General features: G+C 33.0%; 1 protein-coding gene across 1 annotated transcript; it reads left to right on the forward strand.

Moving 5' to 3' along the window:
• The first annotated feature begins 4,611 nt into the window (after positions 1-4,611).
• Positions 4,612-49,046, forward strand: LG03H14orf39 (linkage group 03 C14orf39 homolog). Its single transcript, XM_074329229.1, has 16 exons — positions 4,612-4,787; positions 6,417-6,543; positions 10,442-10,531; positions 19,855-20,042; positions 20,137-20,179; positions 21,895-22,015; positions 22,973-23,058; positions 24,485-24,618; positions 25,342-25,418; positions 29,162-29,247; positions 29,338-29,396; positions 32,086-32,147; positions 33,239-33,411; positions 35,027-35,165; positions 38,997-39,054; positions 48,142-49,046. Exons 1-16 carry the CDS (start codon positions 4,697-4,699, stop codon positions 48,258-48,260), a joined length of 1,653 nt encoding a protein of 550 aa, XP_074185330.1. The 5' UTR covers positions 4,612-4,696; the 3' UTR covers positions 48,261-49,046.
• Positions 49,047-72,089: the final 23,043 nt, after the last annotated feature.

The raw sequence follows: 72,089 nt of genomic DNA on the forward strand, positions 1-72,089 counted from the left end.
AAGGCTGAAATAAGCATAGTGTCTTCATGGGTCAATGAGGGAACTTGCCTGTTTAAAATGAGAGATTTTATTAGGAAATAAAGTTGAAGTCAACTTATAGGAGGTCTTAAAATAGAGCAGAGGCATTCTAATTTGAAGCAGAGGAAAATGTAATCATTAATTTCTTTTGAGTTAGATGAGTACCATGGTGAAATAGATGTAAGAAAAATTAGTATTGCTAAAGGATGGAATAGGAAGAATATAAGATAGGTCAAAGGGGAGGAGTTGTTCCTGATCTGTTACAGTAATCCAGATGTGAAATGATGTAACCATATTTTGAGCACTTCTCATTCATTTATTTATTCATTAACTGAAGTACCTGTTGAATTTCTGTCACATGTCAGGCTTTGTGCTGGGGATATAATGGTTATTTAAAAAGGAATAAAATTAAAGAGTTATGTGGCATGAAGTATATAATAATGGGAAATAAATTAAAATTTAAAATCCCACTTAATAGGATTTTAGAAGTAAGTAGACATATTTGAGAGAAGAAGATTTGCACTAAAAACAGAATCAAATACACATGAGCAGTAAAATAATGGATGGGTCAGACTACCATTAAATGATGTATACAAGAGCTACAAAAAAAAAAAAAAAAGAAAAAAAAGCTGGGTATTTTGCATTAGCCTAATATGATTTGCACACACTTAGAAGGAAACCCACTAGCATTAGGATTGTTGTCAAGAAAGGACAGCAGAGTTATTAAACAACAACCCTTGTTTTATGGCCTTGGTAATTCTAGGAGATGATGCAGGCATAAACCTAATTTGGCCAGGAAAGTCAGCAGCACTAATCTCAACACAGGGAATCAAATGAAGAAACAAAGAATGAGTTTTTGTTTTAATATGAAATTGTAAATTTAATAATGCACATTTGAAAATCCTGGCACACCTTAAGCCTTAAGCCTGTTGTTTTTCCCATTGACCTGATTGCTATTCATGTAAATAAATTTGTACTAGCAGATTCACATTGCTTTGCTGCCTCTTCTATGACTGTTTTTCATATAAGGACTGTTCTTAAAATGAAGTGGCATTTGTTACTTTGGAATTGCTTGTGAATTGAATTTGGATTATAGCCATTATGACAAACTACTGCTGTAACCTATTTATTATGGCTGCCAAGGTGTTTGTGAGTGTTGGGGAGAGGTGGACGCGGGTTGGGTCTGTTCTCATGGAATATAGTGGATAAGACAGATATTGATATAATAATTATACAATTAATGTAGAATTATAGCCATGTTAAAGGCTATAAAGAATAAATACATGAAATTTGAGAGTTTATAATGGGTATTGCTGAGGCTGTGATACTTGAGTTGATATTTAAAGAATGAGTAGGAGGTTATTAAATGAAGAAGGATAAAGCATTAAACTAAGATTGATGGCAAAGCATGTAAATGTAAATATTTGGATAATTTTGAAACAATAGGATAGAACTGGAAATACAGATTTGGGAGTTTTAAGCATAGAGTTAAGAACTGAAGCCATTATAGATGAATAATCCAAAGAAGAGTATAAAGATGGGTAGAGTTAAAGAAAAAGCTTTGATAAGAGCCCATAGTTGGGTAGCCATGGTGAGAGGGAAAGAAGTAGGAGCCAAAATCAAAGAGGCAGGTAGGAGAGATGGGAGAACTAGAAGAGAGTAGTGTCTTGTAAGTCAGGATTGCAGAGAATTTTAATGGGACCAAATATGGAAAAGAGAGAGAGAGAAAAGAAGGGGGAATAAAGCTTAGAAAAGACCATTAGATTTGGAGCAAGAATTTTTGTTGATTATCTGAGAAAGCAGTTAAATGTAATAGGGATAGCAGTTGAGTTGAAAAAGTCAATGAGGAAAGGAGTGAAAAGGAATTGTAGGTAGGAAATGTGGTTTCCGTTGGATACATTTAACAGTAATTGAAAAGGAATACAGTGCCATTAGAATGGACAGCAGGTTTAAATAATTTCTTCAGATTCTGATTTGTCTGTATGGAGCAGGAGGAGAAGGTTCCTAATAGTAGGTAAGGAGAGATTTTTACGGGCGTACTTTCCTAGAAAATGATTTATTAGGATAAATATTTAACTGAGTCCAGGTTCTGTAATTTTCAAATGGAGCACTATATTTCATTGGGAGGATTTAGAAGGAAGAATAAAATTTGTTTAAAACACTGCAGTAGATGGAACATCATCTTTATTGCTTTCCAGAAGAGATTTTGGAATGGGATAGGTGGTAGTGATTTTGGTAGACTTCAAATATATTTTTGTGAGAGTAATTAGTATATGCAAAGATGTGAATTTAAATGCAAATAAATTGAGTTTCATGTCTCAGTACGTTGGTGTTTCCAGGTTTCCACAAATTTTTGTAAGAAAATATACTGTTAAATTGAAGTGAACCAACTCTTTAGACCTACCAAATTTTCTTGACAGACATAGCAATGTAATGCCAGCAAGACTAAATGATAAGCCTTCATATTCATTCTCTCATGCTTTCCTTAAAAGGGTAATATATTATAATCAAGTATAAGAATAAAGCTGCTAAATCTCTTATGTCATCAAACTTTACATTAACTTTTGCTAACTAATGAGCAACATTATATTACATTATAATAAAATTGGTTATGCATATATGATCTGAGATACTTAAGCAAGAAAAAATTTCTGAAAGTTTCTTTTTCATTTTAATAATCTGTGAAACAATTTAGGTTGTGGTAAATTGAAGCAATTATTTAGATCGTTTAGTATTAAAAACATTTCACCAGAAATATACCAATAATTAAGGCAATTTGTTTAAATTATTTTTTCTCCACTTTTTTTAAATAAAAAAAAATTTTTTTTATTGGGGAACAGTGTGTTTCTCCAGGGCCCACCAGCTCCAAATAGCTGTCCTTCAATCTAATTGTGGAGGGTGCAACTCAGCTCCAAGTCCAGTGGCCATTTTCAATTTTGGTTGAGGGGGGTACAGCCCACCATCACAATCGGGAATTGAACCTGCAACCTTATTGTTGAGAGCTCCATCCGGCTGTAACGGACTGAGCCTTCTGGCCGCCTCTCCCCTCTTTATTTCACTTTGTATAATCAAAGTCTAAGAACATAGATTAAAGACAGTATTTTTGGACAGAAAATGTTAATATGCATTTTATTTGAAACAACTTGACTCGCTCTCAAAATGCTTGTTGAATGAAAATGTATTTGAAATCTTACGGCTTTTCATGAAGTTTTGAAAAATACTGAATGCAAAACTGAATTTTGGTGATTGATTCGAGCTGTTTACTGTTCTAAAATTAATATCAATTTTATTCCTATTCCCAAAATTATCTTTTAAACTGTTATGTTACAAGAAGAATGAGTAGTCTTAAAAAAACACTTGTCTTCAAGAAAATGGGAAGTCCCGCACAAGTTCCCTACGCCTCCTTTTAGGGCTCCCTCTCCGACTCCAGGATCCACTTAGGGGGCTTTAAGGTGGTTCCCGCTTGGCCCCGGAAGGAAGGAGTGATTGCTTCAGTCCTGGTCTCGCGGGGACTGGGATCTCGCTCTTCTGCGCGATCTGCCGCTCCACCTTCGGCTTCGCGGACAGGGCGTGGCTGGGCGGGGCCCAGTTCGTTTACGTGGGGCTGGGGCACCTTCAGAGTGGGGGTCTGTTTTCGCGTCTCCGGAGCTCGACCCTGAGCGGAATCTGGGACCCGGGGAAGGAAGGGAGTTTACATTCAGGTCCCAGTATGGCCGTTGAGGTGGATGGGAAAGGGACCTGTATGTGGCGGTTATTCACTGGGCAGGCGGCTCTGCAGGGGCCGGGGCGCTGGCTAGCCCTGTTCTCGGAGTACGACCGGAGGTCGTGTTCTGGGGGCTTCCGGGCCCGTGGTCTCGTTCTCAGCCACAGTTCCGCGCGAAGCAGTGGGCGTCGCCGCGTGGTTGGAGTGCTGGGGTGGACTCGGGTTGGGGGAAGCTTGTAGGCTCTGAGAGTGTTGGTTCTAGAGCGAACTTCCTGCCTCAAAACGCGCGGGAAGAGTCCTTCCTTGAATCTGTGGTTAACCAGCGATACGAAGCTCGCCTCAGGCGTATTTTGTAAAGTGACTTGGCCGTCCTTTAAGAGAAAACCTCCACTTTTGGATTCTTGGTGGTAAATTCGGAAGTGTAAAATCGCACTGTACCTTTAGGTTTTACCTCGCTGTTGGTGAAGGACTTTCTGTGGGAACCTTGTTACTCGTAGTAGTACACACGCCCAGAAAGGACATATTCAGAGAGATTTATTATAAAGGGTGTATCTTTTTGAGAAATCTGGATGTCTGTGGACTCCAGAATGTTCAATGACTTATTGTAATGTCACATATAAACATTATGAAGCCTCCCCCAGAAATTTGTCACGTTCAACAAGTATTTATTAAAGTGCCTACTAGGTCAATGCCCGGTACTAGGCTGAAGGGGTCTCTTCCTTCAAATTAATGTGGTTCTCTGCTCACATTTTCCTGTAATAAAGCTATATTAACAAGGTTGTTAGTGAATAAATACTGTTTTGCATAAGACCTCAGAAAATCCCTACTTAAAAATGTTTTTTCTTTTTTTAACGTAGTATCCAAGATGAATGACAGCCTATTTGTCAGTTTGGACAGACTTTTGCTAGAATTTGGTACGTATAAAATGAAAATAAAGAAATAGGTAACTTTGTATTATCGTTTGGTATTTTCATAATGAAGGGAAGCCACAAAAAATTATTTATTTTAGTTTTCCAGTATGAGCAAGATATACGTACTAAAGAAGATATGATTCAACGAATTAATAGTAAGTATTTTTGCATGAAGACATTTTAATTTTTAATTCTATATGGCATATAAGGTAATATGCAGTTGCCTGTTTAGGTAACTTATAGTTGACATTACAACTTTTGTGCCAGTTTTATTTAGTGACTAATAATGAGGTATTTACCCTAACTACAGTTTTTTAACAATAAAATTCTGTATTCAGCATTTAATTTGTGTTGAAGAATTTTGCTATAAGCTGAAATGACAATTAAGTGAAGTTGAAAATTTATTTTTCTCAAATAACACAGGTTATTTCAAACATTTGAGTGAATTTATCTTTTTTAGAAATCACCAAAAGTCAGGGGACAGGATTGGTGGATGCCATATTTTCAGGAATAATAATACTGAAAAATAATGTTATGAGTGAAATGGCAAAGCAAATTGCATAAAGGTAGTATTTTAAGATTCTACATAAGAGGTATCAAAAGAAAATTGAACTGTTAATTTCTTAGTTTTTAAAAGGTAGAATTTGGTTATCTTTTCTGCAACAAAAAATAGAATATTGATTTGTTTTAATCTTTTTTTTTTTTTTTGAATTCTCACAAAAACATTTATAATTGATGAAACTAGAAACATCAAATTTCTACCAACGAATTATTGGATAAACAAAATGGAGTATATGTATTTATAAATTCAAATACTTTATGATACAGCAACGAATCAACTTTAGCAAAATTCAACGACATAGGTGAATGTCAGGAATATAATCTTTTAAAAGGAAGAGAAAGTTACAAAAGAATATATACAATGTGATTCCATTATAAAAATAGATGTTTAAAAACCAGAAAAACTAAACAGTATATGGATGAGGGCATATGAGATTGAACAATTTTAAAAAGTGAATGAATACAGAATTCAGGATAATGGTTACTGCTGCAAGGATGGGGAGAGTGATAGACTTAAGCAAAGTTATACAAAGGACTTCAAAGGAACTGGTAACAGTCTATTTCTTAAGTTGGTATACAGATGTTCCTTTATTTTATTTTATATGTGTATTATAAATGTCATTTTTATTTCAAATATTATTAAACCATTTTAAAATCAAATCAAAGTAATTATAGTATTTCTTCCTTAGGAAATATATAAGGAATACATATAACTTGTCTTACATTTAAAGACATTTTGAATAAGCTTAAGTGTGTTTTAATCTTTTTAAGAAACTATATTTGTATCTTGTATTAGTCACTAGTAACAAGTGAGTGAGTTGAAGGTGCATTTAATAATTGACATAGAATTGAATAGAAATTTCACATTTGTCAAAAACAAATCTCTTGTTAATATCATATATTAGTAAATATTTACATGAACTCATAGCATCATAAGATGCCATTGATCTTAGATATCACTTAATCTAGCCCTCTTACGTTAAAGGGGACATTTATGTCTCTTTAAACCCAAACCCAAATCCTTGGCTTCTGGGTCTAGGAGCAAGTCTTGTCCTGGTTCTGTGCTTTTCAGTATAGGGCCCTTTCCATTGCCTCATTTCCACTCCGAGACTCTATTCTTGGACTCTCTTCTTTGTAGGTAAGTTGCTATACCTCTTTTTCCTACTGATTTGTTTATTGTAATTTATTTCAACCTTAAGAAAATAAATATTTCCTCTTTCCAGAAAGCTTTGAAGATATTAAACAAAACAAAGCAACTATTAGTAAGATACATGAAACTATAAATACAACAGATGAGGAAATTGGTCATTACTGTAAACATAGTAAGGAGATCAAAGACAACTGTAGTAAGTGAGTATTTGAAAGAAAAGAACTTTCAATAATTGTCACTAAATTCTTTTATTCAAGGTTTCTGAGGTTATAGTTGAAGACTGCTGTTTTAAAGTAATATTTTATATTAGCACAAGGATGAATTAAATAAGTCTTAAATTGCCTGTTACATGCCACTATAAAAAGGGATCACAGGAGATTCAAAAGAAAAATAGGAATGCTATAAGATCCCTCTAATTCAGATCCAGTTAGTATAAATACAGACTTTTGACTAATCTAGGCTCAGTATATAAAATTCCTATTACGTAAATAAATTTGAAGTAGTTTCCATTTTTGAATTTTCAAGACCTTATTTTGTCTAGTGGAATCTAGCCTAAAATTAGTAGCTTTTCAAAATAAAAGTATTCAATATGTTAAGAATTCTTTCAACATGGCTTCAGGTTGTGGATTGTAGTAGTTAAATCCATAATAAAACATACATTTTTAAACAAAGACTTATTAGTGGAACTTTATTGTATATTACAAATACTTACAAAAGTTAAACATATTAGTTTTCTGTGTTTAATTTTATATAGACCATTGTCTTGTATTAAGTACTATACTTGAGAACCATACTTGTTTTAAAATATTTTGTTGTTCAAAATTTTAACAAGCCTTTTTTGTTTTTATCCCATTACGTTTTTTATACTAGTTTTTAATTTTTGTAAAAGTAACACATACTTATAAAAATTCAGAAACTATACAAACGTATGGAGTGAAAAGTTTTTCCCTGCCTGTATTTCCACCTCCACCTTGTTCTCTTCCTTATAGTGATCACTTCTAAGAGTTGTGAGCATCCTTTCAGACCTTTTAAATAAATATTTAACATCATTATTACATATATTTATGTATACAACTATCTATATATGTATGTTTTTACAAAAATGGGATCATACCATACTTATTCTTCAACTTGTTTTTTAATTTAACAATATGCTATGTAAATGGTACTATACATGTAATGATTATGTATAGATTTCATTCTTTTTTTAACAGCTCCATAGTATTTTATAATATTGATGTATCCTAAGTTATTTAATCATTCTCCTATTAATAGACATTTATTTCCAGTTTTCCCCTGTTATAAGCCATATATACCGGTATCCTTCCACATTTATAGACCTATTGCTATAGAATGAACTCCAAGAAGTGAATTTGGTAGAACCAAGAGTATGCACATTTAAACATTTGATAGACAATGCCAAACTGCTCTCCAAAAAGATTATCCTAATTTATACTCTCATCAGCAATGTATGAGAGTTTCTACTTCCTTACACCCTAGCCAACACTGGAATTAGCAATGTTTAAATTTCTTTGGCAGTCAGATCAATAAAAAAGTATATATTGTTGAACTTATTCTTTTATTTAGCTTTTATTATAGTAAGTTTTATTATAGTAGGTTTTACCAGTGGTTTCCTTCAACTAGCTGCAATGGGTACTGGAAGAGTATTGATAGTTTCCGCTTGGTACCAGCTGTGTCCAAGATGTACTGTACTTTATACAAACTTACGCTCTGCTGAATTCTGAGGACAGTTAGTAGGATCTGTTGATTTTAATACCATTAACACCTGTAGTTTGTGATTTCAGCTTGCTGGTTTAGAAATTTAATTGTGAAATATGAATTCATGAAAGTACTGGAAGAAAATAGGGAACTGTATAATCTTTGAGAGAAGAAGGCCTTTGTAAATATGTCACCAAAGGTAGAAATCACATAGGAAACTATGGATAAATATGACTACATGCAAACTAAAAAGAAAAACACCCCAAAATGATATAAAAGGCAAAAGGATAAGGTAGTGAAAATTTCAAATAAGGGTTAATTTTTTAAAATATAAAGTACTTGAGGAAATTAATAAGAGAAAACAAAAGCCCCATTTGAAAAGTGAGTAGAGAAGGTAAACAGGTAAATACAAAATGAAGAAATACATGTTTAATGGACATGTGAACAGATGCTCGATCTTAGTAATCAAAGATACCCAAATTAAATCAATAATGAAATGCTATTTTTTTTTAACTTTAAGTTTTGTATAAATTTAAAGAAAGATAATACCGAGCGTTGGCCAAGGAATAAGGAAATTACCTCTCATAGACTATAGGAAACTGCACTGGTATAAATCTTTTGGATATGTCAGTATACTTTTTAAAAAGCTTTAAAAAGAAGCACGACTTTTGATTAAATGGTTCCATTTCTGAGAATTTTTCATAAGGAAATAGGCATTCTCTCAAAAGATGTAAGTATAACGGTGTTTATTTCAGCCTTTTTTGTGATAGGAAAACATTGAAAACAACTCTAATGTTCAATTACTTAACGAACTTTGGTATATTCATATAAATGAATAGTAGACAGCCAATAAAATTATGATATAAGTGTATGTGTATGATATGGAAAGATGTTAACAGTATATTACAAATTGAACAAAGCAATAAAACATTCATATGTGAATCCAATTTAGTAAATGTATATGAGTATTTATATATAGAAAAATGTCTAGAACTATGTACATCAAAAGATCTACAGTGAGTCTTTTCATTGAACATGTATTTATTATGCAGTTTTTAAAATACTTAGAAAGTATATATGTATAACCTTTGACCTTATGGTTACATCCATTTGGGAGAATATTTTCTAAGGAAATTATTAAAAATTCAGACAAATATTTAAGTACAAGTTCCGTTTACAATAGAGAAATTTTGATTAAGCAAAAATGGCCAACAATATGGGAATGGTTAGATAAATTATGGAATATGATATACCGTATTTCCCCCAAAATAAGACCTAGCCAGACCATCAACTCTAATGCATCTTTTGGAGCAAAAATTAATATAAAATTATTTTAATATAAGACTGGGTCTTTTATAACATATAATATGTAATATAAATATAATACTGGGTCTTATATTAATTTTTGCTCCAAAAGATGCTTTAGAGTTGATGGTCCGGCTAGGTCTTATTTTTGGGGAAACACGCTATTTATTAAAACGTTTACAATGAATTCCTAGTGACAATGAAAATGTGTATAATTTAACAATAAGTGATAAAGGAGGATACATTTTTATATGTGAATATAATCTCAAAGATGTTAAAATGTATACTTAAAGTCTGGAAACAATTTATTAATAGTTATTTTTCAAGGTTGAGACTATGAATGATAGTTATTTTCTTACATATACTTTTCTGTGCTTCCATGTAGGCTTTTTGAATCTGAAAAAAATAAAAAAGATTAAAAAAGACCTAGAGGAAATACTTGAACAGCACTTAGAATGGAAGCTGCCACGGTGTATGCTAATTTTAGATTTTTCACATTGATAACGTTTTTTGAGTCATGTAATGAAACAAAGTGTATAATGCGAATATTTTATTCTTACCATCTGATTTCATAATTCATTTTGGACTAGTTTATATCCTTATAGTTCAGGAAGGTATAACAACCTGACTTTCTAAGTTTTGGAGGAAGAAAAAGTCTTTCTTTAGCTCTGTCCTAGCTCTTTGAATGCTTACTCCAAAAGACTTTCTCAGCCAAGATCTTAGAATTATGATGAGAAAGAAAGCCTGATGTTGCAGCCTTGCTGAGTATATTCTAGAAATGTCATGGCAATACACAGTCCAGCCATGTCACATTTTCTTCTTCCTTAGTCATGGTTCCAAAATAGGTGGTATGTAAAAATTAACAAATATTGATATTTGAGCATACGTATGATTGATTGTATGAAGGGTGGTAGTGGTGGTTGGTGATGGGAGATGGGAATATTTTTCTTTATGTTAGCTTGTTTTCTCCAGGAAGAGAAAGATTTGCGTATCTTTAAATGGTTGCATTCACTTTTATTATCTCTTAAAATTTGTTTATCATTCTGAGATGCTAATTGTAATTTTTTTCCATAGCTGGAAGCCAACATGTGATGTTTTTCATAAACATGAAGACTATATGCAAGAACAATTTGCTATTTATCAAGAAACTATTGAAAAAGACAAGTACAGTATATATATTAATTTAAGCTTATCAATTCTATAAATTAGTATTAATAGGATATGCTTTGTAAAAATGTCATTGAATTGTTACAGGCAAACATCTGGGGTAATATCTGTAGATTTAGCTTATGAACAATTTGGAGTACAGGTTTCCCCTGCTACCCCAAAATTGAGCATTCTTATGAAACCTTCGTAAGCTGAAATGATATAAAACGAAGAAGCAGTTACCATTGCTTTATATAATGGAAACATTTTTGAGCATTCACAGACCTAAAAAGTAACCTATCAAATCACAAAAATAACACACAAAACCTAAAATAACACTAACATATAGTAAAAAAGGGAATGCACAAAATAAATCGAGATAAAGCATTGATGCTTACAGACAGTTCAAGGTTATGGCGGATTGATGTTTGATACTGAACATAGTTCAGCTTGGCAGTGCCACCCTTGCTGCTGGGGTGCAGTGCTGCCTTTACAACAGCTGGCTGTAAAACACACTAAACGTTGTTTTTGCTTTTTGCCTTTTTTCGTAAAATTGAAAATCCTCTTTGGATTTCTTTTGGTGAGCGAAAACAGGTACTGATGTAGGTCTTTCATAAAAGTGAAGTGATGGGATGCGAACTTTCAAAAAGTGGGGGATACCTATATTGACTTTTGAAGGATATTTTATATCAAACTTCTGTTTTTCAGAGTGCTAACTTAGTGGGTTGTTGAATTCTGATAGATAAATACCAATATTTGTGTGGGTTTATTTTATGTGTAAAATCACCTGGTCTTGGGGACTAAATGTAATTAGTGAATATAATAAAACAAAGCATTATAAAATTGAAAAAGCATTATAATTTCACTTAATTTAAAAAATTGAAATGGTTTTATTTTTAGCATAATTGGATGAGAGCAATATATTTTTATTTTTTACATTTTTACTAGTTTTTCTTCAGCTTCATTGAGATATAATTGACATATGACATTATTTAAGTTTGAGGTGTGCAACATGATGGTTTGATACATATATATATTGTGAAAGGATTACCACAGTAAGTTTAGGTAACACATCTGTCACCTCACATAACTATTTGTTTTTAGTAGTGAGAACATTGACGATTTACTCTCTTAGCAACTTTCAAGTATATAATACAGTATTGTTATATTCACCATGCTGTATATTAGATCTTCAGAACTTAATTCACCCTATAACTGTAAGTTTGTACCATTTGACCAACATCTCCCCATTTCCTTCACCTGCCAGCCCCTATCAACCACCATTCTACTCTCTGTTTCTATGAGTTCGGTTTCTTTCAGATTTTATGTATGAGATGTGATCAAAAGATAGGGTGAATGTTTAAATAAAAATATTTTTATTTAAATTAAAAAAAAAATCCATCCAGTTTCATTCTTTTACATGTGGATATCCAGTTTTCCTAGCACCATTAGTTAAAGAGCGTTCTTTCCCTATTGAGTATTCTTGGCTCCTTTTCCAAATAGTAGTTGACTATATATGCATGGTTTTATTTCTGGCCTCTTGATTCTGTTCTTTGGTGTATTTGTTTTTATGCCAGTACCACACTGTTTTGATTACTATATCTTTGTAGCATAGTTTGAAATCAGGAAGTATCATGCTTCCAGCTGTTTTTATTTCTTGAGATTGATTGGCTATTTGGGGTCTTTTACGGTTCCATACAGATTTTAGGATTGTTTTTCCATTTCTGTGAAAAACGCCATTGGAATTTTGATAGAGATTGTATTGAATCTATAGACGGCTTTGGGTAGCATGGATATTTATAGCAGTATTAATTCTTCTGATTCATGAGCACAGGATATTTTCCATTTATTTGTGTCTTCTTCAATTTCATCAAGTGTCTTACAGTTTTTAGTGGACAGATCTTTAACCTCTTTGGTTAAATTTATTCCTAAATATTTTAATTGTTTTTGATGCTATTATAAATGGGATTGTTTTCTTTTTCAGATCATTTATTGTTAGTGTATAGAAATGCAACCGGGTTTTGTATGTTAATTTTGTATCCTGAAACGTCACTGAATTTCTTGATTAGTTCTAACAGTTGTTTTGGTGAAGTCATAGAGTTTTCTATATATAAGGTGATGTCATTTGCAAACAGAGACCGTTTTACTTTTTTTTTTTTTCCCCTCTTTGGATGCCTTTATTTTTTTTTCTTGCCTAATTGTTCTATCTAAGACTTCCAGTACTTTGCTGAATATGAGTGGTGAGAGTGGCACCTTTGTCTTGTTCTTGATTTTAGAGGAAAAGGTTTAGCTTTTCACCACCGAGTATGATGTCAGTTGTGGGCTTGTCAGATATGGCTTTTATTATGTTGAGATATATTCCTTTTTTACCCAGTTTGTTGAGAGTTTTAATCATGAAAAGTTGTTGAATTTTGCCATATGCCTTTTATGTATCTATTGAGAGGATCATATGATTTTAAAGCTTTATTCTATTAATGTGGTGTATCATTTTTATTGATCTGTGTATGTCGAACCATCTTTGTATCCCAGGGATAAATCCCACTTAGTCATGTTGTGTGATCCTTTTAATATGCTGTTGAATTTAGTTTGGTAGTATTTTTGGGGGATTTTTGTATCTAGAGTCATCAGGGATATTGGCTTGTAATTTCCTATTCTTGTAGTGTAACTTATCTGGCTTTAGTCACAGGGTAATGATGGCCCTATAAAATGAGTTTGAGAGTGTTCTCTCTTCTGTTTTTTGGAAGAGTTTGAGAAGTGTTGGTATTAATTCTTCTTTAAATGTTTAATACAACTCATCAGTGAAACCATCTGGTCTTAGGCTTTTCTTCATTGGGAGGTTTTTGATTACTGCTTCAGTCTCCTTAGGAGTAATTAATCTGTTCAGATTTTCTATTTCTTCATGCTTCAGTCTTGGTAGATTGTATGTTTCTAGAAATTTATCCATTTCTTCTAGGTTATCTAATTTGTTGTCCTATAGTTATTCATAGTAGCTTGTTAAAATCCTTTGTATTTCTGTGTTGTCAGTTGTAATGTCTCCTTTTTTATTTACAATTTTGTTTAAGTCCTCTCTTTTTTCTAGCTATAAGTTTGTAAATCTTAAAACCATTCTAGCTAAAGGTTTGTAAATTTTGTCTTTTTTTAAAAAACGATTTTTTTGTTCTGTTTAATTTTTTCTATCATCTTTCTTGTCTCTATTTCATTAATTTCTGCTCTAATCATTATTTTCTTCTACTAGCATTGGACTTAGATTTTTTTTAATTCCTTGAGGTATAAAGTTAGGATTTTAAATTTGAGATCCGTCTTTTTCTTAATGTTGGCATTTATTGCTATATATTTCCGTCTTAGAACTTCTTTTGCCACATCCCGTAAGTTTTTCGTTTGTCTCAAAATACTTTTAATTTCTGTTTTAATTTCTTCTTGGACCTGAAATATCCAGGAGTGTGTTGTTTAATTTCCATGAATTTGTGAATTTTTCCATTTTCCTCCTGCTATTGCTTTCTAATTTTATGTAGTTGTGGCCAGAAAAGATACTTGATGTAATTGCAATCTTCCTAAATTTGTTAAGGATTTCTTGGTGGCCAAACATATGATCCTGGAGAATATTCCATGTGCTTGAGAAGAATTTCTATTCTGGTGGTGTTACATGGAATTTCCTGTTTATGTCTATTAGGTACATTTGGTCTATATTGTATTCAGGTCTGCTAGTTCCTTATTAATTTCTATCTGGATGATCTTTCCTATGTTGAAAGTGAGGTATTGAAGTGCTCTACTATTATTGTATTGCTCGCTATTTCTTCCTTCAGTTTTGTTAATAGTTGCTTTAAATATTTAGGTGCTCCAGTGTTAGGTGCATATTTATATGTTTACAATTGTTATATTCTCTTGGTGAATTGATTTTTTTGTTATTACATAATGACCATTGTCACTTATGACTGATTTTGACTGAAAGTCTATTATGTAAGTATAACCACTTCTGATCTGTTTTGGTCACCATTTGCATGGAATATCTTTTTTTATCCCTTCATTTTCAGCCTATGTGTGTCCTTAAAGCTAAAATGAGTTTCTTGTAGGCAGCATATTGTTAGATCTTTGTTTTTAATTCCATTCAGCTATTCGCTGTCTTTTGAATTGAGTCTATTTACTTTAAAATATTATTAGGTAAAGACTTAACTATTGCCATATTATTGTTTTCTGAATTCTTTTTACTTTGTTTCTTCCTCTCTTCCTGTCTACCTTTGAGATTTATTTTTTGTAGTAGTATGTAGTAGTATGCTTTAATTCTTTTCTATTTATCTTTTGTGTATCTGTGATAGTTTTGTGTGCGTGTGTGTGTGTGTGTACTGTGAGGCTTACATAAAACATCTTAAAGATATAACAGACTATTTGTAGCTAGTAACTTACCATCAATTGCATACAAAAGCTACACTTTTACTTCTCCCCTCACATTTTATGCTATTGATATTATGCTTTACATCTTTTTATATTGTGTATCCATTGACAAATTATTGTAGCTGTAGTTATTTTTAATATATTTTAACTTGTACACTAGAGATAAAAGTAGTTTACACAGTATTATTACAGTATTGCGATATTCTGAATTTGACTATGTTCACCTTTACCATTGAATTTTATATTTTTATATGTTTTCATGTTGATACTTAGTGTTCTTTCATTTCGGTTTGAAAAATCACTTTAATATTTCTTGTACGGCAGGTCTAGTGGTAATGAACTCCCTTATCTTTTGTCTGAGAATACCCTTATCTTGCCTTCATGGCTGAACGACAGTTTTTCTGTCTGGGTATAGTATTCTTGGTTGGTAGTTGTTTTTTTTTTTTTTTTTTTCCCTTTCAGCACTTAGTATGATCCCATTCCTCCTGGTTTACAAGATTTTGGCAGAGCTATCTGCTGATGATGTTACAGAGGTTCCCTTGTGGTGATGAGTTGTTTTTCTCTTGATGCTTTTAAAATTCTCTTTGTTTTTGACTTTTAATATTTTGATTATAATGTGTCTTTGAGGAATCTTCTTTGAGTTGATCTTGCTTGGGGTCCTTTGCACTTCATGAACATGGATGTTCATCTCTTTCCCAAGATTTGGGACATTTTCAGATATTATTTCTTTAAATAAGCTTTCTGCCTCTTTCTCTCCTCTTTCTGCAACTCCCCTATAGTGAATATTCATTTGTTTGGCAGTGTTCCATAATTTGTGTAGGCTTTCTTCATTTTTTCCATTTGAAAACAATTTTTGTTGTTCTAACTAGCTAATTTTAAATGAACTATGTTCGAGTTTGCTGCGTCTTTCTTTGCATGCACAAGTCTGTTAATGCTTTCTATTGAATTTTTCAGTTCTGTAATGTTTCCGTCAGCTCCAGGATTTGTTTTGTTCTTTTCAATGGTTTCTGTTTCTTTATTAAACCTCTTATTTTTGTTCATGCATTGTTTTCCTGATTTCATTTAGTTGTCTTACGTTTTCTTGCATTTTACTGAATTTCCTTAAGATGATTAATTTGAATTCTTTGTAAGGCAAAATGTAGATCTCCGTTTCTTTGGAGTAAGTTACTGAAGCTTTATTACTTTTCTTTGGTGATGTCATGTTTGCCTGATTCTTTGTGATCTCTGTAGCCTTGCATTGGTGTTTGCATGACCAAATACCTCTTCCAGTCTTTACAGACTGGTTTTGAAAGGTAAAGGCTTTCTCCAGTTGGTTTCCTGAGCTGAAAGGATTACCTCTAGAATTGCAGTTGTATTGTGTGGGAGCTGGTTTTGAGGCTGTCTCTGGGTCTGCAGTGGAATCTGCAGTTGGTGTGCTGTTAGCAGGCTTAGGCAGGTATGGATCCTGTTTTGTCCCTGGGATGAAACTGCCTCCAGTATCTTGTTAAGTAGGATAGAATTGGAACAACACTGTAATTGGCTCCTCAGTCAGTAGGCCTGTTAACCAAGTGTGTAGACAGATGTGACTCCTTCCAGGTCCCTGGGAGGGCTCCTGCCTAGTCACTGGATGGATTCATGTGTGGTTAGGACTGGCCTTGGACTGTAACCTGGAGGGACTGGAACTGAGCATCAGGGCTGTTTCAGATTTTACAACCGCTATTGAGGCCTCAGTCCTGGCTCTGGAGGCACAGATGGGCGTGTCTCCCACCAGGGAGCTGGACTGTTCCCTGACTGTGGCTGGAGGGACTGGAGCCAAGTATAGGGCTCTTTCAAAATCTCTAGGGGTGCACTAGCAGATACGCATTTTCTGGGTCCCCGGGATGACAGATCTCTTAGGGTCCTTTGGCTGTGAAGGGCCTAAAGTCAAGTATAGGGCCCTTTAAGATTTATGGGATATAGACGGGAGTCTCTCCCGCTAGGACGCTGGACCCTCAGTACTGCTGACAAACTTCGGCTGTGAGGGGGCTGGAACCAAACATAGGCCCTTTCAGAATCTTCAGAAGCACAGACAAGAGTTTCTATTGCTGGGTCCCTGTACCAGCAGGACTCTGATGACAGTGGTTGGGACAGACTGGAGCCCCGTTATAGGACCGTTCCAGAATACACAGTCTGAGTTTGGCAGGCTTACCTCCAGGGGCTTTTGGACTGTGGCCATGAGGAACTGGAGATGATTCAGGGTCCCCAGCTGGGACCAGGGTCTGTATGCCTATTACTTGACACATCGGTGGGCATGATTCCTCCCTCGTCAGTTGGTGACAGACCCAAAGCCAAATGGGGCTGTAACTGAGTTCTCAAGAATATAGAGCTGTTCCTAGGTCCGTATCTAGGGCCACAGTCAGCAAGTTAGCCACCAGGATGTGAGCCTCCCTTCTCAAACTGGCGCCTTTCAGTCTTGGCATGCACTGGGGTTTCATAGTCTCCTACCTGGATTCCAAAACTTTCACAAAGGCACCTACTTTCACATAGTCTCCTACCTGGATTCCAAAACTTTCCATGGATGGATGACAAGTTATTGGAGGGTGATAAGCTAGGATTGGAGATAAATTGTATAAATAATACCATAGTGTTAAAAGAAAATTAGATATAAAAATCAAGGCTTCAGGGAAGTAAGGCTAATACAAGAAGATGAAGCCTTTGATCAGGATAGAAATTCACACTACATGGTCTTGCACATTTGTTAAATACAAGCACAAATTAGTCTTTGAAATTGCTAGTAATAGGGCATTGTGGAAATATGATCAGCTTTGAATTCAGAGTATTCATTAAAAAAAAAAAGAACATTTCAGTTACTTAGGATAACCAGAGGTTTTTCCTGGCACTGAGAGTTGAGATAAATTTCTCTCTTGGGGTCTCATAAAGGGGAAATTGTGCAGTGTGGTAATCAGTATCTTCAGTGTCCTCCCCAAAATAAGTACAACATATATTATTGCTTTTTATATAACATCTCTTAATAAAAGCCTTGGCTATAAAAATTACTAAAATGATTCTGTGAGGGGCTAACACAAACCAGTCCAAATATGAACCTGACAGTGTTTACTGTAGATGACTGTCTCAGCTCTCTAGAGGTATTAAAGTGAAAACAGCTATCTCTTTCTTTCTTAAACCAGCCACATAGGTTGATTGAATTGATGACTCAATACCAGGCATTTATAAAAGGAGAAGAATCCATTTGTTGGTGTCATGGGTAATGACGGAAGTAGAGTCACCAGCTCCTTGTTTCTCCTAATCTCCCATCCCTGCCCCAGGCATTCATGGAGACTAGTATTGCTGGCAATAGATGAAATAGTAATGACTCTTCTTGAATCATGACTTGTCTAGGCTGGGCTCTGCCAGAGTTTCTGTACTGAGTGTATTAGAAGAGTGGACATGAATATATAATATGAACAGGATAGATTTGGTATGCTAATCTCACTGAAATTGGTGACCCAGACTCAGTTTCCTTATAGGTATTTCCCCCCTACCTGGACCATTTCTCTAAGAAGTGAGGGTTTAATTAGCAAATATATATTTAGAGAAATAGGAGCTTGTTTGGGGCTCAAATGCTTTATCTGGTTAAATGGGACAGAGTTTAGTAATACTAAGAAATTAAAACATTCTTAAGATTCAGACCTACTACCCACTACAAGGCTGTTATCCTACTTTTCTTCTTACAAATAAGCAGGTTATGAATACTTGTTCTTTTTTTTCTGATCTGCCAAAGTGAGATAATCATTATAGTATCTTAAGAAATTCCCCAATATAGTATGGCTTGATTTATAAAATTTTGAGGAACATAAGGATTATATATTTTTAGAAAATTTTCTATGAATATTTTTTCTTGAAACTAAGTATTTGATAAGAATTGAGTGAAAAGAGGATTCAAGAATGTTTTCTGTAATGAACCTGGATTGAACATTCTAGATATTGTAGATCAGGATTGGTAAACTTTCTTGTAAAAGGCCAGATAGTAAATATTTTAGGCTTTGTGGACTATACAGTCTCTGTTGTAACTACTCAGCTCTGCTGTTGTGGTGCAAGAGCAACTTTAGACAATACAAAAATGAATGACTGTGTTCCAGTAAAACTTTATTTATGGACATTACAGTTTGAATTTCGTATAACTTTAATGTTTTATGTAATATTCTTCTTTTCATTGTTTTCAATCACTTAAAATGTAAAAATCATTCTTAGCTAATAGGCCATACAAACACAGGTGGCAGGTTAGATTTGGCCCATGGGTCATAGTAACTGACCCTTACTATGGATTAAGCAAAGGTCAAATGAGAAGGAGGAATTAATATAATTTTTGCAAGAATTAACTGTTCTGCTCAAGACTTGTGCCTAAGTAGATGACCACTTACCTGTACCTGAGTTGAAATGGAGGAGTTCCTCCAAATAATGCTGAAATTTTCTTTATAAAATAGTTGTGGAGTATACAAGAATGTGAACCCAGAATTCTTACACAGAGGACATGACTTCATGTAATAATTTTGGCTTAGGAAATGGAAGGAAATATAAAAAGCGTTGTTATAGAAATAGCTGAACTGGGGAAAATAGGGACTCAGAACTCAAGGAGCATAGACATTGAAGAAGTGATCAGAAGAACCAAGTTTTGCAGTGTTATTTAGGAAGAAAATTAGAGATCAGAGTTGGACAAATTAGATCATTGGTGATCTTGGGAAAGGGTAATTCATTAGAATGGTTGGAGTGGAAGTTAAATTGAAGAGGATTAAGGTGTAAATAACTAAGGTAGTGAAAAAAAATAGAGTTGAATAATGTCATGGAGTTAAAGAAAATTTGACAGTATTGAGGGAAGCAAGGATAAGTAGATATCTAACTTGCCTTTAATGCTTAATAGACTTTGACAAGCGATATTTAGAAAGTTCTAAGGTGTTCTCTCGTTACAATGACATCATTTCTTTTAATTTTAACAGAAAAATGTACCATGGATATGTATGTCAGTATAAAGATGTTTTGAAGCAATACCAACTAAAATACTCAGAAATACCCCTTTCACATGAATATTATGAGAAGAAAAAGGAACATGAAGAAATTCAAAACAGAGTGTTGGCATGTACTGAACAACTAAAAATGAATGAAACTGTTTTTATGGAATTTCTTGGTATTAACATTTTATTATATATTGTTTTAATTATGGTATCTTTATCATGAAAAGAATGTAATAACTTTTTCTAAAATATGACTTTGTTTTTCAGTGCCTGCTCCCTTTCCATCACTTACTAGATGGACATTACATTTGTATCCACAACAGTATTTCTACTTAGAATTTTTATTAGATGAGTACTATTTCTGTATTTTAATTGTTATTTTGTTTCCCTGGTAAGAATCACATGGATTTGTTTTTGTTTAATTAAAAAATTTTAGAGGTTACTTTAAAGGTCATCTGGGATTAGTTTTCATATATGTGCATGTGATCAGAAGCAGGCAATTTTAATAAGAATGAAGTGGTATATGTATTTGGTTTAAATAGCGTATCTTAACAACCCAACCAATGAAAAAGTCATCTTGCTCTGTCTTACAAAAGAGTTCCAATTAAATCTATTCATTATTACTTGTTAGGATGGAAAGTAATAAGGAGGTAAATCACAATTATTCATTCACCTGTAGAAATTCATTGGGTACATACCTTGTGCCAGGAAGATACAGAACTTCCTTGCAAGGGTATTTTAGTAGAAGAGACAGACATATAAACAAATAATTCTAATATAATGGCATTGTATTCGATGCTTAAGTAATTCTTAATTGGTCTAAATCTCGTTTGTCAGGGAGATCTTCCCTGATGGCAAACTTGGAACTTGAATACTCTTCCAGCCTCCACAATCCTTCATATGGTTTCCTACCAGATTATAACTACCGTTTATACTAAACCTTCTTCATCCTTGCATTCTACCTTGATTTATTCTGCTTCATCCTAAATTATCCTTTTAACTCTTTGCTACTTGTTCTCTCCATGTTTGGGTTTTAGCTTATTCTGTTCTTAGTTGTTCATTTGCTTCCCATCTGTGTTTCAACTTCTCAGTGAGAAGGGGCAGAGGTTGGTAGACGCAGAAGATACAGCAGGGGTTTAGGGAGTTGGATATAAGATGGGATGAGATGTGTGATTGCATGGCAAACAAGAAGAGGTGATGGAAGTAGGGAGGATTGAAAATTAGGATTTGAATGTCTATACCAATTTAAATGGATACTTTTGATAACAGCATAGCATTATAAATAATGTTCATCTGAAATTTTATACTCTAGCATATAAATAATATATTTTAAGGCAGAATGGGCCAGGTTTGATAGATTTTCTCTGGAGTTCTTGTTCACTACCAATATCCTATTTATTTTTAAATTCTCCTAAATGGATTGTAGAGTAACTTGGGAAATTGTAGTAGCTAATTACCATGCAAGATGTCTGTTAGCAGCTGAAAAATTCTCTACCTGAATTGGGTTTAAATTCAGTTCAAGCAGAAAGTTTAGATAGAAGATCTAGCTCTCTTCTGAGTTCTGCATGGTACACTCATGAACCTTTTAGAACAAGAAAAGGGTGGATTTTTAATGTTGACTTTGAGAACAAATAAATGATAGAAACACAAGAAGTTGAATTTGGACCTGAATTGGTTATGTATTATTAGTCATGCCAAATAATATGATGCACTTGGGTTAAAAAAACAAAGCAAAATAAAAACCACCCTTTAAAAATATTTAACTGAAAGAAAAAATCCTAACTAATATTTTGGATGAAATGTTACTTTAAAACTCAATATATAACATAGATAAACAATAAATTATGTTTGTCAGTTTTTCAGATGTTTATATTAGTCTTACCTCTGTTTTCAGAAACTGTTACTAATATTGCTTATGTGGAACATATGTATAAATAATGTTACATGACATTAATTATTTCTGATGTAGTACATATATTATAAATGTAAAATTTGCTTACATAACATAGTTCCTTAACATATAAGGGTTAATTTGAGATGTAAAACACAAGATATTCTTAAACATGCCAACAATTTTTCCAAAATTTCATGTGAATTGAAGAAAGAAGTAGATGAACTGGAAATAGAAATTAATTGTTTAAACCAGGTATATATTTTGTTATGTGTTTCTAATGTATATGTTAATGTATAAGTATAATGGTATGTTAGTTGACAGTCTTAGAAGAGCTATTTTTAAAGATCCCAAATAGGGACAAACGCTTACAATCATTTGTTTGCCTCAGATTGCCTTTGGAGCCAAAATGTGTTTTAGGTATTGAGTATATTCAACTCTGGGTTTTGGGGACTAGTTTAACTTCCTTTGGGGGCTGAGGAAAGAAGATGATGAAAGAACAAGATGTAGCTTAATAACAGGAATTTAAAGGCACTGGAAGAGCTACAACAGTGATCTCAAAAAAGAGAACAAGACAGTAAATAGTTTAAAGAACTTAGTCTTGAAAATGTACGACTAGAATCTATATAGAGCTAGGCTAGAACTAGTTTAGTATTTAACATTGATGGTGTATGATATTTTCTTGAACACACTGTTAGTGCCATCCTTTGAAATGTAGCTTTCATTGACAGGTATGAGAACCCATCGAATTCCAAAATTTTCCAAATTTTCAGAAAAAATTGAATAGCTAATTTTCTACATTTTCTGAAAATTGTGTTAAAGATGGTATAGTTATCATGTATAGATATGATATTCTAGATAACAGTAATATAATTTTAGTAATGATAAGAAAGTGGATTCAACTTCCTTTAAAATGTATGGTTACTGTATCTTTGTAGGGAATTAATGTCTATTTTGCTTCTCTGACTGTCCTTTTAAAAAAAGAAGGTGGAAGTTCATTGAAATCTAGTTTTACTAATGGAGTTGTAAAGAAAAGTTAAAGGAATACAATTTATTGTTTTAACAACTTTCACTAAACGATAGCTAATACTATCAAAAATATAAATCTCGCTATTATATAGACAAGAAAATCATATTAGTTAAGATAAAGCATATGTTCCTTAATGCTTCATAGGTAATTATTTTGTTTTGCTCTATCATTTTTCTTTTTAGCAGATTGCAAGACTTTATGAAACTAAGAATTTTTCAGAAACTCTGGAAGAAAAAAATATAGAAAAGAGAAAGGAATTGAAAGAAAGGTATAGGTAAACTTTAAAATGGGATTTTATGTGAACAGATATACTGCATCTAAAATTTTTATTCTATATTCTATCCCAAGCCACCAATATTCACACAGTATCTACATATACTTTTTTTGTGCAGCCTACTTTCTGTTCATTTCTCATGAAAAATATTTATACCTTTAAGTATTATGGACTAATACTCAAATATGCTTGTTATTTAGTAAGGCCAAGGATAATTTGTAGAGAGAAACAGGAAAGCAGCAGCATATTTGCTGTTCTGTAACCTGTCAGTTGTACATTTGATCCCGTTTTCCATGATGAGTCACCATTAGGAGTTAAAACAAGAGGAACAAGGATGGGAATAGCAATTGTATTTATCGTTTTATCACTCTGTCACCAGCATGACTAGTTCTTCCTTTGCCACAGAGAGTGAAGATGAGCCAAAATGCTACTGAATCTGTGGCATCATGTTTCCTTATCATTCATCCTAATGGTGATAAAATAGATATCAGTGGTGGTGGCATTTTTAAAAAAAGATTGATTTTGTCTGTTATTGTGTGATGGAAAAATAGATGTATTAGTGTTGCTGTTTCTGATAAACTTTCTACTTTTTCTCCTTTGCCCATACCCTTTTTCATTTTTCTTAAATTCCTCTCCTCAGACTCCATTGCTTTTATCCTGATTTTTAAACACATTCCTCTCCCAAGTTAATTTCCCTGAACCCACTTCCTTGGATTTGTTATTTTCTTGATTCTTCCACTCCCATGGTAATGTGTTTTTAATTTTGCAGTGAAATTGGTTAGAAAGCTAGGTAAATGTACAGAATTTCACTTTATTGACAAATTTTTAATATAAAATTCTCTATATTGAGAGGAACTTACATAACTAGTCCTTTTTACTCAATAAGTATTTTGATAGTTATCAAATAATATCATTATTTAAATTATTTAATTATCAATAATTAAAATTATTTCTTTAATTTAGGAAGTAGTCAATGGAATTATTCTTCCAGTAAAAAACAGAAAAGACCCATTTATGATTGTAATATTGTTTTAATGGTTTCTATTTTCATGTTAGTTGACTTGTTTCTAAATAAATTATTTTAAAGTTTGAACTACTCTGAAATCTAAAGCATGCTATTTGTGGATAAAGTTTTGGTTTAAAATAGTTTTGATATGTTTAGAAAGTCTTTTAAAGTAATTACATTTTTAAAAAGAGAGTGTGGTAAACTAAGAAGAGCACTGGACTTAATCAGGAAAAGTTTTAGCTGTGACACTAGTAAGTAATTTAATAATATTGGGCAGATCTGTTAAATTCTCTGCAAATGTTTTATTATCGTGAAATAAGGAGTTTTAACTATATCGTATCTAAATATCTATTCTACTTTAATATATGTTAATTTTTTACTTAGTGAATATTTAATATAATTTATTCTCTTTAGAATTTTTGAAAAAGATGAACAACATGTACTTACATTGAATAAAACTTCTCAGAACAGTCAATTATTTCTTCCATATGAATCTCAGAAATTAGTCAGACCAATAAATATGCATTCTTCAGAGCCACGAGTTATAGGTACAGTATCTATTATTCAATAAATTAGTCTTCTTTGCAACCACATAGAAGAAGAAACAGAAAAAAGCAATCTTAGTTATCATTTGGTATAACCAAGAACAAACAATATTAGAGACCCACAGACTTAGGAAAGTACCACTTTGATTTTTCCTGAGAGCGAACAAGATATATACCTTTTATACCTAACTTTTTTCTCTTTGAGAGAAAAATTGTTCACTTTACATAAAAAAAAGTGTTTGGGTCTGGTCGTGTGGCTGTCAGAAGAGGATGAATAATTACATATTTTTTATTTGAAAAGTTGTATTATCAATATATATGATTAAAGTGGGTATCAGACTTGTGTTAATGATATTTGTGACTTAGTCACTGAGGTATTTGAATCATGTTTCATTCAATGGATCTGCAGACTAGATTAAATACATTGTATTAGATTACATTGGCTGTTTTTCTCCTCTGATCATTAATATCAACATTCTGTCTTCTTTGGTTTCCCTATTATAAAGATACAGTTTTGTCAGCTGGTTTTTATTTTACATTCATAATTATTGTAATAATATTATGTAGTAAGAATTAAGAGTTATGTAGTAATTTCATAATTCTGTATTTTAAATTAAGTATTGATGTTACCTGATTTTTTAAATGACAAGTTTAGGTTAAATGTTGGGCATGATTTTTAATTCTCTCTATGGAATTGATTTGAATTTGTACAATTTAATAACCTAGATAAAAAAGAAGAAAATTCTGTGAAGCAGTCAAAGCTTCCCAATATTGACTTCAGACAGAAAGAAAACAATACACAGGTTGGTATTTTTTTTTACTAGTATAAATTAAATATTTGCTTGCATTAAGTGACAGTGAATGTATTGCATTTAGGGTGTGTGTGTGTGTGTGTGTGTGTGTGTGTGTGTGTGTGTGATAAATATATTAACCATTCGTACAACCTCAGGGTGTAGAAAACTTAAAAGAGTTTCAACATGGCAGCCTAATCATATGCTGGAGCCTTCTCACATACTCTAAAAATAATAGAAAAGATGTTTTAAAATTCCAAGTTCTGTACCCAGTAGACCAAAAACTGTGAGACATTTCTGAAGGAGGAAAGCAGGATTGTATTGAAGAAGGAAATTGTGGCCCAGTACTTGCTTAGGAGAATACTTATACAACGTGTGTAAGTCTGGAAATAATGAATAGGGTAATTAGTTGGGCTACTTCAGTGGGAGTTAGTTTATTTAACACCTATTCATCTCATAGTCATTTTGCCTTAGGCCAGGCATCAGCAATAGGATGACTGTCTCCAGTTGGAAGCAGTGAGTATAGGAGCTTGGGTTAGAGAGATAGATGGTACTTTGGGTGGTTCTTGATGCTCGTGAAGAACAAGGAGCATAGCACCAAGAAAGCTAGCTTCTGGTATGGCACATGTCTCTTCTCCCATTCTTGAAAATAGGTCCAGAGGAACTTCTCATGAAAAATATTGCTTTCCATTAATTCATAATTAATACACACAGACATAGGGGTAGTGGTGTCCAAAGTAATTGGTGAGGCATTTTTAATTCTAAATATGTATTAATTATAAAAACTTAAATATCTGGTACTAAAATTCCAGGTGATATCAATATGGGATGAAGGTGGAAAGATAAATGAGGGAAACAAAAGTTTATTCAAGTTCTTTTTTTGTTTGGGGATTGAGGTAGGGAGAAGATATGAATATGTATGGTTGGAAAAATTAAATTTATGCATGTATGTTAAACATTTAAGGGTAACCAATAGGAGAGAAAAGGAATGGGTAAGTTTTAAAACAGTAGAAGAAAAAAGATGAAACAAAGAAAACTTAATCAGTCCAACAGGAAAATGCAGAAAAAATAAAACAGCTAGAAAGCATATAAGTAGAAGACAAATAAGATGCCCAAAATAATTCTGAACAAATCAGTAATAATAAAAAATGTGACATAAGTGCTTCTATGGAACATATAAACAAAATACAGCTATGTACTATTAGAACAGCTGATACAACCTGACAAACGCAGGCTGAAAATATGGAAAATACATATCACGCAAATGCAAACAAAACCAAAGCAGATGTAACTGCCGTATAAAACAGAATTCAAGATAAAAAAGATTAGTAGGGATAAATATATTTCATATTTTTAAAAAGAATAATTCACCAAAAAGTCATAACCACAATGTACCAAGTTATACAGTTTCAAAATATAAAAAGCAAATAAGAGGAATTTGAAAGAAAACAATTGAACCCACAGTTCAATTGTTCTGAGTTTGCTGTTCTGAGTTTGGCTACATGTGAAACACTACAAAACCAAACCAATGAAATAATAGCGTCTTAAACAAGATAAACATTTATTTTTCTCTTGCCTGCCATGCATTTCTAAAGTGACTCAAGTTCACTTATCAGGGCTGACAGCATCATCTCCACAGTTTCATTATTTCTCAGACTCTATATATGCTTTCTTTTCCTATCTTTAAATGCTAAGCTTTTGCCTCAATGTCAAATCATAGTCAGAAACTAGCCATTGCAACTTTGCCATCATACCTTCCTTCCAGGCAGGAAAGAAGGAGAGAGAGGCTAGCTGATTCAACCCTATTTTTAAAGGTCTTTCTTGGAAGCTTCTTAAACAATTTGTGGTAGTGTTTCATTGGCCAGAACTTAGTTACATGGCTACTTCCATCTATGGAGAGGTTGAGAAATACCGGTGGCATTGTTTTTGTTTTTGTTTGTTAAATGAGAACACAGAAGGAAAGTAGATTTTGAATAGGATAGAAAACTGGCAGTTTCTGCCACAGAAAAAAATCAAGTAGATAAAAAATAAGTAAGGATGTACAGGATCTGAATAACACAATTAGCAAACTTAGTGCCTAACATACATGGAATTCAGTTAAATTTTTGTTTGCGGTATTCACCAAAATTGACCATTTACTAGAACAAAAAGGATATTTCAACCAATTCTAAAAAGTAGCTATCTTCACTTTTCCCAAGGAATGCTATGATGGTTTAACATTAAAAAAATCTATCGATGTGAGTCACTACATTAACAGATTAATAAATGGTTTTAAGTGAAGATTTAAAATAAAATATTTTTTAAAAGAATATTAGGGAGACTTATATTACCAGATATCACAATATTTTTTTTAAACTTTTGTTTTTGGGATATAATTCACATATCAAAATTAACCATTTTAAAGTATACAATCCAGTGGTTTTTAGTATACTCACAAAGTAGTGTAACCATCACCATTGTCTAATTCCAGAACATTTTCATCATCCCAAAACATTTTCAAACATTATCAAAATGCAGTAATTACAACAATGTGGAACAAGAAAAGACAAACTGATCAGTGGACTACATCAAAATGAAAAACTTCTCTGTGACAAAAGAGACTAACAAAGTTGAAAGATGATGGTGGAATGGGCCGGGAATTGGTATCCAGAATCTAATATGTAAAGAAATACATAATTTTTGAAAAGTAATTAAAAAATAATAAAAATGGGCAAAAGATAAGGTAGTTTACAGAAAAGGAAAGACAAAGGACCCTAAACATAACAAGATGCCTGGAGTATAGGGAAATGTAAATTAAACCAATGAGTTACCTAGTTTCACTTACCAGATTTGCAGACATCAAAACATTTGATAATATCTAGTGAGGTCAGCAATAGTGAGAGTATAATTTGGTACAACTACTTTGGAGGACTGGTTCACAGTACCAATAAAAAATAAAAATACGAATAGCAATTTCACTTCTTGGCATCTACTCTAAACAAATACTTGTACCAGGAGGCATATGTACAAACGTGTATGTTTAAAACATACATCAAAACAGTAACGACACTTATTTTTTAAGAGACCAGTGTTTTTCTGTGATCCAAAACACAATACAATGACAAAATTAGGACCAGTGGCTATTATGGGATACACATTCCTATTTAAATATATTTTCATTTTGGGTCAAATAAGAATCAGGAACTCTTCAAAATGACTTAGGGTGAATGAGAAACTTGAAACAATACAAACATTAGTAAAGCAGTGGTTTAGATATTAATATTAAAATTTAGTTAAAATTCAAAAAGTAATTAGCTTTTTCATACATACGTAAAAAAGAATGTTTTAGGCTTTAATATTTTAACCTTCTGTTTTGCTTTCCTATGTTCAATTTGAGAGATTATAGAGGATAGAGAGAGACACAGAAATTAGCTAATCAGTTTAGAAAATGGTAAGATTCACTTGATTAGTCATGAATATGGGATAAAATTTTTAAAAGTTTATCTTAAATGTAGAAATACTACCAAGCGTAGTTATTATACTTGTAAAAAACATCAAATTCCTTGAGAGTCAAACCATTTTTGTTTCCCAGTATTTGATTTAATGTTTTGTATGTAGTGGTTTCAGTTAATGTTTGTAGTTGTTATTGATACTGATAATAATAGTGATGATGATGAGGATGACAGTGCTCTTGGAGAGTTCTGAGTAGCCATGGAAAGCCAAACATGTTTATTGTTTTGTGTAGCCTACTCTAATGCTTAGTTTCTTTTGTTCAGGAATTTAATGACTCTGCTGTGAATAACCATTCAAAATATTCACATGTTATGGCTGTTAAAAGTTCACAAAATTTTATGCCATTCAGGTAACTTTTAAAACTAAGAAAATGTTTTAAATTTCTAGAAGAATTTGTTAACTCAGCAAATAATATAAAATTATATTTATTGTATTTTAGATTGTTAACCCTGCAGAAACAATCAAATTGCAATCAGTGGCTTGAAAAAGGAGAGACAGGTATTTGCTGTTTACATTTTTCCTAAGAAGTAGAAGTTACAAATTATCAGGTTTTCATACTACTCAAATAAATTATTTGGATTGTTTGCCTCTCTGGTTAACTGACAATGCCTGCCTGGTTTTTAAATATATTTTCCCTAAATATAAAACAAATACATTTCATTGTAGAAAATTTGGAAAACAGAGAAATATATAAAAGATACAAAAATACCATCACCTGGACATAAACAACTCCATACATACTGGTGTATATTCTTGATTTTTTTTCTATTCATATGTATGTTTTGTTCTTTTATATTTTTCCCACAAATTTGAAGTATACTATGTATGTCATTTTGTATCCTTTTCTTTCTATTTGATACACTGTTGAGGGTATTTTTTTCCATACTATTAAGTAGATTTTATTTGTAATGACTGCATAATATGCCATTGTATAGATATGTTATAATTAGCCATTCTCTCACTTTGAATGTTCTGTTTCCAGTTTTTTTGCTATTGTAAATAATGCTACTATATTCTTTTATATAAATCTTTTACTATCTTGGATTATCATCTTTGAATAAAATCATAGGAAGGTCACAGGATTTATATGTATGAGTTTATTATCCTAGAATCAACTTGCTGTTGGAACTTTGATACACTTTGAAATACCAACTCATTCTCTGTCTATGCATATATGCATATGTATAAATTTATGTGTATATAAAATATGTAATATATCATATACACATATATGTATATTATAGTAACCCGGTAACAAATGGTAATTATTCCACTCATGAGGCTATGTAAATGTCTTCACCTCTTCTTGTCTGTAGCATGTGGATTACTGACTTTTATTTTGAAATTTAGAAACGGCTCATTTGGAAAATACAAAAATTCTGTAAATATATGCATGTTCAAAATGGTCATATAATATACTATGAGTCTATTTCTCCCATCTCAGTATAAGACTCAACCAATATAATATGCTTATTCCATACAGATGGATATTCTTCCTGCTTTCTTCTGGAATAAAGAATTATATCTTATATGCACAGGTGATCTGTTCCACCTGTTTATAATCATCTATACATGTCAAGCTGACAGTGTTAGACAAGGAAGGAATGGCTAATCTCTAGGAACAGTACATCCCTAATACAGTTTTGTGGGGTAATGCATATATCTGGCACAGTCCTAGCTGCCATTGAAAATATATAATGAGGTTTCATACTTAAGAAGGTATATAATTATCTCAGAAGAAGAAAAGACTCTTTCAATAATTTCAAGCCTATATTTCAAAGAAGTTAATATGTGTGAAAACAATAGTTGTGACTTAAGTGCAAGAGGCAAAACTATAAAGCTTGCAGATGATCAAATAAAAAAACACCTATTCAAGATAAGAAAGGATTTCTTAAATAAGAATTAAAAAGAAAGAATGATAAATTTTGCCATATTAAAATTAAGTTTTATTCATGAAAATAATAGAAGGTAAGTCACCATGTCATCAAAAGACATAAAAAGAATTGAGGGCAAAATGATATATTTTCAATATATAAACCTGTCAAAGGACTAGTTTCCAAAAATGTAAAGAACTTCGACAAACCAGGAGGAAAAGACAGATAACCCAGTTGGAAATAGGTGCAAAATACACGAATAGGCACTTCAAATAGAGAAACTTGTGTGGCAGATAAACATAGAAAAGTTGCTCAGCAAATCAGGAAACTGAAAAATAAAACCACAATGATATATCATCATACATCCACCAGATTAGCAAAATCCAGAAAGTCTGGCAATACTAAATATTGATGAGAATTTAGGACAATAGGAAGATAGGAACTCTCATAACTATTGGTAGGAACTGTCATTTATAAGTGACCATATAGTGAGACAATACCTAAATTATAATTGGAGCTAATAATTTTGTCTGGTGAAATTGAATGATTTCCTAGGGTAGCTTGGGAGGGCCAGTTGCCACAACAAAAATTGGTAACTAGTTTGGAAACTAAACTTTGGAAAATAGTTTAACAGCTGGTAAAATGGAAGATAAACATACCCCTATACCTTGTAATTCCACTCCTAGGTCTATACCTAGAGAAATACAGGTATGTACATGCAAGTATATATAAAAGAATGTAATAGCCTCAAAGCAGAAACACCTCAAATGCCCATTTGCAGAAGAATGGATAGAGACAGTGTGTTGTGTTTGTACAATGGAATACTTTACATCAGTAAAAGTAAGCAAACTATGTTTATGTACAGCAATATAGATGAATCTCACAACATATGCTAAACAAAAAAAGTAAAATTAAGGGCACATAGATTATTATTTCATCATGTAACAAGGAAAAATAAACTGTATTGCTTAGGTAATAAAACTATATAAAGCAAATCAAGGAAATGATTGCTACAAAAGTCAGGATACTGATTACATCTGTGGAGGAGGATATGAGGAATATAAGGCCTTTTGGTGTACTTGTAATATTCTATTTCTTCACCTGGGTGGTGGTTACATGGGTATTTGCCTTATAATTTTGCTTGTTAAACTATTCACATAGGTTTTATTCTTATCTTTATGTATTGGGTTGAATTATATGAAACTGCCTTTATGTAGGTCAAAAACAGTTAAATATTGGTAATGGTCTACTATGTTTTATTTATAATTAAATTGCAAAAAGAAAAAAATAGTTTGTTCTCCTATAATAAACAGATGCTGAGTGTGGAGATAAAGGGACAGTAAGACATTTGAGAGAATCAAAATGTACTTCACAAGTAAGTTAAATGTTTGGTTTCTAATTTCTAAGCAAAATATTCCAGTTTAAAACATTCTTTTTCCATTTTAATTTCAGATTTATTATAATGAAGATTATTTATTTGAGGTCTAAATGTTACTGTATTTGTAATCATGTTGCTATAGTATTACAGAATCTATTCCTTAGAGGAGTTTTAGATTAAAAAATGAAGCTACAAAAAGTTTACACAAAAATATACAAAAAATTCTTACTAATAATTCACTATATATATTGACACCACAATTAAATCATAACTGAAGCAAAGTATTTTGTTTGGTAAGATTGAATGATTTGCCAAGGCAATTTAAAGCCAGTGGTTACCACAAAAATATCTTCAAAATAATTTTTAATAATGGAAAGCTTTCATTGTGATAGATGAAGACAATGTATACCAACTTTACCATAGCTACTAAGGGTTAAAGAGAAACAACATAGTAGTATACTGCTGTAAAGAAATACAGGTAAAAGGCATATTTAAATTTTTTTTGATGGAGGGACCCAAACTGTTTCTGTAATGGGATTTGGTGTAACAAACATATTTGAGAAATCATATTCCTAGTCTATAGAATCATAAAAAGGAAAATTAGTTATTCAGGTTCTCAATCTTTGCAGAGAAAGTAGTGTAATGAATTTATAAGGGCAAAAAATTTCAAAGAACATAACCAATGAGAGCAAGATTGCTTAGAAATAAATTACTTCTCCCTTTCAAGAAGATACCATATGCAATTTTTGAGCCAGAGCATGCTATAGAATTTTAAAAGAAAAATCATTCCTAACCACTTTTCTTCATCGTTTTGAGTATGTTCTGGTTATCATTTATCTTTTCAGGCAGGGAGTAGGTAGAGCTGGAAAGAAAAAGAAAACTTAGAAAATTAAAATTTTTTTCCATATTTTGGATAGATATATTTTGGTATCACTTTCACCAATTATTCTTATTTCACTTATTTTGCCTATGAAGTGATAACATCATAGATTAATATGGTGTTTTCCACCTCACACATTTTTATCTATGTGAGTTTATTAATGCAATAACATTCATTTTTATAGTTTTCTGTTACTTTGAATTTTCAGGTTATATGTGAAGAACATCTTGGGATGCCAGGAGAGAATAATGATGAAGTAGAAGAAAGGGCTGAGGATTTTCCACGAACTCCTGAAATTCCTTCATTTTTAAGAACTGAATCTGTGAAAACACCTGAATCTTTGGAGAAATTACTGTTTCCTAAAACACCCTCATTTGAAATGTAGGATTTAAATTAATTATAATTATATATAATTATAAATATAATCTACATATTAAGTTGTATAAATAATTGATAAGAATAGTAAAATGTCTAGTACTTTTAACTTTAAAAAGTTTTATTATGGAATATTTCAAATATACAAAGGAGAGAAAGACTAGTATAATGAACCTATGTACCTATACCCTGTTTAAACAATTACTAACATTCTGCTATTCTTACTTCATAGATCCTCTTCCCAATTTTTTCCTGCAGCATTTAACTGAATATGGCATAGATCCTGAGTACTTATCTAGTTAAATAGTACATACATTTGAGATTTTTTCCAAAGGATAAAAAAACAACAACTGGAAGCTAAAAAGCTGGTATCCCATTCGTAGGTTGTGGACATCATCAAATAATGTTTCAGCAGTCATTTTTCCGTACGTTGTAGGGTCTAGCAAGATTGCTGTTCTGTTAAGGAACCTCAGTAGATTAAATATCTCTAACATGATTAACTTTGGAAACCATAGATACATAGTTTGCAGCCAAGAAAACAGTGTTGTATTTTAGCCTTTTTGTTTAGTTCAATCCCTTCCTTAATGTGGAATCCTGAGATTTCTCTAAAACGTATGTCAGATTTCACTTCATCAGGAATCTCTCACCTGTGTTCTATTTCTATCTTTTAAATTGCTAGTAAGAGTTATATATACGAATGTCATGCTGTTGACACAAACACAGCATGTTCAAAGTGGAACTCATCAAATCTGAAAAATATAAAAAGATGTGGCAATCATATGCTAAAACCTCTTTTTTATGGATGAGAAAACCGATCTATAAAGTTAAGTGACTCATTAATGGTCATGGAGGTAGTTATGAAAGTTATCTTCAGACTTCTGTTATATTTAACAAACTTAACAGCGCTGTATCTAAGAATTTTATAAATATTGCTCATTTAAGGTTCACAACAACTTTATGAGATGTAAGTACATTATTATCCTTATTTTACAGATGAAACAATCACAGATGCTACAATTCATTAGTGATAGAGTTGAGATTCAGACCTAGGCGGTTCTGCCTCCAGAACCATGCTTTTAACCACTGTGTTATTGTATACTGTTTTGTCTAATTATTTTTCGCAAATCATTTTATGGTTTAACACCCGAATGCAGCAAGATCTTGGGGACAATATAGTAGCATCCGGGTTAAGAGCTTGGACTTTTGACTCTGGATTGCTGCATTCAAATCCCCATGCTGGCACTTACATTCTTTTGAGCAAATCATTTAACTTTTCCATGCTTCAAAACCTCTTCTGTAAAATGAAGATGATAATAATAGTACTTATTGCACAGGCTTATTGTGAGGAATAAGTAAGTTAATGCTGATGGAAATGCCTAGAATAAAGCCTGACAGTATACTCCCAGTAGGAATTATTATCATTCTGTAATTCATTGTTTAACATTGTTCACCACCTAAAACCATCTTTTTCTTCATAGGTATGTCACTTCAATAACTACTTCCTCCTTTTCTCTACTATACTAATTCTTACCTCTGTGCCATTTCTTATGATGCTTTCCAGTCTGCAATATTTAATAATATATTTTTAACATTTTGGTGATTTCTTATTTCTCTGTAACAGAAATAGAAATACAATGCCTGAAGGTCAAGCACAAAAGGAATCCCCTGGACTTTCTTTTCTTATGAGTTATACTTCTAGATCACCTGGATTGAATTTATTTGATTCTTCTATATTTGATTCAGAAGTGTCATCAGATCAGGTAATATGAGAAGCTAAAGCTAAATTTCTGAAAAATTGTACACTGGAGCCTTAAGTAATTTTAGTTCTTTAGTACCAAACTATCCTGGGTCATAGGCAATTTTTAAAAAGATTCTTGGTATTGATAGTATAGCAGTGTTCCCCCACTATCTTTTTGTTTTCAACTTCAGGTGCCCCAAGCTGATATCTATATAAATACAAAAAAATCTCAGAGTAGGGATTATTTAAATTGCAGTTAAAGGCAGTTTAAAAATTAATTTGGCTTTATAGTTCATGTATCTAACTTTAAACAAATTTCCCATATTCTCAGTGTAAAAATTCTCCATGTTATTAGTTGGCCTTTCATCTACATGTGTGTCTATAGCAACATTATCATTGGTTAATTTTAAGAGTCCTAAAGAATATCCTTCTAATGGTGATTTCTACTGTTCAGTGATAGAAATCATGCTAAAGTGCTGTTTTCTGTATTTAGCAATTGAAGTGGAAAATTAAGATACTGTATTTGACCAGCAGAGATGGCATAGTGTAGTGGTTAAGACTAGACTCTGAAGCCAGACTACTTGGGTATATATTGGATGTGGGATTTTGGGTACTTAATTCTCTGTTTCTCTTCTGTAAAATGGAAATAATAATTTTTACCATAGGGTTTGTGAATATTAAATGGATTTATGTATACATAGCACTTAGAAAAGTTCTAAGCACTTAATAATGCCATTTATATAGCAATGTAATATCAGTATGGTATTGTTATTGCTCATTTAAATTAGTCATATTTAGCCAGTTTTATATAGATTAGAATATTTTATTCCTACATCCTCACACTACATTAAATTGTGGAAATTATAAATGTATTGATAGATGACATAATACTATACATTTCATAGAATTTCATGTCTTCAACTTTGTCTCAATGTTTATCTAAATGCTTATTTCAAAAACAGCTAATTCCTCGGTGTGTACTGCCCATGAAAACATAGACTACAGTTAGTTAATTCTCATTTACAATAGTAACATAAATGCAAAATACATGTATGTAACCTTAGCAGGAAATGTACATTGGATGAAAAAACAAAAAATATTTTAAAAAAGTAATTGAATACCTAGAAAGATATATGAAGTACCTGTATAGGAAGAAAATACTGTAAATATATATTTCTTCCTCAAGTGATTTATAAACGTAATCCAATTAAAATCTAATTTGAGTCCTGGCATGGTGGGGTTAGGAAGGAGATTGGCAAATAATTATTAAGTTTCCTGGTCAAGAATAATCAAGACACTGTTCAAAGATATTAGTAATAAATTAAAATGGAATTCTAAGAAAATATTTAACTCAAGGCAGAGAAGGAAGTGTAAAAAGACACACATGAAACAAACAGAAAACAAATAGTAAATTGTTTGACAAAAATAAGAGATTTAAAAATAATTATATTAATCATAAATGGGCTAAGCACTCCATTAAAAGGCAGAGTTTGTAAGAATGGATAAAAAGCATGTCCCAGTTATAGTTGTTATAGGAGACACACTCTAAAGACAAAGATAGGTTAAAAGTGAATAGATGGAAAAAGATGTATCATGAAAACTGTAAGCACTACTCTAATATCATTTTAGGTTGTTTTCAAGACAAAAAATGTTTATAAAGGTAAAGAGGAACATTTCATAAGGATAAAAGAATCAATTCTTAAGGAAGATATAACAGTGACAAATGTGTATATGCCTAATAACAATTTCAAAATATAGAAACAAAAATTAACAGAATTAAAGGGAGAAATAGACAAAATCACATTTAGTTGGAGATTTTTAACATCCCTTTCTCAATCAATAAAGATCTTTTATAAAATCTGAACAACAGTATTGACTTCTTGACCTAACTTACATTTATAGAACACCACACCAGTAACTGCAGCATATATATTCTTTTCAAGTGCTGATGGTACGTACATTCACCAAGAGAGGTTGTATTCTGGGTCATAAAATGAGTCTTAATACATTTAAAAGGATTGAAATCACAAAGAGTATATTCTTAGACCACAACAGAATTAAATTAGAAATAAATAGCAAGATATTAGGAGAATCCTGAATATTAAGGTTATGGATCACAGAAGAAATAATGAGAGAAATTAGAAAAGATTTGAAATGAATGATTATGAACATTCAGCATATCAAAAATTGTGGATGCTGCCAAAACCAGAGCAAAAATGATAATTTAATTATTTAAATTATTAATTATTTAAAGCTAATAGAAAATAAAGGTATAAAATCAGTGACCTGAAAGTTCCACCTTGAAACGCTAGAAAAAGAAGAACAAAATAAACCTAAAGTAAATAGAATGAATAAGAAAGAGAAATCAGTGAAATAGAAAACAGAAAATTAATAAAGCCAAAGTTAGTTCTTTGAAAAATATTAGCAAAATTTATAAACTCCTTGTAGATTAACAGAAGACAGTTTACCTGTATTAGGAATGAAAGAGAGGATAGCATTATAGATCCTATGGACATTAATAATAAGAGACTAACATAAAATAGAGTATTGGTGGGGGGTACTTCACTTTCTACATAATGAAACACCCTATAAAACTAGAGCAATCAAAATAGTGAAATAATGGTACAAGGAATGATAGATTGATGGCTTGGTCTAGAAAGTCTTGACACAAAAGAATTTAGAATGTGATAAAGATGGGACCACAAATTAGTAGGGATAAATTGGGCACTCATCTTGCATTTACACCAATAGAAGTTATAGATGCATTAAATTAAAAATGTTAACCATCAATATTTCAGAGGAAATATAGGTGAATATTTGCCAGATCGTAAGAGGAGGAAGTATTCTCTCTGCATAAAAACAATGGAAGAAGAGAAAAGAAAATTTAAAAAGTTTGGGTTTGGTTACATACAAATTTTTATATATTAAAAAATTTAAAGGCAAAGTGATAATGTGTTATAAAATATTTGTAATAATATGACAAAGAATTTATATGTTTAATATGCAAAGAGCTTGTATGTACCAATAAAAAAATTACTGCCTCAATAGAGATGTGGACAAAGTCCATATGGTGAATAGATAATTCACTGAGAAAGAAATTCAAGTGATTTATAAAATCTGTGGGAAGAACACTTTTCCTTATTAATTGTCAAAGAAATGTAAATCTGTGCATAACAGTATTCATGTGGGCATTATATTAGAAAAAGGAATAGAAACAACCTAAATATCCAAAATAAAAGAATGATTGAAAATGTATGTATGGTATGTCAATATGGAAGAATATTAAAATACCATAAAAACAATCAGAGTTTGGAAGAATAGTGACTTGGAAAAATGCTCATAATGTAACATTTTGGGAAACAAAAGAGGACAGAAAATTATGTCTCTCATGATCCCATTTTTTAAAAAGCCTGTCTTACGGAGAAAATAGACTCTTTGGCCGCAAACGTGATCTGAAATGACATGAAGCTATCATACTTCCAATTACTTTTATAGGAAGAAAAACAATACCAAGAACCTGATTTGTGAAACCTTCAGAATAAAGCAAAAGTTAATTAGAATTTTAGGTTATATTACTATTCCAAAGTAGGAACTATCCACTATCCGTATGTTGCCTGTTAATTTATCTATTGTTAGAATCAAATCAGTAAGCCTATTTTAATATAAGTAAATGATAGGTTTTGAAGATAGATCTCTTTTTAGTATTATACAATAGTGTGCTATATAGAATGTCACTATCTTGTCTACTCTAACTATACTTACTAGAAAAACCAGGCTTTAGATTCAAATATAAATGCTATATATACTGTTCTACTGATATCATGAGTAATATTTAATGAAAATTATTTTTCAGTTTAATGAACATTGTGCTGCAGGAAATTTAAATCCTCTCTCATCACAGCAAGAAATCGGTAAGTAATTTGTTACATATAAAAACATGCTAACTTTTCCCTTTACATTTTTTGTCTCTAAGTGATTTTCTTAGGCACTTAGTTTATTCTTTAAAAATTACTGTTACTTTTGAACCACTCACTAATTATTATTATTATTATTATTATTATTATTATTATTATTATTTAGCAATTTAGCTTCTTCTCTTACTACTCTACCAAACATACTTTCTCCAGTATTATTAGTGACTTATGAATTATCAAATATTATGGGTATTTATTGCCATATTCAGTCTCTGCACCATTGATCTAGTTGACTATTCCCATCTTCTTTCTGAAGTTTTGGATATCCTCCTATATCTCTTGTGCTTACTCTTCATTGGAACTTCTTTCTTCTTTTATCCCTTGACTAATTATTCAACGTATAGATATAAACATATATGTGTGCATGTAGTATACTTTATATCAGGTACTGCTTTTGGTTCTGGTGATAGAATAGTGGACAAGAATGCAAAGTTCTCATAGGATTTATGTTCTAGTGGGAGAGACTGAAAATCGGCAAAGAAATGATTATGTGTCAGGTAGTACACTAATGGATCTGGGTTTGATCAGATTCACAGAATATAATTTTTAATCCAATATTAGATTTACCTAGCTTTGTAGAAAGATACAGGATAGAAGATAATAGCATGTATAGCATCTTTATCTCATTAAGAGGCCCACCATCTACCCAAATAATAAGCTTTCTTTTACCACCTCACCCACATGGGGCATGTAAGACTGCTGTGGACAAAAGGCATGGTGCATATAGGTCACCTTGACACACAAAAGCTGCAACCTCAGTTTCCCACAAGTCTTTTATTACCATTCTAATCATGAGGCCCAAGGCCTGTATACCAGCTCACAGCTCCTCTAATTCAGGTGCAGTCTCACACAGTAGACTAGGCAGATACAACATTGTACATTTACCTTAATTCTGTATTTGCTAAGAAAAGAGTGCTGTGAGAAGTCAGATTCCAAGATCATTCTCCAAATGGACCTAGGTCAGCTTGGGCTTGATGTTAACTCCATTTACTGGTGATGATGAGTATTATGAAGGAAAGTAAAAGGTAGGGAGTACCTTGGTTGCTGTGTTACAAGGGAGTCAGGAAAGGCATCATTAAAAGGCAGCATTTGAGCAGAGACCTGAAGGAGGTGGGTGTTACAAACTACTGAGATACTGTTCTAGGCAAAGGATGAGAGCATGCTCAACATGATCATTGAACAGCAGGTAAACTGGTATGATTGGAATCAAATAAGGAAGGAGTAACTGGTAGGGAATTAAATAAAAAAGTTTGGAGGGAAAGCAAACCTTATGAGGCCCTTGACCATTCAGGATTTTGAGTTTTTTCTGAGTGACAGCGGAAGCTTTGGAGAGTTTTGAATGAAGGACTGAAGTGATTCCACAGGTTTTAAAAGAATTATTTGGCTTCTATATGGAAAACAGACTGTATAGAAACATGGGTGAAATCAGGGACATTGATTAGGAAGCTATTAAAATAATACAGGTAGGAATTGATGATGGCGAGGATGGTGGCAGTGGAAGTGGTGAGAAATCAGATTTTGATCATTAGTTTTCTGAAGGTAGAGTTGTAAGGATTTGTTTATGGACTGGATGTAAGGATTAAGGGAAAGAAATAAGAATGATGCCAAGATTTTGACATGAATAACTGTAAGAATGGAATTGCCATTTATGGAAATATGGAAGTTTATAGAAGTTAATTTGAGATTGACAGGAACTGGGAGTTCAGTTTTGGAAGTGTTATTGAAAAGCCTGTATTAGCTACCTAAGTGAAAGTATAGTAAGAAATTATATATATGAATCTGGAATTCATTGGGGGTGGAGACATAAATTTTGGAATTGTCATAAATGCTATTTACTGCTATGAGACCAGAAGAGATCTACCAATTGCAAACATTCTTTAAATGTCTGTCATCTAACATATTAAATCTAATTTTCTCTTTTGACACCTTCATTCGACACTCATTAACATCAGTACTTTGAAATATTATAATACAGATGATGACCAGTTCATATCTACCCTTCCTCACTTCTCCAAAACTCTAGGACCTTAATATTTCTTACAGTCATCCCCCCAGTTTTATTGAGATATAATTGACATACGGTACTGTATAAATTTAAGGTATACAGCATAATTGTTTGACTTACATATGTTGTGAAATGATTACCACAGTAAGTTTAGTTAGTATTCATTATCTCATATAGATACAAAAAAAGAAAAAGCAAAGAAAAAATTTTTTCTTCATGATGAGAACTCTCAGGATTTACTCTCTTAACAACATATATATGTATATATATATGTATATATGCATAAAACACATACATATATAAATTATATATACAGAGGGTGCCAAAAAATATATACACATTTTAAGAAAGGAAAAGACTATTAAACTTGTAGTACTCAATATGTACCAATAACAAAAGATGAGTACGAGTCAACGTTTGACTTCTGCAATGACTAGAGGTGTTCAAAGTGGTTACCATCAGCGTCCAGACACTCTGATTACAGTGAACTACTGCTTGAGCAATGTTGACTAAAGTGTCCACTTGTATACATTTTTTTGGCACCTCAGGTATATATTATAGCAGTGTTAACTATAGTCAGCATGTTGTACATTATATCCCTAATACTTATTTATCTTGTAACTAGAAGTTTGTACCTTTTGACCGCCTTCCTCCAATTCTCCCTCACCCTCCCTCAGTTTCCCTTCTTCTGGTAACCAAAAATCTGATCTCTTTTTCTCAGTTTGGTTTTTTTTCTTTTTCTTTTTTATTTTCTTAGATTCCACATATAAATAAGATAATATTATAGTATTTGTCTTTCTCTGTCTGAATTATTTCACTTAGCATAATTCCCTCAAGGTTGTTGTTAAATGGCAGGATCTCCCAGGTTTTTATGACCGAATAATATCTGTGTGTGTGTGTTTGTGTGTGTGCGTGTGTGTGTATGTGTATGTATACATGTACCACAACTTCTCTATCCATTCATCTGTCAATGAGCACTTAAGTTGTTTACATGTTTTGGCTATTATAAATAATGCTTCTATGAGCATGGGGGGTGCAGATATGTTTTGTTTGTGTTTTTATTTTCTTTGGATGTATGCCCAGAAGTGGAGTTGCTGGATCTTATGATAGTTCTATATTTAATTTTTGAGGATCCTCCATGCTGTTTTCCACAGTGGCTATAGCAGTTTACCATCCCACCAACAGTGCACAAGGGTTCCCTTTTCTTCACGTCCTCACCAGCCTTTGTTATTTCTTGTTCTTTTGATAATGCCCATTCTGACAGGTGTGAGGTGATACGTCATTTTGGTCTTGATGTGCATTTTTCTAATGACTAGTGATGTTGAGCATCTTTCCGTGTACCTGTTGGCCATTCATATACCTTCATTGAAAAAAATGTCTGTTCAGGTTGTTTGCCCATTTTTAATTGGATTTTTTGTTATTTTTTCAGTTGAGTTTATAAATTCTATGTATTTTGGATATTAACCCCTTATCAGAGATATGGTTTGTAAATATTTTTCCCATTCTATAGGTTGTCTTTTGACTTTGTTGATTGTTTCTTTTGCTGTGCAGAAGCTTTTTAATTTGATGTAGACCCATTTGTTTACTTTTTATTTTGTAGCTTTTGCTTAGGTGTCATATCTAAAAAATTATTGCCAAGACTCATGTCAAGGAGCTTTTTTCCTATGTTTCTTCCTGAGAGTTTCATGGTTTCAGGTCTTACATTTAAGTCTTTAGTTCATTTTGAGTTAATTTCTGATAGATCGGCCGGTAAAGGAACACACATGGTCAGGCAAGTTAAGAGTTTTTATTGTAAGAGAGCGAGAGTTTATCGGGCTGAGCAAAAGATGGCTACAGCCTGGGCTGCATGTCTAAAAGAGACGTACAGCCCCGAAGGAGGGAGTGAGGAGGGTTTTATAGGGGCTGTGCTGACAGGGTAGCATTGTTTGAACAGAAGTGCTGACTGCCTGCAAGCCAGTAGCTGTTTCGTGGCATTTTCTGTTCTCATAAGTTCAACTCTGTCTGCAAGTGCAGGCCAACAGACATTTTGTTGTTTTCTTGCAGACATGGCTCTGTCTGTAAGTCAAGGTCTCTGAGACCTAACATTCAGAGACCTAACATTAAGTCAAGGTCTCTAACATTCCGAGACCTAACAATTTCTATGAGTGTGAGTAAGACAGAGATCTAGTTTCATTCTCCTCAATGTGAATATCTAATTTTCCCAGCAGCATTTATTGGAGGGACTACCTTTTCTTCATTGAGTATTCTTAGCTCCCTTGTCAAATATTAGTTGACTGTATATGCTTGAGTTTATTTCTGGGCTCTTGATTCTGTTCCATTGATCTATTTGTCTGTTTTTATGCCAGTACCATACTGTTTAGATTACTATAGCTTGAAATCAGGAAGTGTCTCCCATTTTGTTCTTCTTTCTCAGGATGACTTTGGCTTTTCAGGGTCTTTTGTGGTCCATATAAATTTTAGGATTTTATTCCTACTTCTGTAAAAAATGCCGTTGGAATCTTTATAGAGATTGCATTGAATCTATAGCTGGCCATTGGTAGTACTGACATTTTAACAATATTAGTTCTTCCAATTCATTGACATGGAATACCTTTCATTTATTTGTGTCTTTTTCGATTTCTTTTATCAGTGTCTTGTCGTTTTCAGAGTAGAGTCTTCAACTCCTTAGTTAAGTTTATTCCTAAGTATTTTATTGTTTTGGGTGCTGTAATAAATGGAATCATTTTCTTTATTTCTTTTTCAGATAACTTATTGTTAGTGTATAGAAATGCTAATTTTTTATCAGTTTCAGGTGTAAAAAACAATGTAATAGTTAGATATTTACACCCCTCACAAAGTGATAATGCCCCTCCCCCAGTCTATCCGTCTGACATTGTATATAGCTGTTACAATTCCATTGACTCTATTCCCTATGCTGTACTCCACATCCCATGACCATATATATGGTCCTTTATAATACAAAAAACAAGTATGTAAATGTAAACAGATAAAAATTTGAGTTAAAAAATTAAAATGAAAGATTTACATATATATAAAGATATATGTATATATACATATATATATATATAAAATTATAGTTGACATTCAATATTATTCAGCTTCAAATGCCCATCGGTAGATGACTGGATTAAGAAACTGTGGTACGTTTATACAATGGAGTATTACTCGGCCATAAAGAAGAATGAAATCTACCATTTGCAATGATATGGATGGACCTAGAGAACATGATCCTAAGTGAAATAAGTCAGTTGAATAAAGACAAATACCATATGATCTCACTTATATGTGGAATCTAAAGAACAGAATAAATGAGCAAACTAAACAGAAAGAGTCTCAGAGATGTAGCGAAAAAACTGATGGTTGCTAGATGGGAGGAGGGTAGGGATGAGCGAGAAGGTGAGATTAGAATGCCCAAATTGGTTGAAGCACTGTTGATTTTTGTATGTTAATTTCGTATCCTGCAACTTTACTGAATTTGTTGATTACATCTATCAGTTTTTCTTGTGGAATCTTTAGGATTTTCTATATATACAATTTTGTTATCTGCAAATAGAGACAGTTTTACTTCTTCCTTTCCAATTTTAATGCCTCTTATTTCTTTTCCTTGCCTGATTGCTCTGGCAAGGATTTCCAGTACTATGTTGAATAGGAGTGGAGATAGTGGACACCATTGTCTTGTTCCTGATCTTAGAGGAAAAGTTTTCAACCTTTAACCACTGAGTATGTGGTTAGCTCTGGGCTTTCCTTATTTGGCCTTTATTATGTTGCAGTCTGCTCCTGCTATACCTAATTTGTTAAGAATTTTTTTTTTCTCACCATGAACAGATGTTGAAGTTTGTCAGATGCTTTTGTGTGTCTGTTGAGATGATCATACGATTTTTTTCTTTCATTTTCTTTACGTGATGTATCAATCACATTGATTGATTTGTATATGTTGAACAATCCTTGCATCCCAGGCATAAATCTCACTTGGTCATTGTGAATGATCCTTTTAATGCTGCTGCTGAATTTGATTTGCTAGTATTTTATTGAGAATTTTTACATCTGTATTCATGAGGAATATTGATCTGTAATTTTCTCTGTTAGTGTCCTTTTCTAGCTTTGGTATCAAGGTAATAATGCTGGCCTTGTAAAATGAGTTTGGGAGTATTCCACCCTCTTTGATTTTTTTTTTTTTTTTGGAAGAGTTTGAGAAGGATTGGCATTAATTCATTTTTAAATGTTTGGTAAGATTTACCAGTGAAGCCATCTGGTAGGATCTTATTTCCAATTGTGTTATTGATATCTTTTTATATTTAAGACATCTGTTGAAATTAAAAACTCAGCATATCTGAAATCAAACTTGTTCTCTTTCTGACATACCAAATGATATCTCCATTAGTCTAGTTGCCAAGACTTAGAACGTTAGTAATAATTTTAACTTCTATTGTGTCTGTGACTGTAGTCAGCTAGTCATTAAGTTATATCAGTTCTCTCTCTGAAATATTTATTTCCTTTCTTACCTATAATATTTTCATTGAAATCATTATATTTTAAACTCTTATTAGCGTTTACTTAGGCTATTGCAGTAACATCATAATTAGTCTTTTCATCTTACCTATAGATCACAGTCCAGTTAATTTTCCTTATACATAGTGTTGACTATCTCACTGTCCTAGTTAAATACCTTTAGTGGCTCCCCATGCAGTGTCAAATTATATGCTCCTATTTTTCTAATCTAGCTCCAACGTACCTTTTAAGCCTTTTCTCTTAAAAGAATAATCTGTGATTTGGCCAGAGTGAAGAACTCATTACAACCCAAATATGCTCACACTTTCTGACCCACTTTTTTCTTTCTGAAATCCTCAACTTTGTTTCTTTCTAATCATCTTTTCAAAACCAGGTTTTTTTCTATAGAATCTATTATTTTCCTCTTCAACCTTCTATTTCAAAAAGATCTCTCCTTCACTTTTCTGAATGCCTCTCTTTTAAATACTTTTTTTACATTCTACCATCTGTCATTATTTATGATTATATATAAAATCTCTTCTAGTCACAGGTTATTTGAAGGCAAGGACTCTGAATTCTCCACAGCACCTACACTTACTGCCTTATACAATAATCTGTTATTTATGATGAGCATAGAAGTTTAATGAAGACTTCAATATGAACTTCTTTTCTTCTGAAATTAAAAAAAATCAAATTCACTTATTCAGTGGGAGATTAAAGATTTTAGTTCTTTCTGGATCTATAGCTGTATTGCAGTTATCTTTCATTAAGTCTTATAGATGTGTACTGAAGTCCATGGAAAAAAATAGACTGAGAAAGGGAGAGAGAAAGTACTCAAGTATCTGGTTATCAACCCATCCATCCTTTCATCCTCCCACCCACCCACCCATCCATTCATCCATCCACCCATTCACCTTACTTTTGGTTGGCTCAGATTTATTTTGGGTGAAATAACAGATGTTTAAAAACAAAATTTCAAAGTGGCGCAAAGTGTTTTGTTTTGCTTAATGTACTCACTGAATTGGTTCTGTATGGAGAAAATATAGATGCTTTAAAAGACTTGTTTCAAGTAAGTCTTTGAATTACTGTACATTTTAAATTGTTTAATAACAATTAAAAATTATAATTAAGATGTTAAAAATATACTTATAGTCTTAAATAATATAATGAATGAAAAACAATGTTTTTTCTGGGAGTAATCACCCAAATAACTTCTTATGTAAATTTGATTAAAAAAAATCCTTTTAAAACCATAAAATCCTTTTCACTTTCTGTCAATTTCCTAGAACAATGCCATGAGCAATAATTGTACTCAATAAATATCTTATTTTGCCATATATAATGCACACTATTTTGCCCAAATTTGTGAGGGAAAAATAAGGATGTACATTATACATGGGTAGTACTGATGTTGTATCTATATAAATGTTTTTAATTCTTTTATTTATGCTTATGAGTTAAAAGTGTAACTCTAGAAATCAATAATTATATCCATATGAAAAATAATACCCTGGAATATGATAATTGGTTTTGTTAAACTTACTTGCAATGACGAAGAGTTCTTGGCCTTCTATGATGCATAAGTATCGTAAATTTGTTACCAGCACATAAAATTTCTTGTACCTTGTATTTGTTCTTGTGTTTTGTAATTAATTGTTACATAAAATTTTGTGTACCATAATATGTTAAAAAATAAAACGCTAAAATTCCTTTATAATACAAAAAACAAGTACGTAAATGTAAACAGATAAAAATTTGAGTTAAAAAATTAAAGCGAAAGATTTTTCCCCCTGAAAGTTTGGGACAAAAATGTGGGTCCGCATTATACGTCGCAAAATACGGTAATAGTTGAATAAGTTTGACTTATGCAATGTCTCTCAGACCCAGCATTTCTTTCTCCATTCCCTTTGCTATGATTGTAGGTAAGGCCAAGCTTTCATCATCTCTTTTTTGTTATTCCCACTTCTAGACACTCTCCTGTTTCAGCCTTTCTACACATTCTCTCCTGAGTAATCCTTATAAAACAGTATAAATCTTGTCATAGCTCTGCTTGAAAACTTTTAATGGCTTCCTGTTATCTACCAGACAAAGTCCAGATTCTATAGTTGGACATACAGCAGTTTTCCTGAGCTCATCTTCGTTAATTCCCTTTTAATAGCTCTTTATTATTTCTCAGTGCTCCTGACAAGCTGAATTGATTTCTGTTACCCTTATATTTCCCATGCACACCTGTTTCTGTGCCTCTGTGATAATTATTCCATTTGAGGTGTTTTAATCCTCTTCCTTCCTTATGAGTATGTTTTTTATATATTTGAGTTCAAATTACTTGAAAGTAGGATTTAAGTTTGAACCTGCTTCACCTTCCATAGTACAAAGAACAATACTTTGCACATAAGAGGAATATAGTTAAATACCTGCTTAACAGATAAATGATTCAATGTTTATTTATTGTATGTAGTATATTATAATTTAGTAGGTTATACAAATCATGTAACATGGATAGCATGATATTGTCAATTAATCTTCCTCAGGAAACTTATTTGGGAAACCAGAAGGAGAAGATGCCTTTACATTTTCTTTTCCATCAGACTCTTCAGCTCATACATTTGGAGCTGGAAAAGATGATTTTAGTTTTCCATTTTCATTTTAATAAGGTCAAAATTCAACACCTTCTTCTGTAAAAGATTTTTCGTCTTCTTTACAAAATACAACACAATTTACTCTTTTTAAACTAATTAGTAATTTCTTGAATTATACTGCTTTGTAATCATCTAGGGCATAAATTTACATTAAAATATGAAGACTACTTTTTTGTTGATTAAAGCAATAATGGGTTATCATAGTTATATTATTTGATGATATTTGTTAAAATATTGATTTAAATTAAGCCTATGTCATGTTATTTTGTTTTTATTTGCAGTATTAGCTATCATTTTGGTTTTGATCTTACAAGCGATGTCCAGGCAGAATATTTATTAATCTTAATAGAACTTGATACTTTTTCCATTAATCTTTATTATAAATATTAAGCCTGCTTCTCCACAGAACCTAAGTTTCATTCTGATAGTATTTTAGGTACTTTGAGAAGAACAAGAACTCCTTCAGGCTTTCAGAAGATCTTTTAGCAGTAACTGTGCAGCATTAGTGCTGAGGTGTACTTAGTACTTTAGCTACTAAAAATGCTTTTAAAATTACTGTTTCACTTGTGCTTTATTTTTGCAATATGAAGAGTAATATCTTAATAACCTCCAATAACTTATGTTACTGATAGGGAATAAAATGTGTCATTTTCTTCTAATACAACAAGGGGTAAAATTCTAATTTTGTCAGTTACTCCAGTATTTTTAACGGAAGGAAATTAAATGTGTAAAGCTAATTTCTGAAAATTGTATTGTTATATTAATGGTGATACTCTTAATATTTCTTTTTGCTTAAGCTTTTTTGAAGAATAGTTAAAATTTTGTTTTCTGTCTTCAACAAAAAATTCACATACATATTTTATATGCATCTTTAGCTTATCAATCAGTTATATAACTTAAATGAAAATATTTAAAATTTTATGAAATTATATAAGCATGTTACTCAATATCTTTGTGTTTTGTACTTTTTAAATTAGTTGTATTGAGTTATCAAGTATTAATAAAGAGTCTGACTCCATATTTTGGTGTGTGACTACTGACTGACAGATTTTAAGCGTCATCCTGTTTTCTTCTCATTCTGTCTCACATCTAGTCAAGATGGTAGGAAAGCCCAGATGTCCCTTCCTTTGGCACCAGTGGGAAGTTAAAGCCATGTATAGGGACGCTTGCCCCAGCCCCACCCCTAACCACCATAAAACCCCAAAGCCAGTCTCCTTTCTCTCTCTCTCAAGCCATTTTTAGACCCGTTTGGGAGGCCTGGCCTGCTAGTCCCAGAAAACGTTATTATGTGAGTATAAGCCTTTTCATACCCTATTGGAATGGGTGTTGTGGTATCATCAGCTTCACTATCTAAACCAAATTTTGGGTGAGAGTCCCTCTTGCTTCAGGGTGTCCACAGCATATCATTATTACAGTAAACCTTCCCAAAGGCTTTTTGGAAGTCAAAAGGATGATATAACCAATGATAGAAAGAATCGAAGAGAACTTTGGACTGGGTTTTTTTGTGTTTTTTTTTAAAAAAAAGACCTTCAACAATGGTTAAAAGGAAAAAATTTCAGTTAAAAAGCTAGAGTTTTTCTTTTTATATTGAGTGTTTATTTTATTGACCCTTTGATTGAATTAATTGGTAGTTCTGGTAAAGTAAAAACATTGCCTATATGTGAGAAAGGAGAAAGATACAATTGGTTTCTTTTTTATTTATTAAGAGGTTCAAAACTAGTTTTTAGCCTTGAGATACCCGGTGATACCATGGTTTATTTTTACTTTAAATGGAGAAATACTTGGCACACCAGAATAGTTAGGTTCTGGTTAGGTTTATCATGTATCAGTAAAAGAGGTAAAGTAAAATACATAAGTATTTTTAAAATATCTACATTTTGAGGGCATATAAGGGCATTTTGAGGGTATATAAAAGAGCTAAAAGACATAGTCTTATACTCAAGGAACTTATAATTTAGTTGAGGATACAAAACTTATGAAATAAAAATTACTATAAAATAGTTTATATTCAAATTCTATAGTATAACTTGGTCTGTGGTAGAGAAGAGATTGAGTGCTTTGAGAATAGAAAATGAAAGATCATCACGGAATGGAAAGCCTGGGAAGAATTCATGGAAGAGGTAGGATTTGAATGAACACTTTTAAGGTATTATAAAATTCTTGAGTGTAAGGTCGATGCCTTTTTTTCAGCTTTGCATTTATTATTGCCTAACTCTAGTGGCGAGTGTTTAGTAGGATTTCATTAAGTGCTTGTTGAATTGATAGAATTGAACTGAATTGGTAAAGGAGGCAAGGAGGGTGAGCAAAGGAAAAATGCAATCATAAATATAGTATGTGTGAAGGAAATTCAGAATAGGCCTAATTGGAGTGGAGAGTAATAGTAGGGAATTGAGTTTAACAGATTTGGTAGGACTGAGTTATAGAGGACCTTCAAGTATTTTGACTTCATTTCTGAGGCCAATAAAAAATTTATATGCTAAATACCAGAGTTGCAAGAGAAAAGGGGTGGCTAAGAAAGATTAAACTGACAATACACTAGTCAGAGAAGTTACAGTTAAACCAATTAGGAGGCAATTGCACTGGTCCAGGTATGCAGTGGTAAGTTCCAGGTGATTACAACTGATTGCCTTGTGGTTTGGTACTGCTGACATATAAAATTGGAAAAGTATACCTTGTCTAAAAGAAACATATTGGGTTGAATACTATCTGTTAAAGGTCAAAGGAGAAAGGAACCAGAGCTATTTAATTGTGTTTGAATATCATAGGTCCTCCAACTAGTGGAGGAATGGCAGTGTTTCTAATACAGATCACAAAAATAACTGTATAATCAAATAACCTTCTAAAGATAATTGTTAAAAGAGCAGTATTCCCCCAAAAGATAGATTAAATCTGTCATCTTCAAAATAGGTATTTGTCTCCTCCACTCCTACTCAACAAGATTTCAGAAATACCCGGTCCCTTCCCTATTGTCTTTCTAATATAAGCATTTAAAGCTATACATTTCTCTCTAAGTACTTTCTAGCTGCATCCCAGAAAATCTTATCTAGCTTCATTATCATTTACTTCAAAATATTTCCCAAATGTCTCTTGTGATTTCTTCTTTGATCAGTGAATTATTTAGAAATGCATTATTTAATTTCCAAATATTTGGAATTTTTGTAAATATTTTTATTGGTACCTAATTTCATTCCATTGGAATCATTTAGGGTATGATTTCCATTCTAAATTTGAGATGTCTGTGGATCCACATGCAGTCTATCTTTGTAAACAAATTTTGTGTATGTGAAAAAGAATGTATTTAGCAGTTATTGGGTGTAGTGTAATAGTCTATAAATATCTATTAGGTCAAGGTGATTAGTAGTGTTGTTCAAATCATTTTTATATTTGCTCTTAATTGCTGGAAAAGGTCTGTTTAAAACTATGACTGTTTCTGTCTTTCGCCCTTTAATTTGTCCATTTTTATTCACGTATTTTGAAACATTGTCATTAAGTCTATACATACATTATGATTGTTATATCTTCCTGATGAATTGACCCTTTTATCATTATGAAATCTCTCCCTTTATCTTTACTAATACTCTTTCTTGAATTCTATATTATCTCATATTAATAGAGCCCTTCCAGCCTTATTATTGTTTTCAAGATGTATATTTTCCATGCATTTATTTTAACCTGTTTGTATCTTTATATTTAAAATTTCTCTTGCTGATAGTATAGGGTTGGCTCTTTTTTCTAAATTCATTCTAATAATCTCTGCACATACTCCCTTTAAATGTCCCACATAACATTTTGGCCTTTGTCTCATTAGTCAGAATGAAGTTATCACATGGTTCTGCCTAACTGCAAGGGAAGCTGAGAAATGTGGGTTTGTAGGTGAGCACATTACCCAGGGTTTTATTACTATGGAAGAAGAAGAAACTGGACATTGAGAAGTAATTAGTCACATATTATGTGGGCTTTTTTAGAACTTTATGTATATTCTCCCTTTCTTTCCATATTTCATAGTATTTTCCTGGATATATTTATTTTTATGCTCAGGTACTTCCTCCAAGAGTGTTTACCAGGTGGTCCTTTAACAGTAAATTTTCTGAGGCCTTTTAGGTATAGGGACATCTTTATTTTCATCTTTCATTTATTTTTTAAAATTTATTTTTCTAAAGGTAATATACTCACAGAGATACACACACAAAGGTAAAGACTGAAGAGCCTTTTCACCAGTTTCCTCTACCTGTTTCCTACCCCCTTCATATGTAAATATTGTTTTTGTTTCTTTTTTATTCTTCTAAAGTTTTTATGCATAATAAAAAAAATAAGGACATTCATATTTTCCCCTTGTTTTACACTTAAGATAGGACACATAATAGGATACATTATATTGTACCTTTTGTTCAACTTAATCTGTATCAAAGATCTTTGACTTTGCATTTATATGAAAGTTTGACTAGAAATAAACATTTTTAAGAGTTGTTTTTGAAACTGGGTGTATAAGGAGTGGAGATGGAAGAAATATTCAGGGCCTGCTAACCTGCCTGTACTTCTCAACTGCTCTCCAGACCCTGAGATTTCCCTGCCATTTCATATCAACATGCTACCACCATCACCAAGATGACATAAAAGGGCGTACCTGAAAACTCGTCACAGTGCTAGCTTCCCGAAATGGTATTTTCTGTGTCTATTTGGGCTACTAGTGCCCATTATTCTTGGTGTTTCTGTGAGTGTTTCTGGATGATATAAACATTTGAATCAGTAAACTGAGAGAGGCAGATTGCCCTCCCCAATGTGGCGGGGGGCTCATCTAATCCGTGGAAATCCTGAATAGGATAAAAAGGTTGAGTAAGGGAGAAGTCACTCTCTACTTGTCTTTGAGCCGGGATATAGGTCCTTTCTTGCCATTTGACACAGACTCAGGATGAAACTTACACCATTGACTCTCCTGGTTCTCAGGCCTCTGGACTGGGACTGGAACTTATATCATCAGCTATCCTGCTTCTCAGGTCTTCAGACTCAAAGTGGAACTATACTATTGGCTCTCTAGCTTGCCTACTTCAGATCTTGGGACTTCTTAGCCTCCATAATCATGTGAGTTAATTCCTTATAATCTCTCTCTATCTCTCTATCTCTATATACCTATATCTGTAGATCTATAACTAAACCTGTATCTATAGATACAGATATTTCTATATCTATTTCTATATATCTGTTTGAAAATATTTGCAAACAACACATCTGATAACTGTTTTTCAAAACATAAAAAGCTTTTAAAACTTAACAATAAAACAAACCACCCAATTAGAAACTTTGCCACAAATAAGGACACCTCACCATAGATACAGATATTTCTATATCTATAGATATGTAGATGTATACATATCTATATATCTATATATTTCTATATAGATATATATGTAGAGATAGAGGATATATGCTCATATGCTGTTTCCCTGTTTCTTTGGAGAACCCTGATCCCTGATTGATCCAGGTATTTAGCCCTAAGGTTTATATCACTTTGATAGCTACCGTATCCTTTTTCAAACTTTTGGGATGGCTTCAGATTTAGATTTTGAGGAGACAACCAATGTTTGTTTGCTATCTTTGTTTTATACTCTTGTTCTGTTTATATTTATTAAGAAAGCCTTTAACTATTATTGAAAAATCCATAAAATCTGGGATAATTACATATGCTCCATTTAGTATTCCTGGTGTCCTAATTGTTAACTGTTATTTTCTGACATAGCTAGCAGTCTCAAATTAGCCATTCAACAAGATAAATTTTTCTTAGTAAAATATTTGTGAATTAGGACACATTTTCAACAAATGTTGCTAGGACAACTGGACATCCACATACCAAAAAATGAATCTAGATACCTTACACTGTTCACAAAAAACTTAAAATGGATAACATAAATATTAATGTAAATTGCAAAACTATAAAGCTCCTAGAAGGTAACACAGAAGAAAATCTAGATGACCTAGGGGTTTGGTGATGACTTTTTAGATACCATACCAGAGATGCAATCCATGAAAGAAATAATTGATAAGCTGAACTTCATTAAAATTAAAATTTTCTGCTCTGCAAAAGACACTGTCAAGAGAATAAAAAGAGAAGCCACAGACTGGGAGAAAATATTTGAAAACAACACATCTGATAAAGAACTGTTTTTCAAAACATAAAAAAAACTTTAAAACTTAACAATAAAACACACCACCCAATTAGAAACTTTGCCACAGATAAGAACAGACACCTCACCAAAGATGTACAGATGGCAAATAAGTACGTGAAAAGATGCTCTACAACATATGTCATCAGAGAAATGCAAGTTAAAATAACAATGAGATACCACTACACACCTATTGGAATGGCTAAAATCCAAAACACTGACAACACCAAATGCTGGGAAGAATGTAGGGCAATGGGAATTCCCATTCATTGCTGTGGGAATGCAAAATGGTGTGGCCACTTTGAAAGACAGTTTGGCAGTTTCTTACAAAACTAAGCATACTCTTACCGTATAATCCAGCAATAGTACTTCTTGGTATATACCCAGAGGAGGTGAAACTTAATGTTCACACAAAAACCTGCACACAGATGTATATTGAAACTTTATTCATAATTGCCAAAACTTAGAGGCAACCAAGATGTCCTTCAGTAGATGAATGTATAAGTAAATTATGATACATCCATGCAATGGAATATTATTCAGTGCTAAAAAAATGATGCTACAAAATCAACATACAAAAGTCCATTGCATTCCTATATACTAACAATTAAATCTCAGAAAAAGAAATAAAAAATATTCCTTTTGCAATTATGACAAAAAGAATAAAATACCTAGGAATAAACTTAACCAAGGATGTGAAAAACCTATACAGTGAAAACTATAAGGCATTTTTAAAAGAAATTGAAGAAGACACAAAGAAATGGAAAGACATTCTGTGTTCATTGATTGGAAGAATCAACATAGTTAAAATGGCCATATTACCCAAAGCAGTATACATATTTAATGCAACCCGCATCAAAATCCCAATGGCATTTTTTTAAAGAACTAGAACAAAAAATCAGATTTGTATGGAACCACAAAAGACCCTGAATAGCCAAAGCAATCCTAAGAAAAAAGAATAATGCTAGAGGTATCACACTCCCTGACTTCAGCTTGTACTACAGGGCAACAATAATCAAAACAGTATGGTATTGGGAGAAAAACAGGCACACAGACCAATGGAATAGAATTGCGAACCCAGAAATAAACCCACATAAATATGGACAGATACTTTTTGACAAAGAAAGCAAAAACATACAATGGAGAAAAGACAGCCTCTTCAATAAATGGTGCTGGGAGAATTGGAAAGCCACGTGCAAAATAATGAAATTAGACCGCTATCTGTCACCATGCACCAAAATTAAAAGGGATCAAAGACCTAAACGTAAGACCTGAAACAATAAACTGCATAGAAGAAAACATAGGTACTAAACTTATGGACCTTGGGTTCAAAGAGGATTTTCTGAATTTGACTTCAAAGGCAAGGGAAGTGAAAACTAGAATAAATGAATGGGACTATATCAAACTAAAAAGCTTTTGCACAGCAAAAGAAACCATCGACAAAATAAAGAGGCAACCAACCGAATGGGAGTTTTTTGCAAACAACGCCTCCGATAAGGGGCTAATATCCAAAATATATAAGGAATTCATACAACTCAACAACAAAAAAACAAACAATCCAATTAAAAAATGGACAGAGGACCTGAATAGACATTTCTCCAAAGAGGACATACAGATGGCTAATAGACATAAAAGCATGCTCAATATTACTAATCATCAGACAAATGCAAATAAAAACCACAATGAGATATCACTTCACACCAGTCAGAATGGCTATCATCATCAAGACAAATAGTAAGTGTTGGAGAGCCTGTGGAGAAAAAGGAACCCTCATAGACTGTTGGTGGGAATGCAGATTGGTGCAGCCGCTATGGAAGGCAGTGTGGAGGTTCCTCAAAAAAATTAAGAATAGAATTACCATATGAGCCAGCAATCCCTGTCCTGGGTATCTATCCCCAAAACCTGAAAACATTTATCTGTAAAGATACATGTGTTCCTATGCTCAACTGCAGCTTTATTTACGGTGGCCAAAACATGGAAACAACCAAAGTGTCCATCGATAGATGATTGGATAAAGAAGATGTGGTATATATACACAATGGAATACTATTATGCCATATGAAAAGATGAAGTAGTGCCATTTGTGACAACATGAATGGATCATGAGATTATTATGCTAAATGAAATAAGTCAGACAGAAAAAGTAGAGAACCATATGATTTCACTGATATGTGGGATCTAAAACTGAAGACAACAAAGGAAGAAAACATAAATGAAGAAACAAAAACTCATAGACACAGACAATAGTTTAGTGATTACCAGAGTGTAAGGAGGAAGGGGGGGGGTGGCATATGAGGGTCAAAGGGATTAAATATATGGTAACAGAAGGAGAAATAACTCTGGGTGATGAACACACAACATGATCTATAGATGTATTACAGAATTGTACACTTGAAACCTATGTAACTTTACTAACAATTGTCACCCCAATAAACTTTAATTAAATAAAAAAATGAGCTATTAAGCTATGAAAAGACATGGAGGAAACGTTAATGTGTATTAACTAAGTGAAAGAAGCCAATCTGAAAATATTACATACTAGATGATTTCAACTATACGGCATTCTGGAAAAGGCAAAACTATGGAGAGAGTAAAAAGATCAGTGGTTATGAGGGGTCAGGAGGGAGGGAAGGATGAACGGGCAGAGCACAAATACTCTGTATGATATTATAATGATGGACACATGTCATTATTAATTTGTCCAAACCCACAGACAGTACAACACAAAGAGTGAACCCTAACGTAAGCTATGAATTTTGGTTGATAATGATGTGTCCGTGTAGGTTTTTGTCACAAATGTGTCACTCTGGTGGGGTATGTTGACAATGGTGGAGATGGGGGCACATGGGAAATCTCTGTACCTTCTGCTCAATTTTGCTGTGAACCTAAAACTGCTCTAAAAAAATAAAATTTATTATAAAAGTAGTAGAGGGAAAATTTGAACAATGCACTCACACAAACACAACTTTAAGCTTTCTATTTATCTTGCTGATTGCAGGTAAATCCTTTTTGGGTAATAGAGAGTATAAATATTATTTTTTTATTTACTGTGACTGAATAGGTATTAGAATTTCAGGGGCCTAAACAGGTGACTGACTAGAGCTTTCGTAATTGACTAGAGAGTGTTAGTAATTTTGAAATGGTATTGTTGCAATTGTTTTTTTATACAATTTTACACTTGATCTTAGCCAAAAGGCCGAGAAGCGATTTTTTTACAATTTTAAAATTAAAATTTTTCTAATCTTTTGAAGGAATGAATGAATAAGCAATGTATAAACCTGGCAATGTATAAACCTGGCTGGCATGTTGATGCTTTCCCTTTGAATTTCAGTTGCTGCCATATAACTTGCCTTAGAGGCTGAATGTCTTACTTAGAAACATTCTTATTGCCTTGCTTTTATATTTTGCTGTTGATTTCTCCAAGTTGACACAAGTCGCAAGCAATCAAATCTGTGTCCCTGGTGGAGAGGCCTGTTCTAATCTGACTCACACCCAGGTTGTTGGCAGTTTAGCAGTTCTGCTTCTACATACATCACTTTGTATTCTGATGTTAACATCTTGCTGAGAATTTTTCTCTTAAGACATTATTTCTTTAATAGTGTACCTTTTTTTGTTTTGATATGAATATGATACTCTTTTTAAAACTTTAAGCTACCTTACTTGTTAGGAGGCTGTTTTTCCAAAGTATCAGCTTATCTTTTTATATTTTTGGTGTGTTTTACCATGAAGTATTTGTAGCTCCATACTGATGAACCACAAGAGTAGAGCAGAGGGGTGATGGACATAGTATTGAATAGTTTGGGCCCTGGAATACTGTCTGGGTTTAAACACTGAGAAATTCATGCTAAAGTGTGACTCTGGGCCGGTTATTTATCCTCTTTGCTTCAGTCTCCTCCTTTTTAAATTGGGGTTGATGATCCTCCCTATCAAATAGGGTTGTCGGGAGTATTACAGTGTTTGACCTGGTGCTTACCTCAGGATGAACGCCTGATGAAAGGTGGCCTACTTTTTTTTAGAGATAGATGATAGAGATTTTCATCCCAAACATAAGATAATTTGATGTTCAGATTTTTAAAACACTAAGAAACACTAAACGCATCAAATGATAGAGACAAAAGATATTTTAAAGTAACTTTTAGAGTCCGTCCAGTGACAAAATGAGTATTCAATAGGAGGATTTTTTTTTTTAAACAATTTCAAACATGCCTTTATTTTCCGTAAGTACACTGATTTTAATCCAGAAATGTAAACATCCCTGGACCTGAAGATCCAGTATCTGTATGGAGTTTAACAAATGATTTCCTTGATAGTAGATGCCGCATTGCACCGAAGTGATCAGTGGTCAGCTTGTTTGTAGCCTGAAGTTCTGAATTCAGACCAGGAGTTACGTGAGTGTCATTGCCTTCAGTTTAGAGTTGAACAGCACTGGCAGAGCCCTGTATTAAAGAATATTGTTTCTTCATTGAACAGTAGGAGGGTATTTTATATTAATTCAGTTATACCATGGTCCAAGTGGATCTGAAAAATAATTGCTTGCAAAAGTTATGCATTTTTTTCTAGCCAAGGAAGTAGTGATTCTGTTTTCCAACATGTTCTAAAAGAGTAGCATTAAAATATTTATTTCCCATCTCATTTTTGTTCTTTTGCCCTTCATGACTAATTGATACCTTCTGATAATATAAAAATATTTGAATTGTGCATTGATCTTTTAAAAATAACTAATAATATTCTACATCTGTTGAATTAGTCTGTCTCTTATTCTCTATACTCGATGGGTAGAAAAATAAAAAGGACCTCAAAAGGAAAAATGTGGCTAACCTAATAATTCAAGAAATATTTGTTAAGATCTAAGTGGGAATGATAGGTGGTACACAAAACTTGCATAAATACTTACAATGTTCTATGTAATGTGCATAAAATGAGCATAGGTTTTGAGGCAGGAACTTGGCATTTCTAGGAGATGGAAGTCAGTTGTGGCTGGAGCATAGTGAATGAGAGGGAAAGAAAAGAGGGAAAATATAGTGTATTTTATCTGAGCTAAAAAATTAATAATAATAATTAAAAAATCCTCCACAGCAACAGTAGCATCTCTGTAAGAACCTGAGTTTATTTATAAATAAGACCAAGCTGGTCTCAAACACAGTTGAGAGTATAATACAAAAAAAGATTTGTATTCCTACATTTCAACATAACACAATGAGAATAACATTATGAGTGTATCTCTGATAGCTTAAATTAAATAAAATGTAATTAAAATTCATGCGCACAAAAGCAAAGTCAATAAAATAGTGTATATCCTTTTCTTTGTGATTAGAGAATTATGGGGGGAGGGAGAGTTTGTTTTACCTGCTTCCATTAATTAAAATACCACCTATGTGCTATTTACATGCTCCTACTTCTTTACAATTCAGCTCAAAGACACTTCTGCAAAGCCTTCTCTGATTTCGCTAAGCACATCTTAGCACTTCTTGTAAGCTCCAAAAATACTTTATTCATACCTGTTAGTATAGCTTTTAAAATATTCACTTATTATTTATCCGTTTGTAAAATGAGACTTTGTGTTCCTCAAGGACAAGGATTATGCTCAAGTGGAATAATCCCTTAATTATTATTAATTCTTGAGTACTTCCCACCTTCCCCACTTGACTATATCTACTGCTGCCTCGGAAAGAATATTTTAGCATGGTACCTAGCCCTATAGGTGCTCAATAAATATTTGTTGGAAGAAAGGTGAATGGCATGAACTCACTATGCCAGTAGGCTAGTCAATCCCGCAGATCAAAGTCTAGATCTTAATCATTTTTATGTCACCAGTATCTAGCACTACTGTTGCAGAATATAATTTTTCCTGAGAACTTTTTTCATAATCCTAGCTATGAGCTCCTTGAGAGCAGGGACTTACTTGGTCTTTAATCTTTGTATCTCAATGGCCTGGTTCTTAATAGGTTATCAATAAATGTTCACTAAATTACTATGTAGCATGTAGTGTGCTTGGTAAGGTTTTTGTACAGATGAGAATTTCAGAAGTATTCTTAGATATTCTTGAAAATTACTTTAAAATGCTTGAAATTAAAATATTTTTGTCTTAATAAATAATTGGCTCAACCTAAAGCATAAATTTTCTGTTTTAAGCAAAACAATGTATAGCTCTGATATTAATCAGCATTGAATTATTACATTTTTTTTAGGGAATGAACCTGAAAAAAATTACTTAAGAAAAATAAATTGCAATCTGAAATTAACTTCAAATAGCAGCCTAAACTTTAATAATAATGGTCTTTAAATATCTTGAACAAAAGTAATTTTACATCTTATATGACATAAATGGCATGTTAGTTGTCAGATGTAAGCAATGGACTCCAAGCTCACACTAGCTTAAACACAAAGAAACTATAAATTTGAACCACAGACTTTGTTACCAGTATTCTCACTGATTCATGTCACTTCCTCAAAGAGACCTTCCCTCCCTCCCATAGACTACTAGGATACCTGTCATAACACCCTGCATACTTCTTCATAACATTACAATTTTAATTATATACTTAATTATTTAATGTTTGTAGGTTTCCGAAGCTGAGGTTCCATCAAGTCTGTCTTATTCATTGCTGTCTCTAAAACACTTAGCACAGGATTTTTTCACATAATAATGCTCAATAAATTTTTGTTGAATAAATGATTAAAATTCTTTTTGAAAACTACTGAAATTTTTAGACCAGTAAAACCTAAAGAAATATGACCCAGAAATATTTTGTTGAATAACGAAGCCGCCTCCCCTACACTCTAAAAAGAAAAATTGTAACTATGCAGCAAGTCTTTTTTAATATATTGGAGAAAAATTATTCCTTTCTGGAAGATACAAGTGGTCTGAAACAGAACATGGATTATAGAAAATACACTGGTGTGCTAGCTCTCTTGATGAATACCACTACCATTTTGCTTCTTAAGTATTTTCACCTATCCATAAACACAGCTGAGTATTCTATGGTTTAGATAATAAGGAAGAATACAAAAAGCTGAATAAGAGGAATCTTTCATTTACGTAATTTAACATGTTTCATGATCTTTTTCTTCCTCTTTGTAAAACCAACACCAATCTAGAATAACTATTTGGACTATCCTGGGACCTTATGTATATTTTCCTAGAACTCTTAAAGGAAATGGCATTTCAGAATTTAGATCATCGGAGAATAAGCATAGTGTCTAGATCAATTGTAAGTACTGACATAATGTAAAACAAATATTTGAATTGCTGTCATTTGTTGCTTGTTTGTCAAGATGATTACTTTGACAAGGGAATGCTAAAGGCTTAGCAATTTCTTCCGGGACTTCAAATATAGTTACCTTTTCTCTGGGCTATCAATATATAAGTGATGACATTTGATGGTCAGTGCTTACCACATCTTTGTAAGTTAAATGAAATTGGATGCAAATGCATGTCTTTTTATTATGTTAATAAGCATGGATTTATAAATTTATTTATAATGTTAATAAGCATGTATTTATAAAACTAATAAGAATCCTTTTGTATTGTAATGTCTCCAAATTCTACATTGTAAACACATAAGAAAAACTAACAAAATGTATACAGGTTTACTTTTACAAGCAAGTAGTTTAAATGTGTTATTTTTTTCTGTTATGAGTCAACTATGAGAATTGTCATTGGATAGGTTATTTTAGAAAACAGTGGATCCTCTACTACCAGGAATTGGAGGTAAAATTTTTATAATGTATTTTTTCAGATTAACATAATCTCTGTTTAAGAAACTGATATTAAATTTAGTACGTGTTAATCTAGAAGTTTGAGAAATGCCTGATCATTGTTTTCCAAAATGAACTGTATCTACTCTAATTTTTTTCATGAAAAAATAGTGTTATATCTTTTGCTATATCTCATCTCACTATTACATTAAGACATATATTGTTAAATTTAATGCATGTTGTATTTATTTTAATACACATAATATAATTACATAATTATATTGATATGTGCTATCCATAATATAGATGTATTAACATCTATCATATAATAATATAGTTGATATATGAATGTTAAATTAGCTGTAATATTATGTAGGACATGTAATTAGGAAGAATGTAGGAAGAAGGGAGAGCTCGAATTTTACACACCACACTTTTCTCTTTGTTAATTTCCACTCATTTTGAGAGGAAAATCTAGAAATAGCCTTCTCACTTCCCCTTTATATATCTGTCTTCAATTTCTTTGTTAGTTATAGAAACTAACTCTTAGTAAGCTAAGTCAAAATGAAGTGTTGTGGGGAGATGAAGATTTACTAGAAGGATGGGAATAGCCTATAAAATAGAAGTAAAAGCTGAACAAATAAGCCTTAAACAGGCTAGGAACCAGAGAAATTCCAGGATCTAGGTCTCTTCAGGGTTCTGCCAATGGAATGAATGAACTACAGCCATTTTTCCATCTTACATCACTCTGCTGAAGATTAAATTTCCAGGAAAGCCTGATTGACCTAACCTCTCCTAGATACCTTGATTGATGGTTCCACCAAGACTGCATGGAGCCAGGGAAAGTAGTTTCTAAAAGGAAAATTAGGTTCCTATTCTAAAAGAAAGGAAAGTGGATGATGGATAAGTAAAAACATCTCATGTCCACGACAACATAGCACACATACATTTTTGCTAGCAGGAACTTGTCCCAAATGGACAGCAAGCATTTTGTCCTTGTCAGAATTCACTCATTTATTCAACAAGTATTCAACATGCATTATATGCTAGGCCATTAAAGTGTATGGAATCCCAGAGTAAGCAAATAAAAATTGGTTTCTACATAATACAATAAATACAAAAAATATCCGTCTGGCACTTCAGGGGAAGAAGAGATGTAACGAACATTCACTCCTCTACACTCTGTCAACTCTCCTTCAGCTCCACATTAACTTGAGTTCCAAGGCAGCTGTTGCTGATGTCACACAGACAGAAGCTTCAGCCATGTCTTGCTTGCTCTGAAGTAGTACACTGGACATCTGAGGGTCTTGTTAATCTTGCACAGTATTATAAGTAATTGCTAACGTTAAAAAATCAGGACAAAGGAGATAGGACAAAACACAATGTGGGATCTGGATTGGATCCTGTTTCAGAGGATGTTAGTGGGACAATTGGTGAAATTTGAAGGTCTGCAAATTAGTTAATGTTGTATCAATGCTAATTTTCTGGTTTTGATAATGAATGTATATGATATTAACATTTATGTAAATCTAAACTTATTTTTAATAATAGGAGTATTAATAAAGCTTAATTTCTCTTTAAAAATGGGAAGATCTGATAAGATTATTTTGATGAAATGAATGATTTTCTAGGAAAATATAAATTACCCAAATTGACTCGAGAAATAATCATGTAACAAATTGAAAAGTTTATTACAATTTGCCTCTATAAAATGTACTGGGCCTTAAGGATTTTAATGGTTGTTACTATCAAGCTGTGAAGACACAGATAACGCATATGTTTTTAAAAGTATTTCTGATCCCAGAAAAAAATATGGGAGCATCTGAGTTCTTTTTAATAACTGATACAAAAATATGACAAAAATTACATAAAAATAAAACTATACACAATTCACCAATTAATTTGGAATAACTTCTAAATACAATATTAACAAATGAAACCCAGAGATATATTAAATAATAATTCCGATAGAGAATTTGTTTTGTAAAATGCAATGATGGTTTAATATTAAGAAAGCTATTCATATGATTTATTATGTTAATAAATAAAAGGAATAAAAAGTGTCATATTGACAGATGTCAAAAAGATACTCATTAAAGTCCAGCATCTTTTCCTAATAAAACACACACACACACACACACACACACACACACACACCCAAAAAAACTATTTCAAACTTGTAACAAACATTGTACTTAGTGGAAAACCCTAGAGGTGTTAAAGAAACAAAATAAGGATGACTGAGAAAAACAACTTTTTAAATATTATTTTGTAAGTTGAAGTTCAAGCTAATCAAAGAAGACAAAATAAAAGAAATAACAAATATACGAACTAGAAAGTGTATCCAAAATTATTTTTAACATGATTGTTTACCCAAGAAAATAAATGAAAAGCCTATTAGAATTAATGATATACTTCAGTATTGCAGCCAGTTATAGATAAAAATACAAAAATTTATACATCTTATATACCATCAGTAATCTGTTAGAAAACATAATGAAAAAAAGTACCAGACATATCATTAGGCATAAATGTATAATTTTTATCATATATACATTTTAGTGTAGTCTATTTTTTTTTCTTTTTCTCTTTTTCTTTGCTCTACTTTTCTTTCCTATTCCAACTGCTGTTCCCAAACCCTCTTTCTCCTCAGGTAACCTACATCAACAACATGATATGTGTCCATATTTTTCCTATGCTCATATCATAATTTTCCATGTTTTTCCTATGCTCATATTATCATAAAAAGGCACATAATCTCATATACATTCATACATATGCTCACCAAGCCACAGGAGTTTCATTTGCTTTATTAAAAGGGGATCATAATTAAAGAAGATATGACACATATATACAATGGAATACTACTCAGCCATAAGAAAAGATGAAATATTTCCATTTTCAACAACGTGGATAGATCTTGAGAATATCATGCTAAGCAAAATAAGTCAGATAGAAAAAGTCAAAAACCGTATGATTTCACTCATATATGGGATACAAAACTGAAAGTAGCAAACAAACAAAAATTCATAGACACAGACAACAGTTTGGTGGTTACCAGAGGAAAAAGCGGTTGGGGGGAGGTAGAAAAAAAGGGGGCTCAAGTATTACAGTGATGGAAGGAGGCTTGACTTTGGGTGATGAACACACAATTCAATATACTGATGTTGTATTATAGAATTGTACACTTGAAACCTATATAATTTTATTAACCAATGTCACCCCAGTAAATTTAATAAAAAGGAGGATCAAATTACACACATTTTTCATCAATTTTTCTTACTCAACTTTGTGAAAATCCCTTTAAGTCAATGGGTATATCGCTAATGCATTCTTTTAATGGATGCATAATACTATATATCATAATTATTCCACCACTACCAAATTGATTGTTAGTCACTTTGTTTTCAGGTTTTGTCACCAAAAGCAAATTTAGTAAATGTTTATGTTTTTATACCCTGATAGCTTTATTTCTATGGGAGAAATTCTCAGGCCTGGTATTAATGGGACCATTACTATCTCATGAAAGTTACTGGTCTGTAACTTTTATTTTTGTACTATGTAGTAGTCACCTTATAAAATGAGTCAAGAGGTGTTCCTTTCTCTTCCATTTTCTGGAACAAATTGTGTAAAATTGGTGTTAATTTTTTAAATATTTGGTAGAATTCTTCAGTGAATCTGATCCAAATGATTTCTTTTGGGGGAGTTTTTAAATTATGAATTAAATTTATTTAATGTTTATAGGACTATTGAGGTTTTCCATTTCATCTTGATTGAGTTTTGGTAATTTGTGAGTTTTGAGGAATTGGTGCATTTCTTTCATCTTTTTATTTATGGGCAGAAAGTTGTTAACAGGTGTGATGGTAAATTTTATGTGTCATTGGGATGGGCCACAGTGCCCAGATATTTGGTCAAATGTTATCTGAATGTTTCCATAAGGATTTTTTAATGAGATTAACATTTAAGTTGGTGGATTTCAAGTAAAGCAGATTGCCCTCCATAATGTGCAAGGGCCTCATCCAATCAGTTAAAGGCCTGAATAGTGCAGAGACTGACCTCAGTGGACCAAGGAGAAAGACTGCACCAGAGGGCTTTTGGACTTAGGCTGAAACATGAGCTTCTACCTGGGCCCTCAGCCTGACTGCCTTCAGACTTGAATTGCAACATTGGCTCCATTCTGAGTCTTCAGCCTGCCAACAGATTTTGGACTTGCCAGCCTCCGTAATCATGTAAGCCAATTTCTTAAAATAAATCTCTTTCTGTATATACATATCTTATTGGTTCTGGTTCTCTGGAAAACCCTGACTAATAATTATTTTCCTCTTAATGGCTGCAGGATCTGAGGTGATACTCCCTATTTATTGTTAGTATTGGTGATTTGTGTCTTCTCTCTTTTTATCTTTGTTGGCATTGCTAAAGATTTATCAATTTTATTGATTTTTTTCAAAGAATCAGCTTTTTGTTTTATTGATTGTCTCTATTTTCTTGTTTACAATTACAATGATTTCTGCTCTTCATCATTTCATTCCTTCAGCTTGCTTTAAGTTTATTTTGTCTTCTTTTTCTAGTTTTTTGAGATAGGAACTTAGGTTAGTGATTTGAGATCTTTCCTTTTTTTCTAATATTATCATTTACTACTCAGCACTGCTTCAGTTGCATCCTACATATTTTCATATGTTGGATATTCACTTTCATTCTGTTCTGTGTATTTTTAAATTTTTCTTTGAGGCTTCCTCTTTGATTCATGGATTATTTAGAAGTGTGTTGTTTTATTTCCAAGTGTTTAATGGCTTCTTTATTGTTTTTGTTATTGATTTCTACTTTGGTTCCATTATAGTTAGAGAATATACTCTATATGAGTTCAGTTCTTTTAGGTGTGTTGATATTTGTTCTTTGGCCCAGGATATGGTCTATCTTGGTGAATGTTTCATGGACACTAGAAAAAAAATGTGTATTTTGCGGTTGCTAGATAGAGTGTCCTATGTATTTCAATTAGATCCTGTTGGTTGATTCTGTTTTTCAGATCTTACATATCCTGGCTAATTTTTCATCTAGTGGTTGTTTAGTAGTAATTGCTGAGACTGAGATGCTGAAGTTCCTTCCTAATGTATAATTGCAGATTTGTCTATTTCTCCTTTTACCCTATCAGTTTTTGTTTCATAGTGTTGAAGCACTTTCATTTGTTGTGTACATATTAAAGTCTTCCCAGTGAATTAATCTTTTATGTAATGTCCCTCTTTGTCTCTTGTAATTTTAATTGCTCTGAGGTCTGATTGTGTGTTTTCTGCTACCTTGTCTTTCAAATTGCTGATTCAATCCTCTACTTCATCTTGTCTCCTAGTGATTCTTTCTAGTGCATTCCTCATTTCAGTTATTGTATTCTTCACTTCTGACTGGTTCTTTTTTATGGTTTCTATGTCCATTTTTAATGCCTGTTCTCTCTGTGTTGAAGTTCTCACTAAGTTCCTTGAACATCCTTATAACCATTGTTTTGAACTCTGTCTCTGGCGGGTTGCTTGCCTCCCGTTCTTTTTCTGGAGTTTTCTCCTGTTTTTCATTTGCAGTGTATTTCTTAGTTTCCTAATTTTGGCTGCCTCTCTGTGTTTTTTTCCATGTATTGGGTAGATCTACTATGTCTGCCAATCTTGGCCAGGAAGCCTTATGTAGTTGGTGGCCTGCAGGGCCTGGGAACAGCCTCCCTGGTCATCTCTCTGGGTGCTCCAGGAGTGTCCCTTGTGTGGGATGTGTGTGCTCTCCTGTTAGAGTTGAGCCTTGATTGCAGTGAGCATGTCAGTGGGTGAGATTGACTCTTAGGCTGAGTTGGCTGTGGAGTTTGGCCACATCCATGGGCTGCTGTGTGGGGGGCTTACCCCATTGAGTGTGATTCGTCCCAGTGGGCTCTGGTGCCTGTTGAGACCACCCTTTGTGTGTACCACTTGTGGGGCTAATTGGACAGTGCTGTACTGTGGTCTGAAGCCAACCTGCAAGTATGTTGGTTCTGCAGCCTCTTGGGAGAGTCTCCAGTGCAGGCCCAGGTCACCCACTGCCTATGACTGGCTAGTGCCTACCTGGTAGTGGCTACAAAGCAATCCACAGTTGTTCACTGCCTGTGCTTACCCTGGAGGCATGTGGGAGAGGCCACACTGAACTGAGGACATCAGCCACCAGTGCCAGGTCTGGGGGAGCTCCACAAAAAGCCAGAACACCCCAATGCCTGCTGCCACCTGCTGGCTCTTGTAAGTTTCAGCTACTGATAAAGACTTGTGCAGTACACATGTTGGGTGAGGCAGGGTCTCGGAGTCATTAGATTGGGAAGTGTTGTGGTCACCAGGTTAATATAGATTATGTTTTGGTGCCAGTGCTGAGCCTGGAACTACTCTGCAAAAGTTCCTGTCATGCAGGGTCTCTGGTCCCGCTCCCTGCACAAGAAGGCAGGATATGGTGAGGCCAAAAAGGAACACCAACGGAGCCATGGATAGGGGGTTCGTACCACTATATTCTCAATGGCAGTCCGCCATAGGCGCTTGCTAGCCACAATCTCCATTCCGCTTCTCTAGCAACCAACCAACCAATGAACCAACTCCCAGCGTAGCCACAGCAGTTATATTAGTAACCAATGGCTAACTGGTTACAGCTGATGGCCATCTACTACCCGAGCCAGCACCTTTCCACATGAGACTGAGAGCCTGGAAACTGCTCTCTGGGACTCTGTCCCCACAGTTCCAGAGTACACCAAGACTAGTCACTGTCTGCCTGGTGCCCTTGGACTCTGATAGTTTTCTAAAAAATAGTGCAATCTGGGCAGGGCTAGCTGCTTGCTGAGAAAGTTCCTCCTTTGTTGGTGGAGTTGGGTGGGGTGAGATCCCAATGAGTCAGCAAGATGGAGTAGCAGAGCTTATAAGACCAATCAGGTTAAGATTTGGCCAGAGGGGGCGGGCTAAACACAAGAAAGACGGCACTCACCTGCTGGCTACATGGCTGCATGGGAGCAGGAACCCCCACAGGGAAAATGGTAACTGTTCTCCAGCCCTTGTTTTGAAGCCACACTACTCCGTCTGTCCCCTGCATTCTTCTGACACCCTGTGAGTCACCATCTCTCCGCTGGAGCTCAAGGTGAGTGCCTGCGAGCGAGCGGATCTGTACACAGGCTCTTTAAGAGGATGGCTGGGTTTCTCGCTGCCATTCATCCCACCAGTTGGTCAGAATCCCTGCTGTTTTTCACAGCCAGATGTTGTGGAGGCTCCTCTTCTAGGCACCAGTATTCTGGGCTGGGGAGTCTAGTGTGAGGCTGGAGTCCCTTATTCCTCTGTGGGGAACCCCTGTGGCCGAGATCTCCCTCCCAATTTTGACCCACCACACGGAGGTTTGGGGTCAGCCCATTTCTCATCTCTGCCCCTCCTACCAGTCTCAATGTGGTTTCTTTATAGCCTTAGTTATAAAACTTCTGTTCAGCTAGACTTCAGATGGTTCTCCAAGTTGATAGTTCTATAATTTAGTTGTAATTTTAATGTGTTCATGGAAGGAAGCAGGTACAGTGTTTATCTACTCTGCCATCTTGGATCTCCCTCTGAAATGAATTTCTTTGAGACAGCATATATTTTGATGATGATGTCTTCTCAACCTGTATGCCAATCTCAGTCTTTTAATTGGTGTATTTACATTTAAGATAATAATTGGTATGTTTGAGCATAAGTCCATCATTTTATTATTTGTTTCTGTTTGATACTTCTGTTTGTCTTTTCTTACCTTCCTGTGGGCTGTTGAACATTTTTAGGAGGAATGGGTGTTTTACGTTGGTGTTTGGCTGGAGTAGGATGGATATTTCTCAGAAGGTTTTCTGTTGGTATGCATCCAGTCTTTTGGCTAAGGGAAACATATTTTTCTTGGATTTCTTTTTTTGTTTTTGTTTATTTGTTTGTTTTGCCTATGCTTGTTAATGGTTTCAGGTTGGAGGCTTCTGCAGTGCCTTGTCCAGGATATATGGGAGGCAACAAGGAAACTCAGGAGCTCATCACCATGTTGTTCCTTGAGTGCCAAAGTTCCTAGGCAGTTCACCTTCTTTCAGTCTTCCTATCTTTGTTGTATGTGTCCAGGATTTATTAGTTGCAAAAGAGAGGACCTAGGAAGAATGGGACTACTCCTTCTTGGCAGAACTGGGGTATATGTATTTTAACAGCTATATGTAGATTGCTGTACTGTGCACCCAGTGGGACACAATTGCCCCTGGCTTTGATAGCAAATTCCAGTGTTAGGGAAACTTAACAGGATATGTATACTTTTTTTCAGTACTGACAAATGAGATAATTATGATAAAGAACTCATATATTTATTTAAGTTTTCCTTCTTTTATAATCACTGTTTTATTCATCTTCACTTTGGAGCACATTTAAATAAAATATGCTAAATCTTTTCTCAGTACTGTTTTTGTTGATTTACTCTATGTAAATAACATTCAAGAAAATGAATATCCTGGGATTCTTTTTAACTCATTAGAATAGAAATGTTCTAATTTTCCTTAAGAGAAGAAGTAAAACACAAGTAGCAAGAAACAGAATCAAATAAATATAGCTGTTTTACTGGATATTTGCATACATTCTCAGTGAATATAAACCATTATTTAGGGTTTGCAGTCCAAATACCCAGTCAAAAAGTATGGTACCTGAAATCAAGTCATGTAATGAAAGAAAAAATTTCTGCATGCAATGTTTATTTTAAAACAGAACAAATTATACACTCATGTCTATATATCTTTGTTCCTATACCTATATGTCATCAAATCCACAAAATTATCTAGAAAGTTTATTTTGTTTGAGAGTCTCTTCAAAAGAGTGAAGGATTGAGTTAAAAAGGAAATAGAGGAAGAGAAATAAAGAAAAAAAAGAAAGAAGGGACAGAGGAAGGAAGGAGGAAGAAGCTGTTCATAATGATTACAGAATTCATAGGTGCAATAAAATGTGCTGGGGTCTCATGAAGAAAACCATAAAACTTAATAAGAGACCTAGAAATCTGGAATAAATGAGAAGAAGTTGCTTGGATGAAAAAAAATCAATATTATACAGATCTCAATTCTCTCTAAATAAATCTATGAAGTTGATAGAATTCTAAAATTCCAAAAAGTTTTTTCAAATAATTGAGTGATATGCTTTAAAGTTAATTTGGAAAAATATATGGGTGAGAAGACCCAAGAAACTTTTGAAAAAGAGATGAAAACTTATTAAAAGAATATATTTAAAACAAGTTGATAGTGGTATAGAAATAAATCTGGAATGACAGAGTGGAATTATCATAAAGAACACATTTGTAAACTTTGTGAGCAAAGGATTTAATAAATGTGGAGAGATAAGTATTAAAGAATTCAGGGACAAGTGATCACTAAAGATGACTATTTGAATAGAGAAGTGATAAGATAAAGGTGGTGATCTTAAAAGATTAATCAAACAATGGTGTGAAGGTTGAATTGAAAGTTATAAAGGACCAGAAACAAGAAAATAAGTTAAGAAACAATTGTAGTATTGAGGTGTTTCTGTGCAAAGTTCAAAGCGGTGACCGGAAATGGAAAACAAAGGACAGGTGAAAAGTACTGAAAGAAAATAATTGAAAAAGCTTCCTCCCTAATTGGCTGTGACATTTAAAAGAGGCCTCAATGATGATTCCTAGATTTTGAGCCTGTGGTACTGGGAAAATATAGGTTAGGAGAAGAAGCTGAAGAGAATAAGGAGGAGAGACGATAATAAGTTCAGATTTTGGTATATTCACCTTGAGATGGTGGTTGATGATTCAGGAGGCTAGAAAGCAAGAAGAGATATATAACTCAAGTTTAAAGAAAGGGATGGTGCCAAGAATGTTTGTTTATTTCTCACTTATTCTACAAAAGATTGATCGATGAGGATATACTGTACATAAATTATAAAATCATACACTTGAAATATAGTTGCATTTATATTTAAGTTATGAGTCACTGGTTCTGTGAGGTAGAAACAGTAA

This window comes from Rhinolophus sinicus, linkage group LG03 (assembly GCF_036562045.2).
Source record: "Rhinolophus sinicus isolate RSC01 linkage group LG03, ASM3656204v1, whole genome shotgun sequence".
In the NCBI taxonomy this organism is placed as follows: Eukaryota; Metazoa; Chordata; class Mammalia; order Chiroptera; family Rhinolophidae; genus Rhinolophus; species Rhinolophus sinicus.

What these genes read in the sequence shown, in the direction of transcription:
- LG03H14orf39 (XM_074329229.1), top strand. Translation starts at nt 4,697, where the DNA reads ATGAAGGGAAGCCACAAAAAATTATTTATTTTAGTTTTCCAGTATGAG. An exon ending in TTCAGAGCCACGAGTTATAG is followed by an intron (nt 24,619 to 25,341) that starts GTACAGTATCTA and finishes TTAATAACCTAG; the next exon opens with ATAAAAAAGAAGAAAATTCT. An exon ending in AAAACACCCTCATTTGAAAT is followed by an intron (nt 33,412 to 35,026) that starts GTAGGATTTAAA and finishes TCTCTGTAACAG; the next exon opens with AAATAGAAATACAATGCCTG.